Genomic DNA, 72,089 nt, shown 5'->3' with positions numbered 1-72,089 from the left:
TACAATGTGATGAGTAGAGAAATGAGTGGAGAAACAGTCGTCTGCTGTGACTGGTTCTATCAGAGTTCCTATAAAACTTTTATTTCTGTGCCGTATTCCTGAGGGGGAGACCAAGGTTGATTTATGAGCTCATTCTGTGATTGCTCTGCTGGGGTATAAGAGAATTCAGAGCAGCAGTGATGTATGCTCCGAGATGGATTCCAGTCTAATAAATGTACAGATTTGTATGATTCTTTTGTTGGCTTTCCTTTGAACTGGCTCGGTTGTAATAAACTCCAAATTCCACCAAATTCCACTGCAATTTCCTGTCTTTCTGGGTCTGACGCACCTGTAGGAGCAACCAGCCAGAGAATGGTTTTATGATTGGGAGATGTTATCGGAGGCTTACACATACACACAAGCGCACACGTACGCATGCAACACATACACACACACACACACACAAACACTATTGCTTGAGCATGCACGCTGTCCCACAGAATGGGTAGAGTGCACTTGGCCTGATGTGACCTATTGTTCCAGCCCTGAGGGAATACAGGATAAGGTTGGCCAGTGTGGCAGCAAGCACCCAGGAAGACTAAACCTAAAACCTGCTGCTTCAACAATACTGTTAATATAGGCCAATGCCTGTACTCATAAAGCTTCTCAGAGTAGGAGTGGTGCTGATCCAGGATCAGATCCCCCTGTCCATATAATCTTATTCATTGTGGTCTAAAAGGGAAAACTGATCCTAGATCAGTACTTCTATTCTGAGACGCTTTGAGAATATAGGCCGGGCTCATGCAGTCAGAGTAAATATACATTCATACTCATTATCCTCATGCAGTAGATGTGATATGATAACATTGTACTGATCCACATCTAAAGCATGAAGCTTGGCCTTTTCATTTAAGTAACTCGAAACGACAACGCAATCGAGCAGTCCAAGAATATCAGTTTTCATTCGATAAAAACGTATTTCTCTGTAGTTCCATTTTTGCAATACCGCTCGTGTCCTAGTGCGTGTTTGTGTGTGTGTGTGTGTGTGGAAAAGCACTGAGCAGTGTCACAATGAGCCTGAAGAGTGTTCCAGCTCCATCATTAAAACAGTATCAAACAAGAGCCAACAGGTGACTTCAGCTGGAGCCCGAGGGACATTCCTTTCAGCTGAGTGTTGAGATCAGGCCTCGCACTGGGGCCTACTAGCTCACACACAATCTTGGAGAAGACAAACATACAAATGTATGCACACACACAAACACACACTCACGCAGACACACACACCATCCCCCCTTCTCTGTTCCATCTCTCTATACGTCAGAGATAATCAAGGAGGAGGGTAGAGAACTAAAGACGGAAGCACCCCCCCTCCACACACACACACTTGTGCCATGTCATGAAGATACCCGAACCACCTATTGAGATGTGCCTTTTGTTAAGAAAATCAGGTATTAAATGAGGTGAAAAGGAGACTGGAGTATGACTTGAAAGAGTTATCTGTAAGGGCTGCTGTTGGAATTGTTCATGAACCCGGATTCTAGATTAGGTATCGCTTTTAAGACACCTTTGGTGATGTGGAGGGGATTTCCAGAACAGTATTCATTTCTCCAAAGTCTCTGTTTGTCATACTTCTGTCGCTTTTCCTTTCACCATCCCCATCCTACCTCCCTACCTGTCTCAAACGCTCAATATCATCCACTCACACACTGTGTAACTCCGTACTGTACCTTTCTCCCTCCACTCCTCTCTCTCCTCCACTCCTCTCTCTCCTAACCCCTGGCCTCTGATAAACAGAGCTGATCCCAGACTACTAGGTTAATGTGGACTGTTTGATGGCTTGGCCTCCTCCTTCCCCAGTCTTTGTTTACACAGCCCGTTCTCTGCTGCTGATGTTTAATGTCAGTGTGTGTGCGTGTGTGTGTGTGTGCATTAGTGTGCATGCCAGTGTGTGTGCTCCCTAGTGTGAGTTCTAGGGTTGCTGATTACATCTCGGTTAGGGGTGTGAGGAAAACCAGGCATTTCAACATCTTGGCACACACAGTTTGGCGTTTCAGTTGGGTTCTGAAAGACCACAACATTCCCGTTCTCCAATGCCTGAGTGCAAACAGGCCCAGTGTGTGCAGGCAGGGTGTTTGAACAATGGGTTTTTGTGGTGTCTGAGTAATGTGTGAGTAAGGTGTAGGATCTCTCTCTCTCTCTCTCTCTCTCTCTCTCTCTCTCTCTCTCTCTCTCTCTCTCTCTCTCTCTCTCTCTCTCTCTGTGCGTTTGTGTGTGTGTGTGTGTTTGTGTAAAAAAAAGTGTGTGTACTTGCACGCACAGTGTGTGTAGGGTATTAGAAGTGGACCAGACTTATAATCGGAGTGTTGACGGTCTAAATCCATAGTGGGAAAAGGGCTTTTGTACTCGTGAAAAAGACATATGACCTGAATTTCTTTCAGTACTGTACATGTCATTAAATTAAAGAATGGATCATTTAATACCATTCATTAGGCCTGAATGGAAAATATTTTATGGAAAAACACAAGTCATGCTGAATAAGGGCCTCTGCTACAAAAACAAACTGTTATATATTCACTTAAGTCTCAGTGGTTTGGTCTCACGACAGCAATGCTGTCAGCTCGTTTCCCAAGTCGTAGCATTTCTGTAGCTCTACACAGAAACCTGCAAGAGTTTGATAAATCAGGGGATGTAGAAGCTAAAGAGGTTACACTCTGGGGTTGCTTTTACAAAGTCCCAGAGAAGACACACACAGATATGTCCATACGCACACTTATGAAGCATGCAAACACACACACACACACACACACACACACACACACACACACACACACAAACACACACACACAGCGCAAACAACTCCCTAAGGTCTTCAGCAGGCCCTATCCACCCCCAGCGACTGCTGACTTTACAAATAATGTAATAGCCGGACCACATGTGTAAGCCATTCCAGCTGTTGTTTTGCGCCGGGTCGGGACAGCAAGCAGGACTGGACACTCTGTCCAGGTCCCCCCCCCCACCCCCCTTTAGGTCAGGACATCATTAAGGGTGGGGGGGTAGGGGGTGGGAAAATGGCAGGAGGGAGAAACCCATTCTTCCATTTCACGCTTAAAGGACTTTATTCTTAATATGGTGCTAAACCTCTCAAGGTCATTAACATTTTCAACTGCTTCTACGGTCTCCTTCAGTCCCCCGTTGGAAAACAATGACTCTCAATTCTGAAGGATTACCGTTCAAATGGGAAACCGTGAAATGAAGCTCAGGAGGCCCTTTAGTGTTCATGTTAATGATGCAACTCCATATGCATGTGGAAAACGCAGGAGGGATCGATGTGATTGATCGAGCAGATATTTGCATGTTTCGTTAATCTTGCGGTGCGTGTCTTTGGGTGGGCTCTGTGTGCGTGCCAGTATGTTTCCACTGTGTCAGGCAGGGCCGAGATAGATCTCTGTGGATGTGTTGAACGGAGATGATCCATGTAACCACGACATTAGAAATAACACTGAAGAACGAAGGAGTCCAACTCAAAGGAGGAGGTCCAAGATTTAGGTGGCCCCAGCAGAGTGCTGTGGCCTCTACATAGTCAAAAAGGTGTGTGTGTGTGTGTGTGTGTGTGTGTGTGTTTGTTTGCGTTCGTGTGTGTGTGTGGTATGTTTATGTGTGTCCGTGACCCTATATTATTTAGAATAGTATGAAAGTGTGTGTGGTATGTGTTGAGGCCTGAATAGTCTCAAAGCCTTTTTAATGTATACAGTATCTGGCCTCAATTGAAAAAGGGTGTGTGTGGTGTGGTTCCATTGTAAACCACACAGCCAGGCAATCAGGGCTGATGGATAGGCCTACCCTTGAGAGGAGGCCTGTTAATGCAGAGGCCTTCTCTCCCCAGTGTGTCTGCTAGCCGGGGGATTACACTGCTCAGTCATCTCCTTACTCATCCTTTAATCCCACACACACACGCCCACACATACACACACACACACACACACACACAGAAGGCACTGCACACTTCATGATGAATGGTGGGATGTATGTGGGTCTTTCTATAAATAAAGGGGCCAATGAGTGACATCAGGGTCTTGCAGCTTCACATGTGTAAAATAAAACTCTATGCAGGCACCAGTAGAATGGATGTGTCAGGTTCTCTAAATTAACTCTTAATAAATCTCAGGTACTGTACATTGTGTGATGTCGGTTTTTGCGGTAATGAGTGCATCTGTGTGTGTGTGTGTGTGTGTGTGAGCATGTGTATGTGAGCATGTGTGCGTGTGTGAGGAGAGAGAGAGAGAGAGAGAGAGAGAGAGAGAGAGAGAGAGAGAGAGAGAGAGAGAGAGAGAGAGAGAGAGAGAGAGAGAGAGAGAGAGAGAGAGAGAGAGAGAGAGAGAGAGAGAGAGAGAGAGAGAGAGAGAGAGAGAGAGAGAGAGAGAGAGAGAGAGAGAGAGAGAGAGAGAGAGAGAGAGAGAGAGAGAGAGAGAGAGAGAGAGAGAGAGAGAGAGAGAGAGAGAGAGAGAGAGAGAGAGAGAGAGAGAGAGAGAGAGAGAGAAAGAGAGAGCTTAGAATCAACTATTAAAGACTACCAGAACCCACTGGATTCTCCAATTACATTGAATTAACTACAGGACAAAGTACAAACCCTCCAACCCAAAAAGGCCTGTGGTGTTGATGGTATCCTAAATTAAATTCCAATTGGCTATTCTTAAACTCTTGAACCTCTCAAGGTTCCGACCCTTTTTTTCAATTTTCAAGAATTCAGTGGCTACAGCACTACAATTAATAAAAACATAGCTACATTCCAGTGAATTGAAAATGTGTCCCATCTATCTTGCTGTGCAGCTGGCTAGCAGGCAGCTTACTCTGTCTCTTCTGAGCCTGGAAATGGTGCAGTTGATCGTCCCATCACTAGAGTAAGTAATCAACACCAAAAATAAAATTAGAATGTAACCTAACTCAGGGGTAGGCCTACCTTAGAATTAAGTCTTATTAGACCAGTGTAGCCTTCTGTGTCGCAGTTCAGACTTAGTGAGAAGTGTGTGTCTGTTGTAGGCTGTGTGTGTCTGTGTTAGGCTATGTGTGTGGTGTGGTGTGTGTGTGTTGGTGGGAGTGCTGTGTGAGTGTATCGGGATGCTGAGAAGTGTGTGTCTGTGTTAGGTTGTGTGTGTGTGTGTGTGTGTGTGTCAGGAGTGGGATGTTTGATTGTTACACAGCTCTTCTCTGTAACAGACTGAGACAAAATGTCCTCTCTGTCACCGGAGTTAACACATAAACACACACACACACAAAGAGTTACTTTCCCTCTGTTTGATACATATTAACCCTTTACACTCGTGGGAATTGGCCTATATGGATAGGGCTACATTTTAATGTTTCTTACAGAAGAAAAATGAAAAAGCATGTGCATAACCATGGTAGCAATTGAAAGGGAACAGTTTGGAGATGATGGGAAAATGATTAGACCAAAAGTGAAGACAAAACAGTTCTTCTGACACATGACTGAATCTAAAATGTACACTGCTCATTTTACAATTACTGTACTTTTCGCCGTTGATAACAAAATATGAAAATACTCTGGATACATTCAGTAACATGATAAAAACATTCCTAGAAAATGTGGGGTTGGTGCAACATAAGACAAAAAAAATGACAAGGGTTTGAGTGAGAGGACTAACTGGTGTCTCCAAGTGGCCACACACCTCTTCAAAGTGTGCACAGTTCCTAACTCATTTCAATGCACTTTTATGACTCAAAGAAGAGAAACATAGGCTCATTCTGTTCAGAACAACCCAGGGTATGACGCCATGTCATCTTGTAACTCTACATCAAACATAGTGATCATAAACGTTGGGGGCAACTTGTTATTGCGCGAGGTGCTCAGGTTTTGAACGATTGTCAGTCAAAACTCATACAGCGCTGTGAAGCGCAGAGCCAGTGCTCTATAGCATGTCAGTGTATAGCCACTGTGTTCCAATTTAGGCGTTTATCAGTGCCCAAATATGCCATTTTAAAGCGTATACGGGTAAAAGGGTTAACTGTAAATGACACCAGAAATAGAGCACAGAATATTTTCTCTCCACTCTGCTGTCTCTCAATTGAATTCAGTTCAATTCAAAGGGCTTTATTGGCATGGGAAAACTATGTTTACATAGATAATAAATAGATAATAAACAAAAGGGAAATTAACAAGGGAAACATTAGTAGACATTACATTCACAAAAATGTTAAAATAATATATTGGCTATGTACAGTGTTGTAACAAAGTGCAAGTATTTCTCTCCCCGTTTCTTAGTATCAACACCAGGACTTTACCATTTTTTTTATTGCTTTGGTGCTATATTTTAAGTATGTGGTAAGTTTTCTATACTCTTAGTACAAAAATCCAAACTGGTAACACTTGTAACGCAGCAAGTCTTATATTGAAAACCTTTTACTGTGCATTCATTTTGTTTGGAGACATCGTTTACCACACAACCATTAATTCAAAATACAAGTTTACTGTGAAATATCATGAGAACTCACCAAAACACAACATAATGATATCTTCTTAATTTAGTTGTTTTAGTTAATTCAAATATCCAAAAAATGCAAGATACATGTTTCAAAAAGTATCCTTTGAATGCAATATGCTACAGTACTGTAAATGAAAGTACATTACACTGTTTTCACATTAGGCTATACACTTGCACTACCCATTAAAAAGTACCCATCAAAAATGTTAAATAAAATGTCCATCATTTCTATCCCATGTGCGATCAAGGGCATCATTTAAGACATCTTTCACAATCATTGATCCAAAAATATATTGTTTGGATATACAGCACCAGTCAAAAGTTTGGACACACCTACTCATTCAAGGGTTTTTCTTTATTTGTACTATTTTCTACATTGTAGAATAATAGTGAAGACATCAAAACTATTAAATAACACATGTGGAATCATGTAGTAACCAAAAAAGTGTTAAACAAATTAAAATATATTTTATATTTGAGATTCTTCAAAGTAGCCACCATTTGCCTTGATGACAGCTTTGCACACTCTTGGCATTCTCTCAACCAGCTTCATGAGGTAGTCACCTGGAATGCATTTCAATTAACAGGTGTGTGTCAAGGCGTGCTGAAGGCGGGTGTGGTGTAGGAATCATGCGCAGGACACAGAGGCTCAGTCCAAAGGCTTTAGTGCAATAAATATATATCCAACCGAAGCAAAATAAGCCCGAAGGCAAAATGCACGACGCACACAGGCGACAAAACGAATGACGCACAAACATGTGCAAACAACCCTCTCAAACACTGGAGGGAAAATGTAGCTCCAAAACACGAAACAGTAGTACAATCACACACAACGACAAGCACACACAACGAGAACTAAATAGGGCACTAACGAGGACTAACAAGACACAGGTGTACAACATCCAGACAAAACCAATCGAACATGAAACATAGATCGGTGGCAGCTAGTACTCCGGGGACGACGACCGCCGAAGCCTGCCCGAACCAGGAGGAGGAGCAGCCTCGGCCGAAACCGTGACAGTGTGCCTTGTTAAAAGTTCATTTGTGGAATTTATTTCCTTCTTAATGCATTTGAGCCAATCAGTTGTGTTGTGACAACGTAGGGGTGGTATACAGAAGATAGCCCTATTTGGTAAAAGACCAAGTCCATATTATGGCAAGAACAGTTCAAATAAGCAAAGAGAAACGACAGTCCATCATTACTTTAAGACATGAAGGTTAGTCAATCTGGAAAATTTCAAGAACTTTGAATGTTTCTTCAAGCGCAGTCTCAAAAACCATCAAGCGCTATGATTAAACTGGCTCTCATGAGGACTGCCACAGGAAAGGAAGACCCAGAGTTACCTCTGCTGCAGAAGATAAGTTAATTAGAGTTAACTGCACCTTAGATTGCAGCACAAATAAATGCTTCACAGAGTTCAAGTAACAGACACATCACAACATCAACTGTTCAGAGGAGACTGCGTGAATCAGGCCTTCATGGTCGATTGCTGCAAAGAAACAATTACTAAAGGACATCAATAAGAAGAAGAGACTTGCTTGGGCCAAGAAACACGAGCAATGGACATTAGAGCAGTGGAAATCTGTCCTTTGTTCTGATGAGTCCAAATTTGAGATTTTTGGTTCCAACTGCCTTGTCTTTGTGAGACGCAGAGTAGGTGAACGGATGATCTCCGCATGTGTGATTCCCACCGTGAAGCATGGAGGAGGAGGTGTGATGGTGTGGGGATGCTTTGCTGGTGACACTGTTGGTGATTTATTTAGAATTCAAGGCACACTTAACCAGCATGGATACCACAACATTCTGCAGCGATACACCATCCCATCTGGTTTGCGCTTAGTGGGACTATCCTTTGTTTTTCAACAGGACAATGACCCCAAACACACCTCCAGGCTGTGTAAGGGCTATTTGACCAAGAAGGAGAGTGATGGAGTGCTGCATCAGATGACCTAGAATCCACAATCACCCGACCTCAACACAATTGAAATGGTTTGGGATGAGTTGGACTGCAGAGTGAAGGAAAGCAGCCAACAAGTGCTCAGCATGTGTGGGAACTCCTTCAAGACTGTTGGAAAATCATTCCAGGTGAAGCTGGTTGAGAGAATGCCAATATGCAAATAGTCCGGGTAGCCATGATTAGCTGTTCTGGCTTGGGGGTAGAAGCTGTTAAGAAGCATTTTGGACCTAGACTTGGCGCTCCAGTACCGTTTGCCGTGCAGAAGCAGAGAGAACAGTCTATGACTAGGGTGGCTGGAGTCGGACAATTTTTAGGGCCTTCCTCTGACACCGCCTGGTATAGAGGTCCTGGATGGCAGGAAGCTTGGCCCCAGTGATGTACTGGGCCGTACGCACTACCGTCTGTAGTGCCTTGCGGTCGGAGGCTGAGCAGTTACCATACCAGGCAGTGATGCAACCAGTCAGGATGCTCTCGATGGTGTAGCTGTATAACTTTTTGAGGATCTGAGGACCCATGCCAAATCTTTTCAGTTTCCTGAGGGGGAATAGACATTGTTGTGCCCTCTTCATGCCTGTCTTGGTGTGGGGGCATGCTCAGTCCTGTTTTTGCTCCTGTAGTCCACAATCATCTCCTTTGTCTTGATCATGTTGAGGGAGAGGTTGTTGTCCTGGCACCACATGACCAGGTCTCTGACCTCCTCCCTATACAGTGAGGGAAAAAAGTATTTGATCCCCTGCTGATTTTGTACATTTGTCCACTGACAAAGAAATGATCAGTCTATAATTTTAATGGTAGGTTTATTTGAACCGTGAGAAACAGAATAACAACAAAAAAATCCAGAAAAACGCATGTTAAAAATGTTATAAATTGATTTGCATTTTAATGAGGGAAATAAGTATTTGACCCCTCTGCAAAACATGACTTAGTACTTGGTGGCAAAACCCTTGTTGGCAATCACAGAGGTCAGATGTTTCTTTTAGTTGGCCACCAGGTTTGCACACATCTCAGGAGGGATTTTGTCCCACTCCTCTTTGCAGATCTTCTCCAAGTCATTGGAGGCTGACGTTTGGCAACTCGAACCTTCAGCTCCCTCCACAGATTTTCTATGGGATTAAGGTCTGGAGACTGGCTAGGCCACTCCAGGACCTTAATGTGCTTCTTCTTGAGCCACTCCTTTGTTGCCTTGGCCGTACGCTTTGGGTCATTGTCATGCTGGAATACCCATCCACAACCCATTTCCAATGCCCTGGCTGAGGGAAGGAGGTTCTCACCCAAGATTTGACGGTACAAGGCCCCGTCCATCGTCCCTTTGATGCGGTGAAGTTGTCCTGTCCCCATAGCAGAAAAACACCCCCAAAGCATAATGTTTCCACCTCCATGTTTGACGGTGGGAATGGTGTTCTTGGGGTCATAGGCAGCATTCCTCCTCCTCCAAATACGGCGAGTTGAGTTGATGCCAAAGAGCTCAATTTTGGTCTCATCTGACCACAACACTTTCACCCAGTTCTCCTCTGAATCATTCAGATGTTCATTGGTAAACTTCAGACGGGCCTGTATATGTGCTTTCTTGAGCAGGGGAACCTTGCGGGCGCTGCAGGATTTCAGTCCTTCACGGCATAGTGTGTTACCAATTGTTTTCTTGGTGACTATGGTCCCAGCTGCCTTGAGATCATTGACAAGATCCTCCCGTGTAGTTCTGGGCTGATTCCTCACCGTTCTCATGATCATTGCAACTCCACGAGGTGAGATCTTGCATGGAGCCCCAGGCCGAGGGAGATTGACAGTTATTTTGTGTTTCTTCCATTTGCGAATAATCGCACCAACTGTTGTCACCTTCTCACCAGGCTGCTTGGCGATGGTCTTGTAGCCCTTTCCAGCCTTGTGTAGGTCTACAATCTTTTCCCTGACATCCTTGGAGAGCTCTTTGGTCTTGGCCATGGTGGAGAGTTTGGAATCTGATTGATTGATTGCTTCTGTGGACAGGTGTCTTTTATACAGGTAACAAGCTCAGCTCGTTACCTGTATAAAAGACACCTGGGAGCCAGAAATCTTATAAGCGTCCGGGTTAGAGTCCCGCTCCTTGAAAGCGGCAGCTCTACCCTTTAGCTCAGTGCGGATGTTGCCTGTAATCTATGGCTTCTGGTTGGGGTATGTACGTACGGTCTCTGTGGGGACGACGTCATCAATGCAGTTATTGATGAAGCCAGTGACTGATGTGGTGTACTCCTCAATGCCATCTGAAGAATCCCGGAACATATTCCTGTCTGTGCTAGCAAAACAGTCCTGTAGCTTAGCATCTGCGTCATCTGACCACTTCCTTATTAACCGAATCACTGGTGCTTCCTGCTTTAGTTTTTGCTTATAAGCAGGAATCAGAAGGATATAATTATGGTCAGATTTGCCAAATGGAGGGCGAGGGAGAGCTTTGTACGTGTCTCTGTGTGTGGAGTAAAGGTGGTCTAGAGTTTGTTTTCCTCTGGTTGCACATTTAACATGCTGGTAGAAATTAGCTAGGAGAGCTGCCTCTGGATGAGCGTTTTCCTGTTTGCTTATGGCCTTATACAGCTCACTGAGTGCAATCTTATTGCCAGCATCGGTTTGTGGTGGTAAATAGACAGCTACGAAAAATATAGAAGAAAACTCTCTTGGTAAATAGTGTGGTCTACAGCTTATCATGAGATACTCTACCTCAGGCGAGCAAATCGTAGAGACTTCCTTAGTATTAGATTTCGTGCACCAGCTGTTGTTTACAAATATACACAGACTGCCACCCCTTGTCTTACCGGAGTCAGACGTTCTATCCTGCTGATGTAGCGTATAGCCTGCCAGCTGTATGTTACTGGTACTGCTCCTGTGTTGTTAGTAAGAGCATGACACTAGCAACACCTGAGTTTTGGATACAAGTCCCACTGCGGTCACATATGAAAATGTATAATTTTGTATAAAAGCTTCGGTCTTGTAAATGGCATATAACGGTATTACAGTCCTGTATTGGCCAATGAAATTTTAGGAAAAGCAGTGTGAAACACCCTATCAAAAAGATGTTTACTGTATAGGGAATGCATTACATACAGTACATTTCTGATCTTGTTAATATCAGATTTAAAAAATGTTTTTACTGTGAAGTAAAATAATAATAGTCATAATAGTGCATTACGGCATATATCATACTTTAAGTGTTTATACTTCACAAACATACATTTTCATTATGTAGTCCTCAGAATCTATAGTAGACAAACCAGTATAAAATCTATAGGTTTACCAAATGGATTATCAATTAAGAGCAGTCGGATTAAGTAATAGTATGTATTTTAACAAATGAGGAGAAAATCATGTAAAAAGTAATGTGAGCATTGCAATGTGAAACGTATTTCTAGATGAAATATTGATTAAGTTGCGTGAAAAAGTGACTTGTGTCAATTGAAAATGTGCTTAGAGTTTTGAAACAACTGCCTTTTTGATGATCTGTTTTGAGTTTTGTTTACATTTACATTTTAGTCATTTAGCAGATGCTCTTATCCAGAGCATCTTACAGTTAGTGAGTGCATACATTATTTAATTTTTCATACTGGCCCCCCGTGGGAATTGAACCAATTGAACCCACAACCCTGGCGTTGCAAACGCCATGCTCTACCAACTCTACATTCCCTCTAGTGGCACAGCTAGCACTGCGATGCAGTGCCTTAGACCACTGCGCCACTCGGGAGGCCAAGTTTGTTCTAAGAGTTGTGAAAATTGACCACTTACTTGTGAAAATTGCACCAAAGCGATTGAAAAAAACTGTAATAATGGACATTAGATAGTTCATGAACTGTCCTCACAGACCCAACATCATCCAGAGAGAACTCTACAGGTAATGTCTGACAGTTTGATCCAGTCTCTTGCCCACCTCTCTCTCTCTCTCTCTCTCTCTCTCTCTCTCGCTCTCTCTCTCTCTCACACACTCTTTCTCCCCCTCACTCTCTCTCCCCCCTCATCCCTCCTCTGTCTCCTTCTCTAATAATGGATGTTAGACACCCAGAGAGAACTCTACAGGTAATGTTTGATCACATCTTTCTCTCACTCTCTCTCTCTCTGAGCTCCACAGGTAACGTCTGATCACTGCTCTCTCTCTTTGAGCTCTTAAGGTAATGTCTGATCACGGCTCTCTCTGAGCTCTGCCGGTAATGTCTGATATACATTGCACAATACCTGTTTGCATCTTGTCATTCATTCTCTCGCACCTTTTTGTCTCATCCCCTCTCTCTCTCTATCTCTCTCTCTCACTCTCTTTCAAGGGTTTCAGATAGGAAGAATTAGATGACCAGGTTAATGTTTGATGAATGTTCTCATTAAAACAAAGAACATTTGTTTATCTCTTTGACTCTCTCTCTCTCCCTCTTTCTGTTGGTCTGATAGTGTTATACTTTATCGTGTCTGTGCCTTAAATGTAAAATAGATGTAAAATCTATGTATTAGGCGATATATCCTACGTTCATTATAGACAATCTATATCTACGAGGATTAAGCACATCATTCTTAAAATCTATGTATTAGGCGATAGATGTCTTGTTCGTTATAGACAATCTATATATACGAGGATTAAGCACCTCATTCTGTAGATGGTGATTAATGGTTGATTGGTTATTGTGGCAGTTGGCACCATGCGTTATAGTATATATCTGGTTTCATTCATTCTGGTGTGTTCTACTTCTCTGCTGTCTGTCACACTCATTGGGAGATACTACCACAAAAGGTATGTTTAATTATTTTATGTGATTAATAACGTTTTTTCAATAACTTTGGGCCAATTTCAGATGTAAGTGGTATATTTCAGAACACTCTTAACGGCGAATTCCCACTAAGGATCCCGGTGTTTTACCAAGAAGGCTCAGGCTTTTGAGTTTCCATGGCCTCAGTGGACCTGCTTTGACTTGGGGCAAAGGCCAGGCCACTGGTACTTTTCAGCTCGCATTTACATAACAATGGCTATCTGTGAAAGTGTTTTGTGAAATACCATAAGAACTGTGTGTGTGTCTGTGTGTGTGTGTGTGTGCGTGTGTGTGTGTGCATGTCAGGAGTGCTGGGTTTGACAGTTATGCAGCTTTTCTCTGTAACAGACTGAGAATCAAGTTCCTCACCGTCACTTCAGCCAAGGCGTGAGTTAACACACAAACACACACCACACACTCAAAGAGGAACTACAGTTGAAGTCGGAAGTTTACATACATCTTAGCCAAATACATTTAAACTCAGTTTTTCACAATTCCTGACATTTAATCCTAGTACAAATTCCTTGTCTTAGGTCAGTTAGGATAACCACTTTATTTTAAGAATGTGAAATGTCAGAATAATAGTAGAGAGAATGATTTATTTCAGCTTTTATTTAGTTCATCACATTCCCAGTGGGTCAGAAGTTTACATACACTCAATTAGTATTTGGTAGCATTGTCTTAAAATTGTTTAACTTGGGACAAACGTTTTGGGTGGCCTTCCACAAGCTTCCCACAATAAGTTAGGTGAATTTTGGCCCATTCCTGCTGACAGAGCTGGTGTAACTGAGTCAGATTTGTAGGCCTCCTTGCTCGCACATGTTTTTTCAGTTGTCCTTAAGCCATTTTGCCACAACTTTGGAAGTATGCTTGGGGTCATTGTCCATTTGGAAGACCATTTGCGACCAAGCTTTAACTTCCTGACTGATGTCTTGAGATGTTGCTTTAATATATCCACATAATTTTCCTTCCTCATGATGCCATCTATTTTGTGAAGTGCACCAGTCCCTCCTGCAGCAAAGCACCCCCACAGCATGATGCTGCCACCTCCGTGCTTCATGGTTGGGATGGTGTTCTTCGGCTTGCAAGCCTCCCCGTTTTTCCTCTGAACATAACTATGGTCATTATGGCCAAACAGTTCTATTTTTGTTTCATCAGACCAGAGGACATTTCTCCAAAAAGTACGATCTTTGTCCCCATGTGCAGTTGCAAACCGTCTGGCTTTTAAATGGCGGTTTTGGAGCAGTGGCTTCTTCCTTGCTGAGCAGCCTTTCAGGTTATGTCGATATAGGACTCGTTTTACTGTGTATATAGATACTTTTGTACCTGTTTCCTCCAGCATCTTCACAAGGTCCTTTGCTGTTGTTCTGGGATTGTTTTGCATTTTTCGCACCAAAGTACGTTAATATCTAGGAGACAGAACGCGTCTCCTTCCTGAGCGGTATGACGGCTGCGTGGTCCCATGGTGTTTATACTTGCATACTACTGTTTGTACAGATGAACGTGGTACCTTCAGGCGTTTGGAAATTGCTCCCAAGGATGAACCAGACTTGTGGAGGTATACAATATTTTTTCTGAGGTCTTGGCTGATTTCTTTTGATTTTCCCATGATGTCAAGCAAAGAGGCACAGAGTTTGAAGGTAGGCCTTGAAATACAGCCACAGGTACACCTCCAATTGACTCAAATTATGTCAATTAGCCTATCAGAAGCTTCTAAAGCCATGACATCATTTTCTGGAATTTTCCAAGCTGTTTAAAGGCACAGTCAACTTAGTGTATGTAAACTTCTGACCCACTGGAATTGTGATACAGTGAATTATAAGTGAAATAATCTGTCTGTAAACAATTGTTGGAAAAATTACTTGTGTCATGCACAAAGTAGATGTGCTAACCGACTTGCCAAAACGTTTGTTTGTTAACAAGAAATTTGTGGAGTGGTTAAAAACGAATTTTAATGACTCCAACCTAAGTGTATGTAAACTTCCGACTTCAACTGTATTAACCGTAAAATATATCAGAAATACAGCACACTCACACTTTCTTTCTTTCTTTCTCTCCCTCACTCTCTCTCCCCTCCCTCTCACTCTCTGCCCCCCGCTCTCTCCCCGGCTCTCTGCTCCCCTCCTCCCTCTCTATCTCCCTCTCTCTAAAGTATCAACCCCAGGACTCTAATAATGGACATTAGACAGTTGATGAACTGCTCTCACAGACCCAACATCACCCAGAGAGAACTCTACAGGTAATATTGGACCACTGTAGTCTATCTGAGCTCTGCCTGTAATGTCTGATAGACTTTCTACAGTAACTGTATGCATCTTTTCTCTCTCTCTCTCTCTCTCTCTCTCTCTCTCTCTCTCTCTCTCTCTCATCCCAGGGTGATCCTTCGTTCCTGTTGTAACGCTACAGGTGAGATGATCCTGACCAATCAGAACACTAAGTTGGGCCAGAAGATTCACTATGAGACCAACCAAAAGCTGTTTAAAACAGTCGACAAGAAACTACACAGCATGTTGCCAAATGCCTTACCCTGGAGTAAAGGTTTGTTGGGTCGTTGTGCCGTGGTGGGAAGTGGAGGAATCCTGCAGAACAGCAGCTGTGGAGCGGAGATAGACAGTGCTGACTACATCATCAGGTAACCTTCATCATTAACACCATCACCATCATCATTACCACCATCATCATCAAATAAAATAACATTTTATTTGTCACATGCGCCGAATACAACAGGTGTAGACCTTACAGTGAAATGTTTACTTACAAGCCCTTAACCAACAATGCAGTTTTAAGAAAGAATACCCTAAAAAATTTAAATAAATAAAAGTAACAAATAATTAAAGAGCAGCAGTAAAATAACAGTAGTAAAATAACAATAGCGAGTCTACATACAGGGGGTACCGGCACAGAGTCAATGTGCGGGGGCACTTGTTAGTCGAGGTAATTGAGGTAATATGTACATGTAGGTTGAGTTATTAAGGTGACTATGCATAGATAATAAACAGAAAGTAGCAGCAGAGTAAAGGGGGGGGGGGGGCTATGCAAATAGTCTGGGTAGCCATTTGATTAGATGTTCAGGAGTCTCATGGCTTGGGGGTAGAAGCTGTTTAGAAGCCTCTTGGACCTAGATATGGCAATCTGGTACCGCTTGCCATGCACATAGGTGTTCCTTTTGTCCAGGTGTGAAAGGGCAGTGTGGAGTGCAATAGAGATTGCATCATCTGTGGATCTGTTGGGGCACTATGCAAATTGGAGTGGGTCTGGGGTTTCTGGGATAATGGTGTTGATGTGAGCCATGACCTGCCTTTCAAAGCACTTCATGGCTACAGACATGAGTGCTACGGGTTGGTAGTCATTTAGGCAGGTTACCTTAGTGTTCTTGGGCACAGGGACTATGGTGGTCTGCTTGAAACATGTTGGTATTACAGAGTCAGACAGGTAGAGGTTGATAATGTCAGTGAAGACACTTGCCAGTTGGTCAGCGCATGCTCGGAGTACACGTCCTGGTAAACCGTCTGGCCCTGCAGCCTTGTGAATGTTGACCTGTTTAAAGGTCTTACTCACATCGGCTACGGAGAGCGTGATCACCAACATCTCTCTCTCTCTCTCTCTCTCTCTCTCTCTCTCTCGCTCTCTCAATTTCAATTTCAATTTAAGGGCTTTATTGGCATGGGAAACGTGTGTTAACATTGCCAAAGCAAGTGAAGTAGATAGTAAACAAAAGTGAAATAAACAATAAATATTAACAGTAAACATTACACTCAGAAGTTTCAAAAGAATAAAGACATTTCAAATGTCATATTATGTATATATACAGTGTTGTAACAATGTGCAAATAGTTAAAGTACAAATGGGAAAATATATAAACATAAATATGGGTTGTATTTACAATGGTGTTTGTTCTTCACTGGTTGCCCTTTTCTCTCTCTCTCTCTCTCTCTCTCTCTCTCTTCTCTCTCTCTCTCTCTAGGTTTAACCTGGGTCCGGTCAGCAACAGTGAGGATGTGGGGAACAAAACCCACCTGATGACCATCAACCCCAGTCAGATCAGCACAGGGTGAGAGAGAGAGTGATTTAAGCATTGACATGGACTCAGAACATCCAATTTCGTTGTTTCTCTATGAACAATTGTAATTTTGAGAGAAAAAAAAATATATACTACAACCAGGAAAAATTAAACGGAGAAAACATAATTTGGGAATATATAACAGAAGAATTTTGGGGAAAAAAAATCACTGATTTTATAGGTCCCCCTTAGCGTTTATTAACCATTATCTTACCAGGTATATTGACAGAAAACATAGTGTGCTACTTTCTCTTGTACACTTCGGACCCGGGAAGAGTTGCAGGGGAGAGAAGAGAAGAACGTGACTATTTGAAAGCTGGAAACAATTAGTAGCTCACGACATGTTTCATTTTTTAAAATTTGCTCTCATGCTAGTAAAGGTTGGAGACCCCTGATATAGTAGTAATGAGTGTGGTAGTAGAATAAGTTGGAGTGGTCTTGTGAAGCAAGGCACATAAACTATAAGTCAGAAGTAAGTGGAAATCTAGAGTGGTCTTGTGAAGCAAGGCTAATATCTAATAACTAACTAATAACCATAAGATATTTACTGTAATTAGCTAGCAATTACCTAGTAAATAATGATATTGTTGTGAGTTTATTTTTCTGGAATAATCTAGAAAAATTATAAAAATAGCTTAAGTTAAGATGTTCCCAGCAAACAGGGGACGTCCTAAGGACGTTAGACTACGTTCCTATTAGGTCCATTTTAGGGTTTCGGCGAGACGTTATCCCACTGACGTTATGGGATAACTTTTGTGTAGTTCTCTGTAAGTTACCAGGACGTTTCTGAGGAGGACCATGTCAAGACATAGGACATTCTCAGGACTTTTTTACCAGTAATTAGGACGTCACGTGCTGGTCCTTTATGGGGGACCTTAATGTAGTTCCCTGTAAGTTACCAGGACGTCATTGAGGAACATGTTAGGACGTTTGTAAGATGTTCTCAAGACATTTGTTTTACCAGCCGTCAGGATGTCATGTGATGGTCCCAGGTGTCCCAAATCATTATACAGTGAATTTGGAAAGAATTCAGACCCCTTGACTTTTTCCACATTTTATTATGTTACAGCCTTATTCTAAAATTGATTAAATTGTTTTATTTCCTCAGCAATCTACACACAATATCCCATAATGACAAAGCAAAAACAGTGTTTTTGTTGTTGTTGCAAATGTATACAAATATAAAAATGGAAATATTACATTTACATAAGTATTCAGACCCTTTACTCAGTACTTTGTTGAAGCACCTTTGGCAGTGATTATAGCCTTGAGTCTTCTTGGGTATGACGCTATAAGCTTGTCACACCTGTATTTGGGGAGTTTCTCCCATTCCTCTCAAGCTCTGTCAGGTTGGACGGGGAGTGTTGCTGCACAGCTATTTTCAGGTCTCTCCAGAGATGTTCGATCGGGTTCAAGTCCGGGCTCTGGCTGGGCCACTCAAGGACATTCAGAGACTTGTCCCGAAGCCACACCTGCGTTGTCTTGGCTGTGTGCTTAGGGTCGTTGTCCTGTTGGAAGATGAATCTTCACCCCAGTCTGAGGTCCTGAGCGCTCTGGAGCAGGTCTTCATCAAGGATCTCTCTGTACTTTGCTCCGTTCATCTTTCCCTCGATCCTGACTAGTTTCCCAGTCCCTGCTGCTGAAAAACATCCCCACAGCATGATGCTGCCACCACCATGCTTCACCGTAGCGATGGTGTCAGGTTTCCCCCAGACGTGACACTTGGCATTCAGGCCAAAGAGTTCAATCTTGGTTTCATCAGACCAGAGAATTTTGTTTCTCATGGTCTGAGAGTCTTTAGGTGCCTTTTGGCAAACTCCAAGCGGGCTGTCATGTGCCTTTTAATGAGGATGGCTTCCATCTGGCCACTACCATAAAGGTCTGATTGGTGGAGTCTTGCAGAGATGGTTGTCCTTCTGGAAGGTTCTCCCATCTCCACAGAGGAACTCTGGAGCTCTGTCAGAGTGACCATTGGGTTCTTGGTCACCTCCCTGACCAAGGCCCTTCTCCCCGATTGCTCAGTTTGGGCGGGCGGCCAGCTCTAGGAAGAGTCTTGGTGGTTCCAAACTTCTTCCATTTAAGAATGTTGGAGGCCACTGTGTTCTTGCGGACCTTCAATGCTGCAGGATTGTTTTGGTACCTTTCCCTAGATCTGTGTCTCAACACAATCCTGTCTCGGAGCTCTATGGACAATTCCTCGACCTCATGGCTTGGTTTTTGCTCTGACATGCACTGTCAACTGTGGGATCTTATATAGACAGGTGTGTGCCTTTCCAAATCATCTCCAATCGATTGAATTTACCACAGGTGGACTCCAATCAAGTTGTAGAAACATCTCAAGGATGATCAATGAAAACAGGATGCACCTAAGCTCAATTTCGAGTCTCATAGCAAAGGGTTTGAATACTTATGTAAATAAGGTATTTCTGAAAAAGTCAAGGGGTCTGAATACTTTCCGAATACACTGTAGCTACAGCAAGCAAGCTGCATAAAAAAACTGTGCCACTCACCAGATTATGATAATTTGAAAACTAAATTTGAAAGTTAATCTTGAAAAGGCTCATGCTAACAAATTAGCAACAGCATCCACCTTGAAGTTAATAACACCTGCTGTTGCTGCAGCCGCCTTCGCCATTGTCACACTACTACAACACATGCTTGTTACTAGCGTGGGAAAACTGCCACTGATTCTTTGGTCTTGTGCTCTCATTAGTGAGGTGTGTATGCCTTTGAGAAGGCCTAGACACATCACTTTTATTTTAAACGGTCCCACCCATTGCAAGTCAAAATATGATTGGTTCGTTCTACTGTCACTCCAAAATTCTGCTGGTTCATTCCACTGTCACTCCAAAATTCTGCTCTAATACAGTTGAATGTGCTGACCTGTTGCACCCTCTACAACCACTGTGACTATTATTTGACTCTGCTGGTCATCTGTGAATGTTTGAAAATATTGAAGAACCATCTGGCATTAATGGCCATGTACTCTTATAATCTCCCCCCAGCACAGCCAGAAGAGGACTGGCCACCCCTCAGAGCCTGGTTCCTCTCTAGATTTCTTCCTATTTTAGGTTCCTGCCTATTTTTATCAGAGCTGAGAGATACTTTGAAGTGCAAAGTGTAGGAATACAGGTGAAATCAACCATTGACACAGACATGGTGGGGTAGCAGGATGATCGTAATGTTCAAACCCCAGGTGAGTTCAAAGCCCAGATGAGGACATATTGAAAAATAATTAGTGTTATAAATAAATATACACAATGTACTTATTATGTACGTTGAAAGCAATGTGTGTGGGGGGATGTTCCTAACATTGCCAACACACAAAGAGCTGTGAATGGAACAATGGTTCACCAATCAGGGCCTTGATGGGTATGGCAACAGTAACAAGTGGTGATGTGTAACGAAACATGGCTGTGCGTGCCCTGGCTATAACTTTCTTTGGTTGGGGGAGGACGTTTCTTTGCGACCATCAAGTGCTGTCACCGGAAGAAGCCGGGAATTTGACAAAAACCTCCAGTGGACCATAACAGAACGTTCTAAGAATGTCCTACACACTTCCTTGGAGACATCCCTGGAAAAAAACGGGTACTAGACAAAAACGTCCAGGGGACCTTGATAGAAAGTTCTAAGAACGTCCTATAAACATATTTGGGGATGTCCCCGGAACAAACCGAGAACTAGACAAAAAACCTCCACGCGGCCATGACACAACGTCCTGAGAACATCCTAAAATTGTCCTTATGGACATCCCGGGAATAAACAGAGAATTAGACAAAACCACCACAGGACAATGACATAACGTCCTGACAACTGTAGGAAACCATTTTGTGACATTCTGGGGACGTTGTAACAACTTATTTTTCTTTGAAGAGTTGTCAGCTATGTTCTGATCATTATTTGAACTGGCTAGCCAGCTAGCTAGCTACCAAGCTAAACTCAGCAAAAAAAAAGAAACGTCCCTTTTTCAGGACCCTGTCTTTCAAAGATAATTCGTAAAAATCCAAATAACTTCACAGATCTTCATTGTAAAGGGTTTAAACACTGTTTCCCATGCTTGTTCAATGAACCATAAACAATTAATGAACATGCACCTGTGGAATGGTCATTAAGACACTAACAGCTTACAGGCGGTAGGCAATTAAGGTCACAGTTATAAAAACTTAGGACACTAAAGAGGCCTTTCTACTGACTCTAAAAAACACCAAAAGAAAGATGACCATTGTCCCTGCTCAACTAGGTGAACGTGCCTTAGTACGGGCACAAACCCACCGTCGCTGGACCAGACAGGACTGGCAAAAAGTGCTGAGGAATGAGCGTTACACCGAGGCCTGTACTCTGGAGCGGATTCGATTTGGAGGTGGAGGGTCCGTCATGGTCTGGGGCGGTGTGTCACAGCATCATCGAATTGAGCTTGTCATTGCAGGCAATCTCAACGCTGTGCGTTACAGGGAAGATATCCTCCCCCCTCATGTGGTACCCTTCCTGCAGGCTCATCCTGATATGACCCTACAGCATGACAATGCCACCAGCCATACTGCTCATTCTGTGCATGATTTCCTGCAAGACAGGAATGACAGTGTTCTGCCATGGCCTGTTAGGTTGGGTGGTGGACTCAGGTGCAGAGACGGACACACGGACAAAGAGAGTAAAATTAGGATGTAGTTTATTCAACGTGTATGGGCAGAGAGAAGTAGTCAGGGTGGAATAGCTTCAGGCTGGGGTAGGAGCTGAGTGGGGTGGAGAGCCAGTAGTCCTGAGAGCTGGATAACGAGGATATCAGGCAACAGAGGAGCAGGTAGCGGCGTGGGAATGGCAGGCAGGCAGGCAGGCAGGCAGGCAGCAGGAACAGACGAGATCTGGTCGAAGGAGAGACAGGTTACAAAACGTGGCAGGAACAACAATAATACTGAGAGAGTACAACTACACTGAGAGTGCTGTACGGGCCAAGTTACCACTGGAAGTGTAGGAACGAACTGGCGCTGGAGAGGTGTCCAGCCCGGGTAGATATCTGCTGCTTGATTGGTGCCAATGAGCTGCAGCTTGATGTAACTGCTCTGGTGATAGAATGGCCACGCCCGCTGACCTAGAACCTCTGACTGCACAGCAGGGGGAGACAGACACAAACAACACACACAGGGGAGAAAAGGGAAAGGAACACCAACAGGAACAGGACCAACAGAGCCGGACCGTAACAGTACCCCCCCCTCAACGGGCGCCACCCGGCGACCCACCCGGCTTGTCAGGGTGGTCCCTATGGAAGTCATTCACTAGCTGAGGATCCAGAATAAAACGTCTGGGAATCCAGGACCTCTCCTCGGGACCGTATCCCTCCCCGTCCACCAGGTACTGAAACCCTCTACCACGCCTCCGGACGTCCAGCAGTCTCCGAACCGTGTAGGCTGGATGGTCGTCAATAATGCGCGGTAGCGGAGGGGGATCCGCCGGCGGACACAAAGGACTGGAGGAGACCATCTTCAGCTGGGACACGTGAGACCAAGGGCGACTCGGGACAGGGAGAGGCCGCAGCAGGCCCGAAGGAGCCCTGTGGGAAGCCTTATTTTGGGCACAGATGGAACAGGCCGCCACGTACTCCCGGACGTCAGCCTCGGCGGATGGCCACCAAAAGTGCCTCTTGAGTAGCGATAGTGTACGTTTCATACCAGGGTGGCAGGAGAAGCGTGAAGTGTGGATCCAGTTGAGCACTTGCGGCCGCACGGCTGCGGGAACATAGAGAAGGTCGGGAGGCCCATCGGCCGGTCCAGGTTCCAACTCTTGTGCCGATCGGACGAGGGACTCGATTTCCCAATGAACAGCCGCCACCAAACAGGAAGCGGGCAGAACAGATTCAGGATTGCTGGAGTCTTCAGTGTCTGTAAACTGGCGAGAGAGAGCATCAGGCTTGACATTACGTGTGCCAGGACGATATGTCAAAATAAACTTGAACCTGCTGAAGAACAGAGCCCATCTGGCCTGACGGGAGTTCAGCCTCTTGGACGACTGGATGTAAGCCAGGTTCTTGTGGTCAGTCCAGACTATGAAGGGTTGCTCTGCTCCGTCTAGCCAGTGCCTCCATTCCTCCAACGCCAACTTGACAGCAAGCAACTCCCGATTACCCACGTCGTAGTTCTTCTCAGCAGGGGTCAATCTCTTGGAGAAAAAAGCCACCGGATGGAGCTTCTGGTCCGTGGGGGAACGTTGTGACAGGACAGCCCCCACCCCCGAATCTGAGGCGTCCACTTCCACAACAAACTGCAAACTAGTGTCAGGATGAATCAGAACAGGTGAGGTAGTGAACAGTTTCTTCAATGTACTCACGGCTGACTCGGCCTCAGGCGTCCACAGGAAAGGCACCTTAGGGGAGGTGAGCTTGGTCAGGGGGGCAACCACTCGGCTGAAACCCCTGATGAAGCGGCGGTAGAAGTTGGCGAAGCCCAGGAAGCGTTGTAGCTGCTTCCGAGACGTGGGTGTGGGCCACTCCACAACCGCTCTGATCTTGTCAGGGTCTGGTGACACTTGTCCCCGCTCAATGATAAAGCCCAAAAAGGGGACGGACTGCCGGTGGAACTCACATTTTTCTGCCTTCACATACAGTTTGTTTTCCATGAGGCGTTGGAGAACCAGACGGACGTGGGAGACGTGTTCATCCTGTGACTTAGAGAATATCAGAATGTCATCCAAATAGACAAACACAAAACGGTGTAGAAAATCCCTCAACACATCGTTCACCATGGCCTGAAACACTGCTGGGGCGTTAGTGAGACCGAATGGCATGACTAGGTATTCAAAATGTCCGAGAGGGGTATTAAACCCAGTCTTCCATTCGTCTCCCTGCTTGATCCTAACGAGGTGGTAAGCGTTCCGTAGGTCGAGTTTGGTAAACACAGTGGCACCATGAAGGGAGTCAAATGCTGAGTTGATGAGAGGCAGGGGGTATGTATTTCTGACTGTGATGTTATTAAGTCCTCTGTAGTCAATGCATGGGCGTAATGTTTTGTCCTTCTTCTCAACAAAAAAGAACCCAGCACCAACAGCGGACGATGAGGGACGAATGATGCCAGAGGTTAGGGAGTCGCCTATGTAGGTTTCCATAGCTTCCCTCTCAGGACGGGACAGATTGAAAAGCCGACTGGACGGCAAAGGCGCTCCAGGCAGTAACTCAATAGCGCAATCGTATGGCCTATGAGGTGGTAATGAAAGTGCCTTGGACTTGCTGAATACCTCGGCCAGGTCCAGGTACTCCTCCGGGACTGAAGAGAGGTCTGGGGTTTTGACAGGGGACGCAGGGGAGCCGACCGAGGGCGGAATAGCCGACCCAAGGCAAACAGAATGGCAGTGAGTGTTCCAACTGTGTATTTTGTGGTTTTGCCAATCAATATGGGGGTTGTGAAGGCTAAGCCAGGGAAAACCGAGGATAAGGGGGGAGGCCGAGGAGGAGACTACTTTAAACTGGATGGTTTCTTTGTGATTGCCGGACAGCATGAGAGAAACGGGGACAGTTTGGTGGGTGATGTTGGCAAACTGATGGCCGTCAATAGTGGTTACTGTTATAGGCTTAGGCAGGGGCTGAACAGGGATCTCAGCCTGAGTAACCAGGCTAGCGTCAATAAAACTATCCTCAGCACCAGAGTCGATGAGAGCAGCTAGTGGGAGAGATAGCTTCCTGAACTGGACTGTAACTGGGATCACTAGACGGGGTGCTGTGGGCATTGAGTCTGGTATAACACTCGCAAGTACGCCCACTTTTACTTGCGAGCTTGGTCTTTTGGGCGAATCGGACAGTTAACCAGGAAATGAGTGCGGTCCCCACAGTACATGCACTCACCAGCCCGTATGCGCCGTTCCTTTTCGACATGGGACAGACGAGCACGGCCCAGCTGCATAGGCTCGTCTAGTTCCGTGGAGGAATCCGCTGAGGTGTGTGGTCGGTGTCCGAGTGGTGGTGTAGCTTGGACTGCAGAAAGCGAGGGAGCCCCGTTAGAGGTGTGGACCCGACCGCCCCTCTCCTGTCTCCTCTCCCGTAGCCTGTTGTCTATTCGTGTAGCAAGGGAAACGAGAACATGAAGGTTAGCAGGCTCATCACGAACAGCTAGTTCATTCTTAATTGTGTCACTTAGACCGTTAACAAACGCTCCCTGAAGAGCTTCGTCGTTCCACTTGGACTCGGCTGCCAAGGTCCAAAAATCAATGGCGTACTCAGCCACGCTACCCGTGCCCTGTCGTAGCTTCAATAGTCTCTTTGTGGCGGTTCCGGCATAGTCCGGGTGATCAAACACAACTTTCAATTGAGAGGAAAAATCGTCAAACGACAGACTGGTAATCTGCTGAGTAGAACAAGCCGCTTCTGCCCACATCAAAGCTTTGCCCCTCATTAACCCCAGTGCGTAATGTACCTTTGAGGATTCCGTGGAGAAAGACAGGGGCTTCTGTTGGAACACCAAGCGGCACTGAAGCAGGAAACCACGGCATTTGTTCAGATCCCCGGTGAAAGGTTCGGGTGCGGTTGTAGGGGGTTCCCGAAAAACAGGAGCGGAAGCCGAGCCTGGAGCCACTGTAGGAGGAACAGGCGGAGGAGAAGCAGAGGGAGAAAGGGTAGTGAGTGTAACCAGGTTAACTACCTGAGAGGTGAGATGAGATACTTGATCCAACAACTGCTGGTTGTTATCCAATAGAGTCCGGATGAGTTGGTCGTGTTGTCCCAATAGTACTCCTTGTGAATGGAGGGTGTGTAGTACGCCATCACCCGTTGTTTCATGTGGCATCTCTGCTGAGTCCATGTTTGGCCAGTTCGTTCTGTTAGGTTGGGTGGTGGACTCAGGTGCAGAGACGGACACACGGACAAAGAGAGTAAAATTAGGATGTAGTTTATTCAACGTGTATGGGCAGAGAGAAGTAGTCAGGGTGGAATAGCTTCAGGCTGGGGTAGGAGCTGAGTGGGGTGGAGAGCCAGTAGTCCTGAGAGCTGGATAACGAGGATATCAGGCAACAGAGGAGCAGGTAGCGGCGTGGGAATGGCAGGCAGGCAGGCAGGCAGGCAGGCAGCAGGAACAGACGAGATCTGGTCGAAGGAGAGACAGGTTACAAAACGTGGCAGGAACAACAATAATACTGAGAGAGTACAACTACACTGAGAGTGCTGTACGGGCCAAGTTACCACTGGAAGTGTAGGAACGAACTGGCGCTGGAGAGGTGTCCAACCCGGGTAGATATCTGCTGCTTGATTGGTGCCAATGAGCTGCAGCTTGATGTAACTGCTCTGGTGATAGAATGGCCACGCCCGCTGACCTAGAACCTCTGACTGCACAGCAGGGGGAGACAGACACAAACAACACACACAGGGGAGAAAAGGGAAAGGAACACCAACAGGAACAGGACCAACAGAGCCGGACCGTAACATGGCCAGCGAAGAGCCCGGATCTCAATCCCATTGAGCACGTCTGGGACCTGTTGGATCGGAGGGTGAGAGCTAGGGCCATTCCCCCCAGAAATGTCCGGGAACTTGCAGGTGCCTTGGTGGAAGAGTGGGGTAACATCTCACAGCAAGAACTGCAAATCTGGTGCAGTCAATGAGGAGGAGATGCACTGCAGTACTTAATGCAGCTGGTGGCCACACCAGATACTGACTGTTACTTTTGATTTTGACCCCCCTTTTGTTCAGGGACACATTATTCAATTTCTGTTAGTCACATGTCTGTGGAACTTGTTCAGTTTATGTCTCAGTTGTTGAATCTTGTTCTGTTCATACAAATATTTACACATGCTAAGTTTGCTGAAAATAAACGCAATTGACAGTGAGAGGACATTTCTTTATTTGCTGAGTTTAGTAACGAACCAGAACATTGTTTAGAACGTTGCTTTTAGTTGCCTGGCTTGCTAGATTGACATATACATACTAAATGTATTCATTTTTAAATGGATTGGTTTATTGTTGTTAAAATACAGCAGGTATGCTATTTGGACCACCAGGCTGCTGAGGACATGCAGACTGTTGTTTTTGTCTTTATTCTTTTCATAAGGACAAGGACAAGTCTGATGCCAGACAACAACAGAATGTTCATGATGTCACTGCGGCAACTGTCTACAGACATGTTGATAGACCAACTGTAAACCAGCCTTAAGTCAGAAGTAAAGTGGAATATCTAGTGGTCTGCTGAAGCAAGGCACACTAATAAGTCTTAAGTATCTAGAGTGAAGCAAGTCGCACTAACAGGTGGTTCTCATTCTTAGAATGTGCTCCCCCAGTGATGTAGTTTGTAATTTCTGAAAGTTCCATTGCTGTTAATTCAACAGCGGGTAGTTAGCTTTATGATAGTAGATGACGTGGATACTACAACAGCTGTATCGTTTTATTGGTAGAATATATTTCTGTTCTAATTTCAGATTTGAATTGCAGAGAAGTGGACTAAGATTTCATTAAAAAAATTGTAACTTGTTGGGAAAATGGTCGAAACGGCAGATGTTTCAAAAGTTTTGAGGAAAAGGAGTTGATGCGTTAATCAAATCAAATTTTATTTATCACATGCGCCAAATACAGTGTCACGTTCGTTTAATGACGGGTCAGACCAAGGCGCAGCGTGATATACGTACATGTTTATTAACGTAATAAACAACAACGACAAAACAACAAACAAAACGTGAAGTCCAAGGTAGAACACACAACATACCTTACACGGAACAAGATCCCACAACTAGACAGTGCCAATAGGCTGCCTAAGTATGGTCCCCAATCAGAGACAACGAGCGACAGCTGCCTCTGATTGGGAACCACACCGGCCAACATAGATCCACACATACTAGAACGACAACATAGACAAAGCACAACAAGGAATATACGCACCCTGACTCAACATATAAGCGTCCCCTGAGTCAGGGCGTGACAGTAACCCCCCCCCAAAGGTGCGGACTCATAAACATAACAGGGTAGGGGCCGGGTGGGATCCGGCTCGGGGCGTGACGACCTCTCACTCTCCGCCTCCCTGTTGCGCCCCTGTTCTGGTCTGGACCTCGGCGCGCTGCTTCCCCTCTCCTTCCTCCCACGATACGCCAGGCCCTGTCTGGACCCTGGTGTGGGAGACCCCGAACCTGGAGAGGGGCTGACGTCATGGTCTGGACTGGAGCCGCTGACCGAAGCTGGATCAGGCACCGGTGGAGCGGACTACTCTGGCGCCGGAGTGGAGCCGCTGACCAGAGCTGGACTGGGCCCCGGTGGAGCGGACTGCTCTGGCTCCGGAGTGGCGCAGCTGACCGGAGCTGGATCAGGCACCGGTGGAGCGGACTGCTCTGGCTCCGGAGTGGAGCAGCTGACCGGAGCTGGATCAGGCACCGGTGGAGCGGACTGCTCTGGCTCCGGAGTGGAACAGCTGACCGGCACTGGATCAGGCACCGGTGGAGCGGACTGCTCTGGCTCCGGAGTGGAGCAGCTGACCGGTGCCGGACCAGGCACCGGTGGAACGGGCACGGGCCGTGCCGGACTGGACAAACGCACCACTGGTCTGGTGCGAGGAGAAGGCACGGGCCGGACCGGACTAGGAACACGCATCACTGGCTTGGTGCGAGGGACAGGAACGGGCCGGGCCGGACTGGCGACGCACACCACTGGCTTGGTGCGAGGAGCAGGAACAGGCCGGGCCGGACTGGCGACGCGCACCACTGGCTTGGTGCGAGGAGCAGGAACAGGCCGGGCCGGGCTGGCGACGCGCACCACTGGCTTGGTGCGAGGAGCAGGAACAGGCCGGGCCGGGCTGGCGACGCGCACCACTGGCTTGGTGCGAGGAGCAGGAACAGGCCGGGCCGGACTGTGGAGGCGGACTGGAGGTCTAGAGCGGAGAGCTGGCACAATCCGTCCTGGCTGGCTGCCCACTTTCGCACTACATGTGCGGGGTGCTGGCACAGGACGCACTGGGCTGTGCACGCGCACTGGCGATACAGTTCGTAGAACTGGCGCAGGATATGCAGGACCGAGGAGGTATACTGGAGACCAGAAGCGTTGAGCCGGCACACCCCGTCCTGGCTGGATGCCCATCTTCGCACGGCACGTGCGTGGTGCAAGCACAGTACGTAGCTCCGCATAACATGGAGCTTGCCCAGTCATACGCCTCTTCGCGTGAGTTGGCTCTGCTCTAACCCTAGGCTCCGCCAACCACCCCGTGTGCCCCCCCCAACATTTTTTCTTGGGGCTGCTTCTCGGGCTTCCTCCTCGACCGGCCTCCTCCATGTTGCCGTTGCTCCTCTCCTGCCTGGGCATCTAACTTAGCCCATGGTCCTCTCTCCGCAAATATCTCTTCCCATGACCACAAATCGGCCACCTGTGACATGGCCATTCGCTCCGCCTGGGCACGCTGCTTGGTCCTCGTTTGGTGGGATCTTCTGTCACATTAGTTTAATGACGGGTCAGACCAAGGCGCAGCGTGATATACGTACATGTTTATTAACGTAATAAACAACAACGACAAAACAACAAACGAAACGTGAAGTCCAAGGTAGAACACACAACATACCTTACACGGAACAAGATCCCACAACTAGACAGTGCCAATAGGCTGCCTAACTATGGTCCCCAATCAGAGAAAACAAGCGACAGCTGCCTCTGATTGGGAACCACACCGGCCAACATAGATCCACACATACTAGAACGACAACATAGACAAAGCACAACAAGGAATATACACACCCTGACTCAACATATAAGTGTCCCCTGAGTCAGGGCGTGACATACAGGTGTAGACCTTATAGCGAAATGCTTACTTACAAGCACTTAACCAACAATTCAGTTTTAAGAAAAATAAGTGTTAAGTAAAAAATTGATGAGGTTAGTCAAGGTGATTGAGGTAATATGTACATGTAGAGTTAAAGTGACTATGCATAGATAATAAACAGAGACTTGGCGCTCTGGTACCGCTTGCCGTGTGGTAGCAGAGAGAACAGTCTATGACTAGGGTGGCTGGAGTCTTTGACCATTTTTTGGGCCTTCCTCTGACACCGCCTGGTATAGAGGTCTTGGATGGCAGGAAGCTTGGCCCCAGTGATGTACTGGGCCATACGCATTACCCTCTGTAGTGCCTTGCGGTCGGAGGCCGAGCAGTTGCCATACCAGGCAGTGATGCAACCAGTCAGGATGCTCTCAATGGTGCAGCTTTAGAACCTTTTGAGGATCTGTGGACACATGCCAAATCTTTTCAGTCTCCTGAGGGGGAATAGACATTGTCGTGCCCTCTTCACGACTGTCTTGGTGTGTTTGGACCATGTTAGTTTGTTGGTGATGTGGACACCAAGGAACTTGAAGCTCTCAACCTGCTCCACTACAGCCCCGTCGATGAGAATGGGGGCGTGTTCGGTCCTCTTTTTCCTATAGTCCACAATAATCTCCTTTGTCTTGATCACGTTGAGGGAGAGGATGTTATCCTGGCGCCACACGGCCAGGTCTCTGACCTCCTCCCTATAGGCTGTCTCATCATTGTCGGTGATCAGGCCTACCACTGTTGTGTCGTCGGCAAACTTAATGATGGTGTTGGAGTCGTGCCTGGCCATACAGTCATGGGTGAACAGGGAGTACAGGAGGGGACTGAGCACACAACCCTGAGGGACCCCCATGCTGTTACCTATCCTTACCACCTGGGGGTGGCCCGTTAGGAAGTCCAGGATCCAGTTGCAGAGGGAGATGTTTAGTCCCAGGGTCCTTAGTTTAGTGATGAGCTTTGAGGGCACTATGGTGTTGAACACTGAGCTGTAGTCAATGAATAACATTCACACGTAGGTGTTCCTTTTGTCCAGGTGGGAAAGGACAGTGTGGAGTGCAATAGAGATTGCATCATCAGTGGATCTGTTGGGGCGGTATGCAAATTGGAGTTGGTCTAGGGTTTCTGGCATAATGCTGTTGATGTGAGCCATGACCAGCCTTTCAAAGGACTCCATGGCTACAGACGTAAGTGCTACAGGTTACCTTAGTGTTCTTGGGCACAGGGACTATGGTGGTCTGCTTGAAACATGTTGGTATTACAGACTCAGTCAGGGACAGGTTGAAAATGTCATTGAAGGCACTTGCCAGTTGGTCAGCACATCCTCGGAGTACACCTCCTGGTAATCTACCTTGTGAATGTTGACCTGTTTGTGAATGTTGACCCGCTCCTTGAAAGCGGAAGCTCGACCCTTTAGCTCAGTGCGGATGTTGCCTGTAATCTATGGCTTCTGGTTGGGGATGTATGTACAGTCACTGTGGGGACGACATCATCGATGCACTTATTGATGAAGCCAGTGACTGATGTGGTGTACTCCTCAATGCCATCAGAAGAATCCCGGAACATATTCCTGTCTGTGCTAGCAAAACAGTCCTGTAGCTTAGCATCTGCGTCATCTGACCACTTCTTTATTGACCGAGTCACTGGTGCTTCCTGCTTTAGTTTTTGCTTGTAAGCAGGAATCAGGAGGATAGAGTTATGGTCAGATTTGCCAAATGAAGGGCGAGGGAGAGCTTTGTACGGGTCTCTGTGTGTGGAGTAAAGGTGGTCTAGAGTTTTTTTTCCTCTAGTTGCACATTTAACATGCTGGTAGAAATGAGGTAAAACGGATTTAAGTTTCCCTGCATTAAAGTCCACGGCCACTAGGAGCGCCACCTCTGGATGAGCATTTTCCTGTTTGCTTATGGCCTTATACAGCTCATTGAGTGCGGTCTTAGTGCCAGCATCGGTTTGTGGCAGATTAATTAAAACAGCTGCATGTCTTGATTGGTAGTAGATATTTATATTCTGATTTCAGATTCCAATAGCAGAGAGACATACCAAGAGCAGGTAGCATAGCGTAGCATTGGGCCAGTAACCGAAAGGTTGCTGGTTCGAATCCCCGAGCCGACTAGGCAAAAAATCTGTTGATGTGCCCTTGAGCAAGGCACTTAATCCTAATTGCCCCTGTTAGTCGCTCTGGATAAGAGTGTCTGCAAAATGTAAAGAGTTCATAAGTTGTTGGGAAAGTGGTCAAAATGTCAGTTGTTTTTATATGTTGAGAGAAAATGTAGTTGATGCGGTTACTAAAACAGCTGTATTGTTTGATTGGTAGAAGTTATTAATTATTGATTTCGATATCTCACATATGGGATTAACTTGAATCTCAAAAGCACGAAGACCCAATTACACACGTCTGTCGGAGAGTGACAGGTCGAGTTGCGAATGAGATATAACCTTCCCCTCATTATAGGGAGCCACTCCTCGCCTTCTGGTCATTCTCAGCTCTCTTCCTCACATAGAGTACTACTCTCTAAGCTCTCCTCAAGACGACTTGATCCCTGCTTTCCTGTTCAACTGTTCACAGGTGTGCCGCGAGTTTACGCCGCCGAGCGCAGGTTTTTTAGCTCTCGTCTTCTGTGTTGGGTGACTTTACCTTTAGCTTCAGGTAAGAATTATCGTATCTGCTTATTCTTCTCTTTGTCTCGTGTGGTAGCTAGTGTCACATGGCTAGCTACTGAGACTTGGCCTGCTTAGCGACAATGCTTAGCTAACCTGGCTAGCTCGCCGTAAGGCTAGCTATCCTACTGACTATCTTTTCTATGTAGAAGGGTAGAATTACTAGCTCTCTCGCTCATTTAGCTCGACCCACACCCCACCGATGCGAGTTGACTAGACCGACCGTCCTAGCTTCACTGCTTATCGATCAAGAGTCACACTTTTGTTCGTCGCAAGACAACAATTGTCTTGCCTTGGAGCTTGTGGCTTTCCACCCACCGCCCTTCTCTTCTAAGGAAGAAGAGCGCTTGCACCGTTTTGTTTCCAGTACGCACGTTGCGCATATACTTGGATAGAACGAGAGCAATGCGCAAGAGCAACCACCTCCTTGTGTCCTGGGCACCTCCCTGCAAGGGGAGGCCCCTCCCTCATCAATGGTTATCACATTGGATTTTGGAAGCTTTATATTGGCCTATAATTGCAAGGGGTTACAGCCCCCGGAGGGCCTGAGGGCTCATTCCACCAGAGGTATGGCTACCTCTTGGGCACTGTTCAAGGGCATCTCCTTACAGGAGATTTGCGATGCGGCTTGTTGGACATCCCCTCATACTTTTATGAGGTTCTACTGGCTAGAGTTTTTAACAATGGGAGCTTCAGAATGTTGAAGAAATCCCATTAAATCAGATTTAGGTTTTTCAGGAGGTCAAAAAGCTTAATAGATTAATAAGTATAAATGGTTTCAAAAAGTATACCAGCAACCTATTCCAGACCAGTTTGCACGTTTTAAAGTTTGAATGGTGTTTCTATACTACTATTTCAACCTTATTACTTTGGATTGTCGGGCAGTTAGATCACACATTTCATCAGAAGAAACTACACTTGGACTACTACACTTTTATATACTCTCCCACTAGAATACCACAGTATATGCAAACTGTTATAATAGAGCACAGAAGACAATGAGACATTGTAGAAGTTTTAAATAAATTAACAACATATTTGGACGACAGACGGAGGTTCATGATGTCCTTTCTGGGTAGGCATAGGCTACCTTGTAGTTACCATTTAATTTATAAGGTTTTTGGGAAAGCCTTTCCATCTCTGCCAAAATAAGGTTTCATTAGCATCATCGCTAATGGCTACACAAAATGTAGACATACGCGTGCACCACACACACACACACAGACGGGCATTCCTGTGCTGTTTCAGAAAGTTGCAGGAAAATATGAATCACTGATGCTGACTGACTGAACTGAATAGGCTACCCAACTCTCATTCAAATTAAAATGTCTAAACTACAGTTGTTGCGTGTGAAAACTGAGAGATGCTCTGTTGCCTTGGCTGTAGCTGCTTTCTTGGTGTTCACAATTCTTCATCATCATTACTCTATTGTTCTAAATTCAATCACCCTCTTCACCCTCCTCATAATTTTTGTCTGCGCTCCCCCATGCACTCCACTGCCTGTGTGAGTATCCATAGCAACAGCTCCGTTTGGACTGCTCAATGACGAGACGAGAGAGCTGTTAGCTGATGTTAGCTAGCTACTTTTTGTCACTCTAAACTCTGACAAACAGCTGTAACTTTTGATTGGTAGTAGATAATTCTGTTCTGATTCCAGATTTGAATAGCAGAGAAGATGTCATAACCTCTAACGTATTGTTTAACTTGTTGGTAAAGTGGTAAAAATGTCAGTTGTTTATGAAAGATTTGAGAAAATGTTGTTGACGCAGTTAATAAACAGTTATATCGTTTGATTGGTAGAATACATTTTTGTTCCTATGTCAGATTTGAAAAGCAGAGAAGTAGAGGAAGATTTCATACGCTCTAACCTTTTGTCTAAGTTGTTGGCAAAGTGGTCCTCTGTAGCTCAGCTGGTAGAGCACGGCGCTTGTAACGCCAAGGTAGTGGGTTCGATCCCCGGGACCACCCATACACAAAAAAATGTATGCACGCATGACTGTAAGTCGCTTTGGATAAAAGCGTCTGCTAAATGGCATATTATTATTATTATTATAAAAGTAGGTGATTTGTGTCAAAAGTTTTATTGTTGCATTTACAGTGAATAGAATGTTGTAAGTGATGATGTCACAATAGGCCCTTTAGAATGTTGAGGAAATCCCATGAAAGTTGACGGAGGACAAAAAGGACAAAAAGTGTAATAGTTTAACAAGTATAAAAAATATAAAAAAGGTGTATGCAAGCACACTATTCCAGATCAGTCTAAACAGTTTAATGTTTGAACAGAGTTTCTAGCTGAAACAGTGTAAGAGGAGAAATGTGCAGAATAATAATAATAATAATAACTAGATGGTACACATTGTATCATGCTTAGAATGTGGTCCTCCATTGTTATAACTTGAAAGTTCTGAAAAGTTCCATGGCAGTTCATTCAACAGTGGGCAGTTGTTTGTAAAAGTTGTAACAGTTGTTGATACGGTTACTAAAATAGCTGTATCGTTTGATCCGTAGACCATATGTTTGTTCCCATGTCAGAATTGAATAGCAGAGAAGTAGATGAAGATGTCATACCCTCTAACCTTTTGTCTAACTTGTTGGAAAAGTGGTCAAAGTAGCTGATTTGTGTCCAAAGTTACATTGTTTTACAGTGAATGTTGGATGTCATAATGTCACAATGGGCCCTTTAGAATGCTGAGGAAATGCCATGAAAGTGGATGGAGGACAAAAAGGAGGACAAAAAGTTTAATACACTATATATACAAAAGTATGTGGACACCTTCACATTAGTGGATTTAGCAATTTCAGCCAACCCATTACTGACAAGTGTATAATATTGAGCACACAGCCATGCAATCTCCATAGACAAACATTGGCAGTAGTATGGCAATGTTCAACGTGGCACCACCATAGGATGCCACCTTTCCAACAAGTCAGTTCGTCAAATGCCTGCCCTGCTAGTGCTGCCCCGGTCAACTGTAAGTGCTGTTATTGTGAAGTGAAAAGGTTTAGGAGCAACAACGGCTCAGCCGCGAAGTGGTAGGCCACACAAACTCACAGAACGGGACCGCCGAGTGCTGAAGCGCGTAGCGTGTAAAAATCGTCTGTCCTCCGTTACAACACTCACTATTGAGTTCCAAACTGCCTCTGGAAGCAACGTCAGCACAATAACTGTTCATCGGGAGCTTCATGAAATGGATTTCCATGGCCGAGCAGCCGTACACAAGCCTAAGATCACCATGCGCAATGCCAAGCGTCGGCTGGAGTGGTGTCAAGCTCGCCACCATTGGACTCAGTGGAAATGCATTCTCTAAAGTGATGAATCACGCTTCACCATCTGGCAGTCCGACGGAAGAATCTGGGTTTGGCGGATTCCAGGAGAATGCTACCTGCCCGAATGCATAGTGTCAACTGTAAACAATTTTTCATGGTTCGGACTACGCCCCATAGTTCAAGTGAAGTGAAATCTTAACGCTACAGCATACAATGACATTCTAGACGATTCTGTGCTTCCAAGTTTGTGGCAACAGTTTGGGGAACACCCTTTCCTGTTTCATCATGACAATGCCCTCGTGCACAAAGCGAGGTCCATACAGAAATGGTTTGTCGTAGCCGGCCGCGACCGGGAGACCCATTGGGCGGAGCACAATTGGCCCAGCGTCGTCCAGGGTAGGGGAGGGAATGGCTGGGATGTAGCTCAGTTGGTAGAGCATGGCGTTTGCAACGCCAGGGTTGTGGGTTCGATTCCCACGGGGGGCCAGTATGAAAAATATAACAAATAATGTATGCACTCACTAATTGTAAGTCGCTCTGGATAAGAGCATCTGCTAAATGACTAAAATGTAAATGTAAAATGTTTGTCGAGATCGGTGTGGAAGAACTTGACTGGCCTGCACAGAGCCCTGACCTCAACCCCATCGAACACCTTTGGGATGAATTGGAATGCGAACTGCGAACCTAATCGCCCAACATCAGTGCCTGACCTCCCTAATGCTCTTGTGGCTGAATGGAAGAAAGTCCCCACAGCAATGTTCCAACATCTAGTGGAAAGCCTTCCCAGAAGAGTGGAGGCTGTTATAGCAGCAAAGGGGGGACCAACTCCATATTAATGACCATGATTTTGGAATGAGATGTTCGACGAGCAGGTGTCCACATACTTTTGGTCATGTAGTGTAGTTTAAAAAGTTTAAAATATATAAAAAAGTAAAATGTAAGCATACTATTCTAGATCAGTCTACGCGTTTTAAAGTTTGAACGGCATTTCTAGAAGAAGAAGAAGAAGAAGAAGAAGAAGAAGAAGAAGAAGAAGAAGAAGAAGAAGAAGAAGAAGAATGACAACGAAGATTTCACTCTGGACTTCTGCTTTGCAAGTCCCACCTAGTAAGAATAATAATAACTAGATGGTAATTCTACATGAAGTAGAATTGATGGGACTTGCTTTAACTCTTTAAAAGTATTTTTGTGGTAGTGGTAGAAGTTAAAAATGTGTTACTGTACTATTTAAAGCAAAGTACTTACATATTGTCAAAGTTAAATTTAGTAAAATAATTGGTCTGATTACTTTGATAGATTACTACATCAACCTTATTAATTTGGATTGTGGGTCAGTTAGATCCCAAAAATGTCTAAAGTAGGATCAAGTGGACAACACTCTTAGGAAAGCAAATCAGCTCTGAATCATGCATGCTGTGGGTTTCAGATAAATAGATGCACAATTTACTTTTGTAAAACATTCAGTATAAATTAACTTTAGTTTGATGATTATGTAATGATTAGAATGTTTTAGGCTATTATTTAGGGAGAGAAATGTGAAGGTGTGTCTAGTGATTTTAAAGTATTTTTGTGATAGTTGAAGATTTATGTAGAATAGGTTCGTATGAAGACCTACTGGTAGCTAGCTGTAGTTCTAATAAATAAACTCTTTAGGTGATCCCTGAAAAGTAAATTTCCTGAAGAAAATGTGGTGTGCTTGCTAACTTTATTTAAAGTATGTATGGTTTTGAAATAAGTTATAGTAGTGGTAGTGACTGGTTATAGTTGAAAAAGTAGGTAGATTAAAATATTGATTGATTTATTGATTGATTGGTTGGTTGATAGGATGGGATAGGCTAGCCTGAACATGTGGATGTTGATTTGGTGTCTCTAGCTCAAAAGGTTCAAGAGTTACAATTATAGTTGGTAGGTATTATATTGTAATTTATGCACATTTAAGTAGTTATAATTTATAGTGTACACCAGAGCTAGACCAGAGCTAGTGCGAACCAGAGCTAACTAGCTACGCCCAGGACCAGAGCTGGACAAGAGCTTGTGCAGACCAGAGCAGTAGTTGTGGTCACTAGTTATGGTCAGTAGATATGGTCAGTAGTTGTGCAGTTGCAGTCAGTAGTTGTGGTCAGTAGTTGTGGTCAGTAGTTGTGTGGTTGTTGAAGGTTATTTGGGCCCTACAGTATGGACGTGGTCAGTAGTTGTGGCCAGTAGTTGTGTGGTTGTGTTCAGTAGTTGTGGTCAGTAGTTGTGGTCATTAGTTGTGTGGTTCAGTAATTTTGTGTTCAGTAGTTGTGGTCAGTAGTTTTGTGGTTGTGGTCAGTAGTTTTGGTCAGTAGTTGTGGTCATTAGTTGTGTTCATTAGTGGTCAGTAGTTTTGGTCAGTAGTTTTGGTAAGTAGTTGTGTGGTTCATTAGTTGTGGTCAGTAGTTGTGAACTTCAAAACATGATGTATTATTATTGGAATTTGCAGATGTTGGTAAGTAATGAATCTGCTAGCTTCTGACATGACTTACTGCTTCTTTAATTAAAGCAGTTGATGGGTTACTAAAACAGCTCTGTCTCTTGGTAGAAGTTATTCCTGTTCTGCTTTCAGATTTGAAAATCAGAGAAGTAGAGGAAGATGCCATATACTTTAACTTTTTGTCTAACTTGTTGGGAAAGTGTTAAAAATATCAGTTGTTTATAAAACCTTGATATTAGATTAAGATATTTTTGTTCAAACGCCAGATTTGAATAGCAGAGACGTAGACAAAGATTTCATACACTAACTTTTTGTCTAAGTTGTTGCAGTGGTCAAAGTAGCTGACTTGTGTCAAAAGTTGCATTGTTGCATTTACAGTAAATGGAATGTTGGAAGTGATGATGTTACAATGGGGCCTTTTAGAATATTGAGGAAATGCCATGAAAGTGAATGAAGATGGACAAAAAGAAGGACAAAAAGTTTAATCATTTAAAAATTATATTTTTTAAAAGTTATATACAAGCACATTATTCCAGACCGATCAGCACGTTTTAAAGTTTGAATGACGTTTCTAGCTTAAACGGTGTAGGAGGAGTAACGTTCCAAATAATAATAATAAGAAGAAGTACGACGAAGACTTAGAATGGGACATTTGCTTTGAAAGTCCCAAAGTCGCAAATCCCACCTAATAATAATAATAATACATTAAAAGTTAAATATATTAAAATATTGGGTCTGATTACTTTGATAGACTACTACACTGAGTGTACAAAACATTAGGAACACCTTCCTAATATTGAGTTGCACCCCGTTTTGCCCTCAGAACAGCCTCAATTTGTCGGGGCATGGACTCTACAAGGTGTCGAAAGCGTTCCACAGGGATGCTGGCCCATGTTCACTCCACAGTTTTGTCAAATTGGCTCAATGTCCTTTGGGTGGTGGACCATTCTTGATATACACGGGAAACTGTTGAGCGTGAAAAACCCAGCAGCATTGCAGTTCTTGACACACTCAAACCGGTGCGCCTGGCACCTACAACCATACCCCATCTAAATGCATTTAAATATTTTGTCTTGCCAATTTATCCTCTGAATTGCACACACAATCCATGTCTCATTTGTCTCAAGGCTTAAAAATCCTTCTTTAACCTGTCTCCTCCCCTTCATCTACACTGATTGAAGTGGATTTAACAGGTGATATCAATAAGGGATCATAGCTTTCACCTGGATTCACCTGGTCAGTCTATGTCATGATGTTCCTAATGTTTAGTACACTCAGTGTATATCAACCTTATTACTTTGGATTGTTATTGCAGTTGGATCACATACCTTATTGCAGTTGGATCACATATTTCACTGTGGGTAACAATGGGCAACAACGGTGCTGGAGGGAATAACTGCAGTTTTAACGGCTCCTGACCAATTCTCCTATTTTGTGTGTTTTTTTGCGCTGATCCTAAAAAGATTAGTACATAATGTTTCCGCCATCATTTCCTATGACCGAATACAGCTTCTGGGCATCAGAACAGTGATCACTAACCTCGATTTGGATGAGGATTTCTACTTCAATGAGTTAGAGGCAAATTACATCCTGCTCTTCCCGGACCAGTCCAAAATCCCCGATACTCGAAGGAGGAAGAGGCCGTGTTATAGAGGCTGGCAAGTGGATAAACCGCCTCTACCCTCTGTTCTATTGGCAAACGTACAATCACTTGAGAATAAACTGGACGAGCTCCGTTTGAGACTATCCTATCAACGTGATCTGAAGAACTGTAACATCCTATGTTTCTCAGAGTCGTGGCTGAACCAGGACATGGAAAATCTAGGTGTTTTTTTCTATTAATCGGCAGGACAGAACAGCAGTGTCGGGCATACTCAGGGGGTGGGGTGATGTGTGTCTCTTTGGTAACAACAGCTGGTGCGCAATCTCTAATATTAAGGAAGTCTTAAGGTTCTGCTCGAGTTAGAATACATCATGATTAGTTGTAGACCATACTATTTACCAAGAGAGTTTTCACCTACATTTTTTGTAGCTGTCTACTTACCACCACAAACTGATGCTGGCACTCAATGAGCTGTATAGGGCCAAATATAAACAAGAAAATGCTCACAAAGAGGCGGCATTCCTAGTGGCCGGTGATTTTAATGCAGGAAAACTGAAATCCGTCTTACCTCATTCCTATCAGCATGTCACCTTGTGCAACTAAAGGTGAAAAAACTCCAGATCACCTTTACTCCACACACCGAGACACATACAAAACTCTCCCCTCCATTTGGAAAATCTGACCATAACTCTTTCCTGCTTATTCCTACTTACAAGCAAAAACTCAAACAAGAAGTACCAGTGACACACACGCTCAATACAGAAGTGGTCAGATGAAACGGATGCTAAGCTACATGACTGTTTTGCTAGCACAGACTGGAATATGTTCTGGGATTCATCCGATGGCATTGAGGAGTTTACCACATCAGTCACCGGCTTCATTAATAAGTGCATCGACGACGACGTCCCCACAGTGACCATACGTACATATCCCAACCAGAAGCCATTAATTAAAGGCAACATCCACACTGAGCTAAAGGCTAGAGCTGCCGCTTTCAAGGAGCAAGACACAAATCCGGATGGTTATAAGAAATCCCGCTACGCCCTCCGACGAACCATCAAAAACAAAACGTTTCAATACAGGACTAATATCGTATCCTATAGCTCTGACGCTGGTCGGATGTGGCAGGGCTTGCAAAATATCACGGATTACAAAAGGAAACCCAGCTTTGAGCTGCCCAGTGATGCGAGCCTACCAGACGAGCTAAATGCCTTCTATGCTCGCTTCGAGCCTAGCAACACTGAACCATGCATGAGAGCACCAGCTGTTCCGGACGACTGTGTGATCACGCTCTCCATAGCCGATGCGATTAAGACCTGTTAACAAGTTAACATTCACAAGGCCACAGGGCCAGACGGATTACCAGGACGCGTCATGGCTCACATTAAAACCATCATCCCAGACACCCTGGACGCACTCCAATTCGCATACCGCCCCAACAGATCCACAGATGACCCAATCTCTATTGTACTCCACACTGCCCTTTCCTACCTGGCCAAAAGGAACACCTACATGAGAATTCTGTTCATTGACTACATCTCAGCGTTCAACACCATAGCGCCCTGCAAGCTCATAACTAAGCTAAACACCCTGGGACTGAACACCTCCCTCTGCAACTGGATCCTGGACTTCCTGAAGGGCCGCCCCCAGGTGGTAAGGGTAGGCAACAACACATCCGCCACACTGACCCTCAACACGGGGGCCTCAGAGGTGAGTTCTTAGTCCCCTCCTGTTCACCCACGACAGCATGACCGCGCACGACTCCAACACCATCATTACGTTTGCTGACAATACAACTGTGGTTGGCCTGATCACCGACAACGATGAGACAGCCTATAAGGAGGACCTCTCCCTCAACTTCAGCAAGACAAAGGAGCTGATTGTGGACTGCAGGAAATGGAGGGCAGAGCACGCCCCCATTCACATTGATGGGGCTGTAGGGGAGTGGGTTGAGAGCTTCACGTTCCTTGGTGTCCACATCACTAAGGACCTATCATGGTCCAAACACACCAACACAGTTGTGAAGAGGGCACGACAACGCCTCTTCCCCCTCAGGAGGCTGAAAAGATTTGGCATGGGTCCTCAGATCCTCAAAAAGTTCTACAGCTGCACCATCGAGAGCATCCTGACTGGTTGCATCACCACCTGGTATGGCAACTGCTCGGCCTCCGACCGCAAGGCACGATAGAGGGTAATATACATCACTGGGGCCAAGCTTCCTGCCATCTAGGACCTCTATACCAGGCGTTGTCCGAGGAAGACCCTAAAAATGGTCAAAGACTCCAGCCACCCAAGTCATAGACTGTTCTCTCTGCTACCGCACGGCAAGCGGTACCGGAGCGCCAAGTTTGTGACCAATAGGCTCCTGAACAACTTCTACCCCCAAGCCATAAGTCTGTTGAACAGTTAATCAAATGGCCACCTGGACTATTTGCATTGACCCCCTTTTTATTTGCACTGACTCTCTTGCACCGGCTCTATGCACACTAACTGACACTCCAACACACACTCTCACACGCAAAACTCACATGCATATTGACACCACACACTGCTTTATTATCTATCCTGATTGACTAGTCACGTTTACCCCTACCTACATGTACATATTACCTCAACTACTTCGTACCCCTGCACATTGACTCGGTATCGGTACTCCTACTATATAGTCTCGTTAATGTTATTGTGTTACTATTTCCTTTTGAATTGATTGCTACATTTTCTTACTTTTTAACTCGTTGTTGGCTCAAAACTAAGCATTTCACGATAAAGTCTTCACCTGTTTTGTTAGGTGCATGTAACAAATACAATTTGATTACTACACTTTTATACACTCTTACTAGGAAACCACAGTATATGCAAACTGTAATAATTACTCATAAGGAATTAGAAAAGTTTTAGGCTATCATTTGGGGAGAAAAATATGATGGTGCCTCTAGTTTAGAATTTTTTTTTGCTATAGTAACTTCCCTTTAACCATACATTTATTTATTAATCAAATGATAAAGCTGTTAAAAGAAAGTTATTACTGGATTGAATAGATCAATAAATAGGATATATAAATAAGGTAAGGACACAGGATGAAATACCTAATGGATGTATTACGTTTAGGAGAAGACCCAGATGCAGACAGTGTCAAAGTAACAAAAGTTTATTACAAAAACAGGGGGCAGACAAACGACAGGTCAAGGGCAGGCAGAGGTCAGTAATCCAGATCAGAGTCCAAAAGGTTCAGAACGGCAGGCAGTCTCAGGGTCAGGGCAGGCAGAGGTCAATGATCCAGGGTTGTGTGACAAGGTACAGAACGTCAGGCAGGCTCAGGGTCAGGGCAGGCAGAATGGTCAAAACCGGGAAAACTTGAAAACAGGAACTTGAAAAAGACAGGAGCAAGGGGAAAACCGCTGGTAGGCTTGACAAAACAAAACGAACTGGCAACAGACAAATATAGAACACAGGTATAAATACACTGGGGGTTATGGGGTGGAGACAATCACAAAGACAGGTGAAACAGATCAGGGTGTGACAGGATGGAGGGATGAAGGGATGAATGCAAAGATAAAAGGAAGTTATGTAATATGGATGAAAGGACATTTTCGGTCGAATGAGAGTTGTGAATGTGTTGTGTAAGTCAGTATGTCTTGCTTTACTCCACACAAATAATTTTTGAAATCATACTTCCATGTTCTAGTCAAAGAATTGTAGAAATTGGTGGATGGCGAGCACAGAACTGCACATCAACGCTCCCACCTGGATGGGAGTTTACTAATGTGCAAGACAGCCTACAGACCAATACTTAAGGTAAACGATAACTACATGTAGACAAACTGTGGTAGGTTAGTTTAGTGGATTGGAGTGAGCTGTGTGGCATAGTAAAAGCCAATTTATGCTTGATCCGTATTGTGGTCCGGAGGCTCCGTACAGAGGGTGTGATGCAATTGCAAAGCCTCCGGAGGCTTGTGGAGGCCAAATCAAGCTCCGTACCGCATGGCGTCTCCCAAATGTTGGTACAATGCATAGGGCTCCGTATAGCTCTGCATTGACATAATTGGTTGACGGTAGGTGGGGGCGGGAGGTCCTGTATAAACACAAACTCACTTCCTTGACAACAGTTCTGCTACGCGAAGCGCAAGAAGTATGAATGCCCTGACTTTTGCAGAGGCTGTATCGCCGTAAATGCTGTACGGCTAATGCAGACCTCGGATTGACCATGCAGAGCCTTTAAGTCTTATGTGCGCCCCCCTTGTTATAATTTGAAAGTTATGAAAAGTTCCATGGCAGTTAATTCAACAGTAGGAAGTTAGCTAAAACTAAAACAGCTGTACCTCCTGATTGGTAGTAGACAATTATATTCTGATTTCAGATTTGAATAGCAGAGAAGTAGACCAAGATGTCATACCCTATACGTTTTTGTCTAAAGTGCTGGGTAAGTGGTAGAAATTTCAGTGGTTTATAAAAGGTTTGAGAACATTTTGTTGATGCGGTTACTAAAACAGCTGTAACGTTTGATCGGTACCAGATAATTATATTCTGATTTCAGATTTGAATAGCAGGGATATAAACCAATATGTCATACCATCTAACTTTTTGTCTAACTTGTTGGGAAAGTGGTCAAAGTAGTTGATTTGTGTCAAAAGTTGCATTTTTGCATTCACAGTGAATAGAATGCTGGAAGTCATGATGTCACAATGGAAGCTTTAGAATATTGAAGAATCCCATGAAAGTGGATGAAGTTTAATAAAAGTTTAATTATAAATAGTATCAAAAAGTTATATGCAAGCACACTATTCCAGACCAGTCTGCATGTTTTAAAGTTTGATATGGTGTTTCTAGCGTAAACTGTGTAAGAGGAGTAGCATGCTAAAGAATAAGAAGACCTATAACAATAATAAAAAGTCTGAAATAATTTGTACAAGACTTAAAGTGTGGCTGCTTTCGCAAGTCACATTAATAAGAAGTATGAAGAAGATTTAAAGTGAGGACTCTTGCTGAGCAACCCCCACTAATAAGTACAATATTTAAAGTGTGACTGCTGAGCAAGACACACTAAGTAAAATGGTTGAATATAGATTTAAACTGATAAAAGACAAAGCTTCTGTTCATCAGTAGAAGTAAAGTTAGCTAGCTAACCATTGCGTGTTTCCATAGTTACCGTAACTTGACGAAGGACCCTCAACCGTTGGCCAATCGTGTCGCAGTGTATGGGAACGCCTCCCTGCTCCTGTCGCCATTCAGCTACCAATTCTGTACTGGGCTCTCATTGGATGTTTACCACGTCCTTCGACCGCTGAGGCCCAATCAGAAGGTGGTATTCTTCAACCCCAATTTCTTGCTTCAGCTGGGCAGGAAGTGGAAAGGGCGGGGCTTAAAAGAGCCACGCCTCACCTCTGGGCTGATGCTGGCTAGTGTGGCCATGGAACTCTGCGAAGAGGTAGGGGTGTGTGTGTGAGTGAGTGTGTGTGTGTGTGCGTATGTGTGTTGTGTGTGTGTCTAAGTCTCTATCTCTCTCTGTCAGGTTCATCTTTACGGCTTCTGGCCCTTCCCTTTGGATCTATACCACAATCCTTTGCCCCATCATTACTATGACAACGTGGGCCCTAAGAAAGGCTTCCACTCCATGCCTGATGAGTTCCTACTGATACTGCAGCTACACACACAGGGAGTGCTGCAACTACACCTGGGCCGCTGCTGAACACACACACAAACACACTCCTTCTTTATTGTTGAGAGTTTTATGTTGATTTTTATTCATTATTATTGTCATAATATCAGAATGTCTCTCCCTCTCTCTTGTTCCCTCTGTCTGGCTTTGTCTGTCTACTGATGGTATATGGAATGTATATATTGTATTTTGGCCATAAGCCAAAACACACATTTATCTGTTGCAGGGATTTACCACCCATCCGCTGTCCAGGCGGATGCGTTTGGTACTATTTGAAAGTATTTAAAACCTTTTCTGTCATCTGAATTAGTAGTTTTAGGGGATTTTGACTCAATTTGGCTTACCCCGGCCTCAGACCATTTTAAGAAAATTTGTCTTGACTTTAACCTGACTCAACTGACTGCAAAACCCACACAGAATAATGTAAAAAATCCAGCAGATGTCTCACTGATTGACCCAAAAATAGCCCCCACAAGGTCCAGTGGTGTCTTTGCTAATGATCTCAGTGATCACTGTCCTATTGCATGTTTTAGAGATACCAAACAGATTAACACTGATCCTTGTATAATTATGAATAAACTTTTTTATTTACAAGCTTTTCATTATGATATGTATTCATCTGACTTTGCCTCTATCAGCTGCATGCCTAAACCTGAATTAGCTCTAGAACTGTTTTCATCTATTTGTATCTCTCTGGCAAACAAACATGCTCCCTTTAAACGTCTTACAGTAAAAAATAGAACAAATTCTTGGTTCTCTATAGAACTTTCAGATCTTGTTATGATGAGAACTCAGGCCTGGGCCAAGGCTAGAAAAACAGACTCTCTAGCTGATTGGCAGCATTTCAGGCAATTTGGAAATAGATGTACTTCCTCAATCAAGTATTCAGACCGTTTACTCGCTACTTTGTTGAAGCTCCTTTGGCAGCGATTACAGCCTTGTGTCTTCTTGTGTATGACGCTACAAGCTGGGCACACTTGTATTTGGGGAGTTTCTCCCATTCTTCTCTGCAGATCCTCTCAAGCTCTGTCAGGTTATTTTCAGGTCTCTCCAGAGATGTTTGATCGGGTTCAAGTCTGGGCTCTGGCTGGGCCATTCAAGGACATTCAGAGACTTGTCCCGAAGCCAGTCCTGCGTTGTCTTGGCTGTGTGCTTAGGGTCATTGTCCTGTTAGAACGTGAGCCTTCGCCCCAGTCTGAGGTCCTGAGCGCTCTAGAGCAGGTTTTCATCAAGGATCTCTCTGTACTTCACTCCGTTCATCTTTCCCTCGATCCTGACTAGTCTCCCAGTCCCAGTTTCATCAATTGTCCTGGACCAGGCTGCGTGTAGCTGGTATGAAAATTATTTAAAGGACAGAACGCAGTGTGTATTTACTGATGGTGTTCAATCTGGTTTTCTGGACATAACAAAGGGTGTCTCACAGGGATCTATTCTTGGTCCAGTTCTTTTCACTATTTACATTAATAATATTGGTTTATCTGTAAAAAAAAAAAAAGTTTAAGTTTAACTTTTACCTGTATGCAGATTACACTGTGGTGTATGCAATTGCCCCAACAGCTGACCAGGCTCTGTCAGAGCTTCAATCTACCTTTATTGTCCTGCAGAACACATTTGTTGAACTGAAATTGGTACTTAATGCAGGTAAAACCAAGTATATGTTATTTTCCAAATCACATGAAAATGTATCTGATGATTTATGCATACCAACTTTGGATGGTGCCCTCATTGATCGTGTCCTCATTTATAAATATCTGGGCATCTGGATTGACGAAAAGCTCTTTCAAAAAGCATGTTGATGAGTTAGCTAAGAAATTAAGAATTAAAATAGGCTTCTTCTATAGGAACAGGTTTTGTCTTTCGTTAAATAGCAGAAAACAAAGAATTCAGTCAACAGGTTATTGACTATGGCGATATTGTCTATATGAATGCAGCTGCCATTGTATTGAAGCTATTGGATGCAGTTTATCATAGCGCATTGCACTTTATTACGGGCGATATGTTAAGTACACATCATTGCATTTTGTATCAGAAATTAGGCTGACCCTCTTTGAAGTCTCGTAGATGTATGCATTGCGCTCTTTTTGTCAATAAAGGCCTCTTGCATAAACTTCCGCCATACCTTACCTCATTGTTAACCTTTAGATGTATAAGTTACCAGACCAGGGCTCAGAGATGGCTAACCCTGGAGATCCCTTCAATCTCCACCGAGTTAGGTAAATCTGCTTTTAGTTTTTTTGCACCTCATGTGGAATGATCTCCAAAACTCCTTAAAGTTGGTGGAGTTTTTTATTTATTTATTTATTTCACCTTTATTTAACCAGGTAAGCCAGTTGAGAACAAGTTCTCATTTACAACTGCGACCTGGCCAAGATAAAGCAAAGCAGTGCGATAAAAACAACAACAACACAGAGTTACACATGGGATAAACAAAACGTACAGTCAATAACACAATAGAAAATCTATATACAGTGTGTGCAAATGTAGTAAGTTATGGAGGTAAGGCAATAAATAGGCCATAGTGCAAAATAATTACAATTTAGTATTAACACTGGAGTGATAGATGTGCAGAAGATGATGTGCAAATAGAGATACTGGGGTGCAAATGAACAAAATAAATAACAATGTAAATAACAATATGGGGATGAGGTAGTTGGGTGGGCTAATTACAGATGGGCTGTGTACAGGTGCAGTGATCGGTAAGCTGCTCTGACAACTGATGCTTAAAGTTAGTGAGGGAGATAAGTGTCTCCAGCTTCAGAGATTTTTGCAGTTCGTTCCAGTCATTTGCAGCAGAGAACTGGAAGGAATGGTGGCCAAAGGAGGTGTTGGCTTTAGGGATGACCAGTGAGATATACCTGCTGGAACGCATACTACGGGTGGGTGTTGCTATGGTGACCAATGATCTAAGATAAGGCGGGGATTTGCCTAGAAGTGATTTATAGATGACCTGGAGCCAGTGGGTTTGGCGACGAATATGTAGTGAGGGCCAGCCAACGAGAGCGTACAGGTCACAATGGTGGGTAGTATATGGGGCTTTGGTGACAAAACGGATGGCACTGTGATAGACTACATCCAATTTGCTGAGTAGAGTGTTGGAGGCTATTTTGTAAATGACATCGCCGAAGTCAAGAATCGGTAGGATAGTCAGTTTTACGAGGGCATGTTTAGCAGCATGAGTGAAGGAGGCTTTGTTTGCGAAATAGGAAGCCGATTCTAGATTTAACTTTGGATTGGAGATGCTTAATGTGAGTCTTGAAGGAGAGTTTACAGTCTAACCAGACACCTAGGTATTTGTAGTTGTCCACATATTCTAAGTCAGACCCGCCGAGAGTAGTGATCGGGCGGGCGGGTGCAAGCAGCGTTCGATTTAAGAGCATGCATTTAGTTTTACTAGCGTTTAAGAGCAGTTGGAGGCCATGGAAGGAGTGTTGTATGGCATTGAAGTTCGTTTGGAGGTTTGTTAACACAGTGTCCAATGAAGAGCCAGATGTATACAAAATGGTGTCGTCTGCGTAGAGGTGGATCTGAGATTCACCAGCAGCAAGAGCGACATCATTGATATACACAGAGAATAGAGTCGGCCCGAGAATTGAACCCTGTGGCACCCCCATAGAGACTGCCAGAGGTCCAGACAACAGGCCCTCCGATTTGACACATTGAACTCTATCTGAGAAGTAGTTGGTGAACCAGTCGAGGCAGTCATTTGAGAAACCAAGGTTATTTATTCTGCCAATAAGAATGCGGAGATTGACAGAGTCAAAAGCCTTAGCCAGGTCGATGAAGACGGCTGCACAGTACTGTCTTTTATCGATCGCGGTTATTATATTGTTTAGGATCTTGAGCGTGGCTGAGGTGCACCCATGACCAGCTCAGAAACCAGATTGCATAGCGAAGGTACGGTTGGATTCGAAATGGTCGGTGATCTGTTTGTTAACTTGGCTTTCAAATACTTTTGAAAGGCAGGGCAGGATGGATATGGGTCTGTAACAGTTTGGATCTAGTGTGTCACCCCCTTTGAAGAGGGGGATGACCGCGGCAGCTTTCCAATCTCTGGGGATCTCAGACGATACGAAAAAGAGAGGTTGAACAGGCTAGTAATAGGGGTTGCGACAATTTCGGCGGCTAATTTTAGAAAGAAAGGGTCCAGATTGTCTAGCCCAGCTGATTTGTAGGGGTCCAGATTTAGCAGCTCTTTCAGGACATCAGCTATCTGAATTTGGGTGAAGGAGAAGCGGAGGGTGCAGAGCTGGTGGCCGGGGTAGGGGTAGCAAAATGCTTATTGAAATTCTCGATTATCGTAGATTTATCAGTTGTGACAGTGTTTCCTAGCCTCAGTGCAGTGGGTAGCTGGGAGGAGGTGCTCTTATTCTCCATGGACTTTATAGTGCCCCAAAACTTTTTGGAGTTAGTGCTACAGGATGCAAATTTCTGTTTGAAAAAGCTAGCCTTTTACTTTCCTAACTGATTGTGTATATTGGTTCGTGACTTCCCTGAAAAGTTGCATATCGCAGGGGCTGTTCGATGCTAATGTAGTACGCCACAGGATGTTTTTGTGCTGGTCAAGGGCAGTTAAGTCTGGGGTGAAGCAGGGGCTATATTTGTTCTTATTTCTGAATTTTTGAATGGGGCATGCTTATTTAAGATGGAGAGGAAAGCACTTTTGAAGAACATCCAGGCATCCTCTACTGACGGAATGAGGTCAATATCCATCCAGGATACCCGGGCCAGGTCAATTAGAAAGGCCTGCTCGCTGAAGTGTTTTAGGGAGCGTTTGAGAGTGATGAGGGGTGGTCGTTTGACCACGGACCCATTACGGACGTAGGCAATGAGGCAGTGATCACTGAGATCCTGGTTGAAGATAGCAGAGGTGTATTTAGAGGGTAAATTAGTCAGGATGATATCTATGAGGGTACCCATGTTTACGGATTTAGGGTTGAACCTGGTAGGTTCCTTGATAATTTGTGTGAGATTGAGGGCATCTAGTTTAGATTGGTGTTAAGCATATTTTTTTTACCTTTATTTAAGCAGGGAGTCATGCTGAGACAATGTTCAAAAGTGCTTTCCTCTCCATCTTAAATAAGCATGCCCCATTCAAAAAATTGTTGGTGCCTGTAGGGCAATTCAGGTGGATGTTAGATTGCCTTTTATCTGAAGAATGTGCTTGTTTCATATGATTGTGTTTTGTGTTTGCTTTTCATGTATTGTGTAATTGATGTGTATACTGTATATACACTGAACAAAAATATAAACGCAACATGTAAAGTGTTGGTCCCATGTTTCATGAGCTGAAAGGATCCCAGAAATGTTCCATAAGCGCAAAAAGCTTATTTCTCTCAAATTGTGTGCACAAATTTGTTTACATCCCTGTTAGTGAGCATTTCTCCTTTGCCAAGATAATCCATCCACCTGACAGGTGTGGCATATCAAAAAGCTGATTAAACAGCATGATCATTACACAGGTGCACATTGTTCTGGGGACAATAAAAGGCCTCTCTAAAATGTGCAGTTTTGTCACACAACACCACAGATGTCTCAAGTTTTGAGGGAGCGCGCAATTGGCATGCTGACTGCAGGAATGTCCACCAGAGCTGTTGCCAGAGAATGTAATGTTAATGTCTCTACCATAAGCCACCTCCAACGTAGTTTTAGAGAATTTGGCAGTACGTCCAACCAGGCCTCACAACCGCAGACCACGTGTAACCACACCAGCCTAGGATCTCCACATCCGGCTTCTTCACCTGCGGGAGTTTCTGAGACCAGACAGCTGATGAAACTGAGGAGTATTTGTGTTTATAATAAAGCCCATTTGGGGGGAAAAACTCATTCTGATTGGCTGGGCCTGGTTCCCCAGTGAGTGGGCCTGGCTCCCAAGTGGGTGGGACTATGCCCTCCCAGGCCCACCCATGGCTGCACCCCTGCCCAGTCATGTGAAATCCATAGATTAGAGCCTAATGAATTTATTTCAATTGACTGACTTCCTTATATCTACTGTAACTCAGTAAAATTGTTGAAATTGTTGCATGTTGGCTTTATATTTTTGTTCAGTAGATATATAATTGCTTTTTATTGATATGTTCATGCAGGGCTCATCTGTGACAGAGACATTGTCTCAGCATGACTCGCTGCTTAAATAAAGGTTAAAAAAATAATAATAATAACGTTATTATATTATTAGAATATGTTATTTTCTTAAGAATAATTTTGTATTCCTTTACTCGTACACAGTGTGTATGTGTGTGTTTACACAGTCTTCCCAGGATTAGAGAGGCTATGTCGGGAAAGCCTGGAAAAACAGGTGAGATTCTGGGATGAGACCTGTTTCCGTGACGTCTCCCTGGAAACAGAGGTGAGTCACCCACGCAGACTGACACACACACACACACACACACACACACACACACACACACACACACACACACACACACAGTCTGGTACAGCTTACTTGTAGGCACATATAATTTAGTCCCATTCAAAATCCTATTTTCCCTAACCCTAACCCGTACTCTTACCCTAACCCTAACCCTAACCTTTACCCAAAAACCTAACCCTAACCCTAACATTAATTCTAACCTTAACCCTAAACCCCCTAAAAATAACATTTGACCTTGTGGGGACTAACAAAATGCCCCCAGTTGGTCATAAATAAGTACAGTTTCACTCAGGTTAAGAGTCTAATAATGTGTGCACTGCACCTTTAAGACCATTCAGGTCTCTGTGTCAGTTGAGCTGATGTCTCTGCCAGGAGGCCTTGAGTGAGTGAGTGTGTGTGTGTGTGTGTGTGTGTGTGTGTGTGTGTGTGTGTGTGTGTGTGTGTGTGTGTGTGTGTGTGTGTGTGTGTGTGTATGTGTGTGTGTATGTGTGTGTGTGTGTGGGGGGGAGGCAGGAGTCGGGTGGACAAACACAGAACAGTGGTAGAATAGCAGAGACAGGAGAGAGGAGAGAGATTATTATTCCACAGGCAGTTATATAACTGGCCCAGACACTGAGTCACCTCAGACAACAGAGTAAACCGAGTACAGACACACAGACAGGGAGGGCACTGGGACAGCCTATTCAGTATAGTGAACAGGGAATTAGGGCATAGCCAACACTAGGGTACCGGGAAATTCTGTTTACTAGGGCGTTATATGGCATTGCCAAGAATAGTAAACAGACTAGTCAAAAGTACAATACCATTTCCTGTGGTGCCCAATGCTAGATGGCTATGGATAAGGATTAAAGTAGAAAGGTGTAGTATTTCGTCTTTGAAACGAGTTTGGTCAGGGGGATGGAGGGAGGCATGGAGGGAGGGTACACCTTAGCGACGCCACAGAGTGGCCTGTCTCTAATGGGGCAGCTGAGTTTGTTTGTGCAGCCACCCAGGGCCCAGCTCCAGATTCAATCAAAGAGGATATGGTTCAATTTCTAATTTTACCAAAACCGGTAGAGGGGAGGTAGAGGGAAAGGGACCAGACCCCCTGACCCACTACTGTCACTGGACAGAAATAATAGGCTTATTAGTCTGAGGCTATATTTAAACCAGCTCACAGCAGTCTGCCCTATTACTGAGAGGAGAATTGAACTTGTTTAGCTGGTATTCCCAGCATTCTGTACTGTATGTGTAGGTCCACGTGACAGGGCCTAATGGGGTGTGTGTGTTGGGGTTAGATAGTGTGGCTTTTCAAGGAGTAGGAAAAACACTTTTTCTTAATCTGAACTATTTGCTCCTCCAAACATAACTCTGCACATACTTCTTGTTTTTTTATCATTCTACATCTCATGGTCTGAGTTATTGGAGCCCCTGGTAAGGTAGATGTACTGCTGTGATGGCAGTAAATGAGTAAAAAGGTGGGTAAACACAATGTTAAAGCGAATTTTTAACCACTGACTTGAGACGGTAAGACAGAAAAGCTCAGTATCCGGGGAGTTAAGGAAGGAGACGAGAATGAGTCGTTATTCATGGAAAGGTTGTCGGTACAGTAGCTTATGGATAAACTGTCATGAATATTCATCAAAACACAAATATAATCTAACACTCCCACTCTCGCTCCTCGACTCACCAACTTTTCCCTTTTCCTTTAAACTTTCAATAAACTCTGTATTCTGTGATTTACCCTCCTGCGCCTGACTCCTTCAAATCACCTATCACAATTGCCCCATTTTTTCCTAACGTTTTGCCCCTATATCTATCTTAACTTACACTTGTGTATTGTGTATGGAAATGGAATAGGACCATGCAACGTTGTCTTTTGGACATGACAAGAGCACATTCAATTTCCATAGGAATAGTTAAACAAATGTAGCTACCATTACTTCCACCGACTACTCACCTTTGCATGTCTACAATTTCCGAATGGCTCCATCAATGACCACATTTACATGCACACCAATATCACGTTTTTATTCGGGATACTCAAGTATTCGGTTTTTGAGTTGACGCATATAAAACATCATATCCTGTTTACAATAATCCCAAAAAGCTTTTATGAGAAACCCGGATAAAATGCCTGGGATATGCTGATTTTAGACGGGATACTGTGGCATGCAAACATCTTATCCCGTTTACTGTTGTTTTTCGCGGTCTGCGCAGGCTAAGTTTCACATATCATGGGTGTTGTGTGATGTTTTCGTCTGACTTTCAAACGAATCACTTCAAAAAGTAGGCTACCTGCGCAGTTCAATCCACCATAATAATTCAATAATATATTTTGGGCTGATACTCTGTATTGGACCATATAGCCTAACGGCTTAGGCTACTTTCACCCCTAATTTAGATACATTTTCTGCTTATAATTTCCAACATTTGGATGGTGGCTGATCTTTATATGCATTATGACATTTTTTTGTACCTGTAACCCCCCTTTTATTTAGACAAAACTAAATAAAAAGTTGGTCACCATTTTTTAAAAATTACTTGTTGCCCTTGAAGACTAAATAAAGCAGTGCTCACCAGAATAATGTCTTAAATCGATAGAATGAATGCATTAGTAATCTAGTTAACACGGTCACTGGTAAAGTTGTCTTTTTCACTTCAGCTAGGCCCTAACCTCGTGGAGCGAGGATGTTTAGGGACCGGGCCAGGGAGACAGTGGAAAGGTTGTTCCCATGCAAAATGTCAAAATGTCATCCGTTTGAACGGTTTTAAGGAAATTGAAAGCTGAGAACTCGATGAAACATGTTTCTGATAAGATTTCAGTTTGTCTTGGGTACATCATTTATGTGGTTGAAATACTGTCTGCTTGCATAACAGTGTCAAAGATTACAAGTTACACCGCATTTGCATTTTCTCAAGATATTCTGAAATAAATCAATATTTCTCCACTCCTGTTCCTGAGACAAAATTTACATTTGGTGTATCGTTTTACTGCAAGAAATTGATAACTACACCGGAGTTAATATTATATTAGGCTACTTGTGAGAGGTTATAGGCCTACAGTCAGTGTTCAGATTTCAGTTACTATTCCATTTTACCCATATGACCTTAAATTAGGAATATTCTGTTTATTCATGGATACAGGGATACTCGTGAGTGGGATATCAAAGGTGCGTGTAAACAGCTTATCCAGAATAAGACCTTAAACGGGATATGAGCTACTACCCGGAATACTGTCTGCATGTAAATGTAGTCAGTGAGGTTAAAATGGTTTCTGGTGCTGAACCATTTGGTTTGTCAGTGACACGTAATGGAGGTCTGTCAAGGCTCCTGGAGCAGGAAACCAGAGGCCATTGAGAGGTGTCACTGACCCCTGCTCCACTCATCTGAGGGGAAACTGAGCCTTCAGCTGACAGGACAGCATCACATTTAGGAGTACCCAGAGCATTCCTCCTAATTGCCCTGGAACCAAGATTCTCTATGAGATCATGTTTCTGCTTTCTCTCCATAGAAATGTCTCTACAGACACAAGGGCCATGGTAGAGGGGGGGGATAAGTGTGTGTGCAGCCCTGCGTAAATGTGTGTTTGGGTAAGTGTGTGTGCATGGATTTTTGTATGGATCAGTCATAGTGTGAGTGTGTTATGTGTGTGTGTGTGCGCGTGGGAGTGGCACACTCAGCCCAGGAGCCCCTCCTGTAATGAATGGTTACCTGATCCTCCTGTCAGTCAGCCTTCTCACCCCTGTGCCTTCAGACCACAACGTATCTATCACTGCAAAACACACACACACGCACATACAGACACACACACGCACATACAGACACACACACACACGCTATGAATGGAGTGGCCAAAGACACACATAGTGATAAGTGCTGGATTCAAGGAGCCTAACACTCAGTTCACACACACATGATACTGATTTGCTCCGTATATCAGCACCATGGTCTCATACAGGTCTATGTGGCATTATATTTGTACTGCTGCACCGTAATCACTGCAATTCTGAATTTATGGTCAAACCAAAACATATTCACTCAATAGTTTTCTGTAATTATTCACAACATTTTCACTCAATACTGTAGATTATATAATAATATTTAATCTGTGAACTTGTAGAGCATCCACCCAGTTTGGATCTACATTCCTCTCCTACTCCCTCTCTTTTATTTTCTGTCTCTTTTCTGGTTATGATGGTGCGAACTGGATCCCAGTTCAGTTTTACTGCCCACAAAGAGGCTGCGAGGCCTGCCAATACTCACCCCACCAGAGAGGGAGAAGTCTCCCCACCTCAACACTCCTCTTCTTCCACACTTATCTCTGTCAAAATGACTGACAAGCACAATTTCTCTCTAATTCCCTGTCTGGCATGGCTCTCTGCTCTCAAATGGCGGCCCAAGAGAGAAAGCTCATCTGGAAGTGAACTAGAAAAGCCAAAATACTTTAGCAGGTTATGGGAACATCCTGATAATTCTGTGAGATTTAGGCTAGCTTGTGAAACATCAACAAAACAATCTCACTCTTTCTTTAAGTGCATCTCTTGAATCTCTATCTCTGTTATGGGTACTTTGAATGTGCTGATGATAATAATATCAAACATACTTTATTGGCATGGGCAAAAAAGCAAATATCGGTACTCAAATAATAAAATATCAAAAAGAGACAGTTCTCTGTCTGATGAAACAAGCACGCCTCAAGCAAAAAATATGTCAATCAACAAAGTTCAATACCAAGCAGACATATTAGGCTGTAGATCTTCCAAACTAAGCAGCGTGAAAGAGAGACAGAATATATATATATATATATATATATATATATATATATATATATATACAGTGGGGAAAAAAAGTATTTAGTCAGCCACCAATTGTGCAAGTTCTCCCACCTAAAAAGATGAGAGAGGCCTGTAATTTTCATCATAGGTACACGTCAACTATAACAGACAAATTGAGAAAAAAAAATCCTGAAAATCACATTGTAGGATTTTTAATGAATTTATTTGCAAATGATGGTGGAAAATAAGTATTTGGTCACCTACAAACAAGCAAGATTTCTGGCTCTCACAGACCTGTAACTTCTTCTTTAAGAGGCTCCTCTGTCCTCCACTCGTTACCTGTATTAATGGCACCTGTTTGAACTTGTTATCAGTATAAAAGACACCTGTCCACAACCTCAAACAGTCACACTCCAAACTCCACTATGGCCAAGACCAAAGAGCTGTCAAAGGACACCAGAAACAAAATTGTAGACCTGCACCAGGCTGGGAAGACTGAATCGGCAATAGGTAAGCAGCTTGGTTTGAAGAAATCAACTGTAGGAGCAATTATTAGGAAATGGAAGACATACAATACCACTGATAATCTCCCTCGATCTGGGGCTCCACGCAAGATCTCACCCCGTGGGGTCAAAATGATCACAAGAACGGTGAGCAAAAATCCCAGAACCACACGGGGGGACCTAGTGAATGACCTGCAGAGAGCTGGGACCAAAGTAACAAAGCCTACCATCAGTAACACACTACGCCGCCAGGGACTCAAATCCTGCATTGCAAGATGTGTCCCCCTGCTTAAGCCAGTACATGTCCAGGCCCGTCTGAAGTTTGCTAGAGTGCATTTGGATGATCCAGAAGAGGATTGGGATAATGTCATATGGTCAGATGAAACCAAAATATAACTTTTTGGTAAAAACTCAACTCGTCATGTTTGGAGGACAAAGAATGCTGAGTTGCATCCAAAGAACACCATACCTACTATGAAGCATGGGGGTGGAAACATCATGCTTTGGGGCTGTTTTTCTGCAAAGGAACCAGGACGACTGATCCGTGTAAAGGAAAGAATGAATGGGGCCATGTATCGTGAGATTTTGAGTGAAAACCTCCTTCCATCAGCAAGGGCATTGAAGATGAAACGTGGCTGGGTCTTTCAGCATGACAATGATCCCAAACACACCGCCCGGGCAACGAAGGAGTGGCTTCGTAAGAAGCATTTCAAGGTCCTGGAGTGGCCTAGCCAGTCTCCAGATCTCAACCCCATAGAAAATCTTTGGAGGGAGTTGAAAGTCCGTGTTGCCCAGCGACAGCCCCAAAACATCACTGCTCTAGAGGAGATCTGCATGGAGGAATGGGCCAAAATACCAGCAACAGTGTGTGAAAACCTTGTGAGCACTTACAGAAAACGTTTAACCTGTGTCTTTGCCAACAAAGGGTATATAACAAAGTATTGAGAAACTTTTGTTATTGACCAAATACTTATTTTCCACCATAATTTGCAAATAAATTCATTAAAAATCCTACAATGTGATTTTCTGGATTTTTTTTTCTCATTTTGTCTGTCATAGTTGACGTGTACCTATGATGAAAATTACAGGCCTCTCTCATCTTTTTAAGTGGGAGAACTTGCACAATTGGTGGCTGACTAAATACTTTTTTTCCCCACTGTATATATATTACACTGAGTATACCAAACATTAGGAACAACTTCCTAATATTGAGTTGCTTTCATCAAGGATCTCTCTGTACTTTGCTCCGTTCATCTTTGCCTCGATCCTGACTAGTCTCCCAGTCCCTGCCGCTGAAAAACATCCCCACAGCATGATGCTGCCACCACCATGCTTCACCGTAGGGATGGTGCCAGGATTCCTCCAGATGTGACGCTTGGCATTCAGGCCAAAGAGTTCAATCTTGGTTTCATCAGACCAGATAATCTTGTTTCTCATGGTCTGAGTGTCTTTAGGTGCCTTTTGGCAAACTCCAAGCGGGCTGTCATGTGCCTTTTACTGAGAAGTGGATTCCGCCTGGCAACTCTACCATAAAGGCCTAATTGGTGGAGTGCTGCAGATGGTTGTCCTTCTGGAAGGTTCTCCCATCTCCGCAGAGGAACTCTAGCCATGAACGGTGCTAAGTACAGAGAGATCCTCGATGAAAACCTGCTCCAGAGCGCTAAGGACCTCAGAACCCTTGACTTTTTCCAAATTTTCTTACGTTATAGCCTTACTCTAAAATAGATTAAAATGTTGTTTTTTTCTCATCAATCTACACACACAATACCCCATAATGACAAAGCAAAAACTAGTTTTTAGAAATGTTTGCGGAAAAAAATTCTGAAAATAATCTGTACCAGTCAAAAGTTTGGACAGGTTTTTCTTTATTTTAACTTTTATTTTTTGAAGACGTCAAAACTATGAAATATCACAAATGGAATCATGTAGCAACCCATTTTTTTTTTTACAAATCAAAATATATTTTATATTTGAGATTCTTCAAAGTAGCCACCCTTCACCTTGATGACAGCTTTGCACACTCTTGCCATTCTCTCAACCAGCTTCATGCGGTAGTCACCTGGAATGCATTTCAATTAAGAGGTGTGCCATGTTAAAAGTTAATTTGTGTAATTTCTTTCCTTAATGCGTTTGAGATAATCAGTTGTGTTCTGACAAAATAGAGGATGTATACAGAAGATAGCCCTATTTGGTAAAAGACCAAGTCCATATTATGGCAAGAACAAATCAAATAAGCAAAGAGAAATGACAGTATATCATTACTTTAAGACATTAAGTAATCTGGACCCTTTCTTTCTAAAACTAGCCGCCGAAATTGTCGCAACCCCTATAACTAGCCTGTTCAACCTCTCTTTCGTAACGTCTGAGATCCCCAGAGATTGGAAAGCTGCCGCGGTCATCCCCCTCTTCAAAGGGGGTGACACTCTAGATCCAAACTGTTACAGACCTATATCCATCCTGCCCTACCTTTCGAAAGTTTTTGAAAGCCAAGTTAACAAACAGATCACCGACCATTTCGAATCCCACCATACCTTCTCCGCTATGCAATCCGGTTTCCGAGCTGGTCATGGGTGCACTTCAGCCACGCTCAAAGTCCTAAACGATATTATAACCGCGATCGATAATAGACAGTACTGTGCAGCCGTCTTCATCGACCTGGCCAAGGCTTTCGACTCTGTCAACCACCGCATTCTTATTGGCAGACTAAATAGCCTTGCTTTCTCTAATGACTGCCTCGCCTGGTTCACCAACTACTTCTCAGATAGAGTTCAATGTGTCAAATCGGAGGGCCTGTTGTCTGGACCTATGGCAGTCTCTATGGGGGTGCCACAGGGTTCAATTCTTGGGCCGACTCTTTTCTCCGTGTATATCAATGATGTCGCTCTTGCTGCTGGTGACTCTCAGATCCACCTCTACACAGACGACACCATTTTGTATACATCTGGCCCTTCATTGGACACTGTGTTAACAAACCTCCAAACGAGCTTCAATGCCATACAACACTCCTTCAGTAGCCTCCAACTGCTCTTAAACACTAGTAAAACTAAATGCATGCTCTTCAATCGAACGCTGCTGGCACCCACCCACCCGACTAGAATCACTACTCTCGACGTGTCTGACCTAGAGTATGTGGACAACTACAAATACCTAGGTGTCTGGTTAGACTGTAAACTCTCCTTCCAGACTCACATTAAGAATCTCCATTCCAAAGTTAAATCTAGAATCGGTTTCCTATTTCACAACAAAGCCTCCTTCACTCATGCTGCCAAACATGCCCTCGTAAAACTGACTATCCTACCGATCCTCGGCGATGTCATTTACAAAATAGCCTCCAACACTCTACTCAGCAAATTCGATGTAGTCTATCACAGTGCCATCCATTTTGTCTCCAAAGCCCCATATACTACCCACCACTGTGACCTGTATGCTCTTGTTGGCTGGTCCTCACTACATATTCGTTGCCAAACCCACTGGCTCCAGGCAATCTATAAATCACTGCTAGGCAAATCCCCGCCTTATCTTAGCTCATTGGTCACCATAGCAACACCCACCCGTAGTATGCGCTCCAGCAGGTATATCTCACTGGTCATCCCCAAAGCCAACACCTTCTTTGGCCGCCATTCCTTCCAGTTCTCTGCTGCCAATGACTGGAAGAAATTGCAAAAATCTCTGAAGCTGGAGACTCTTATCTCCCTCACTAACTTTAAGCATCAGTTGTCAGAGCACCTTACCGATCACTGCACCTGAAATTAGCCCACTCAACTACTTCATCCCCATATTGTTATTTATTTTGCTCATTTGCACCCCAGTATCTCTATTTGCACATCATCTTTTGCACATCTATCATTCCAGTGTTAATACTAATTGTAATGATTTTGCACTATAGCCTATTTATTGCCTTACCTCCATAACTTGCTACATTTGCACACACTGTATATATATTTTCTGTTGTATTTTTGACTTTATGTTTTGTTTTACCCCATATGTAACTCTGTGTTGTTGTTTTTATCGCACTGCTTTGCTTTATCTTGGTCAGGTCGCAGTTGTAAATGAGAACTTGTTCTCAACAAGCTTACCTGGTTAAATAAAGGTTAAATAAAAAATTAATTAAAAATTAAAAAATTAAAGTCAGTCAATTCGGAAAATTTCAAGAACTTTGAAAGTTTCTTCAAGTGCAGTAGCAAAAACCATAAAGCGCTATGATGAAACTGGCTCTCATGAGGACCGCCACAGGAATGGAAGACCCATAGTTACCTCTGCTGCAGAGTATAAGTTCATTAGAGTTAACTGCACCTCAGATTGCAGCCCAAATAAATGCTTCACAGAGTTCAAGGAACAGACACATCTCAACATCAACATCAACTGTTCAGAGGAGACTGTGTGAATCAGGCCTTCATGGTCAAATTGCTGCAAAGAAACCACTACTAAAGTAGTCCCCTGTAGCTTAGTTGGTAGAGCATGGCGCTTGCAACGCCAGGGTTGTGGGTTCGTTTCCCACAGTGGGCCAGTATGAAAAATGTATGCACTCACTAACTGTAAGTCGCTCTGGATAAGATCGTCTGCTAAATGACTAAAATGTAAAGGACACCAATAAGAAGAAGAGACTTGCTTGGGCCATGAAATACGAGCAATGGACATTAGACCGGTGGAAATCTGTCCTTTGGTCAATGAGTCCAAATTTGAGACTTTTGGTTCCAACCGCTGTGTCTTTGTGAGGTGAACGGATGATCTCCACATGTGTGGTTCCCACCGTGAAGCACGGAGGAGGAGTTGTGATGGTGTGGGGGTGCTTTGCTGGTGACACTGTCTGTGATTTATTTAGAATCCAAGGCACATTTAACCAGCATGGCTACCACAGCATTCTGCAGCGATACGCCATCCCATCTGTTTTGCGCTTAGTGGGACTATCATTTGTTTTTCAACAGGACAATGACCCAAAACACACCTCCAGGCAGTGTAAGGGCTATTTTACCAAGAAGGAGAGTGATGGAGTTTTGCATCAGATGACCTGGCCACCACAATCACCCGACCTCAACCCAATTGAGATGATTTGGGATGAGTTGGACCGCAGAGTGAAGGAAAACCAGCCAACAAGTGCTCATCATTGATTTGTTTAACACTTTTTTTTGGTTACTACATGATTCCATATGTGTTATTCCATAGATTTGATGTCTTCACTATTATTCTACAAATAGTCAAAATAAAGAAAAACCCTTGAATGAGTAGGTGTGTCCAAACTTTTGACTGGTACTGTATGTATTCAGACCCTTTACACAGTACTTTGTTGAAGCACCTTTGGCAGCGATTACAGCCTCGAGTCTTCTTGGGTATGATGCTACAATCTTGGCACACCTGTATTTGGGGAGTTTCTCCCATTCTTCTCTGCATATCCTCTAAAGCTCTGTCAGATTGAATGGGGAGCGTCACTGCACAGCTATTTTCAGGTCTCTCCAGAGATGTTGGATCGGGTTCAAGTCCGGGCTCTGGCTGTGCCACTCAAGGACATTCAGAGACTTGTCCCAAAGCCACTCCTGCGTTGTCTTGGCTGTGTGGTCATTGTCCTGTTGGAAGGTGAACCTTCGCCCCAGTCTGAGGTCCCACTGTCAGCTGTGGGACCTTATATAGACAGGTGTGTGCCTTTTCAAATCATGTCCAATCAATTGAATTTACCACAGCTGGACTCCAATGAAGTTGTAGAAACATCTCAAGGATGATTATAAATAAATAAATAATATGCCATTTAGCAGACGCTTTTATCCAAAGTGACTTACAGTCATGTCCGCATACATTTTTACGTATGGGTGGTCCCGGGGATCGAACCCACTACCCTGGCGTTACAAGCGCCATGCTCTACCAATTGAGCTACAGAGGACCACGATTAATGGAAACAGGATGCACCTGAGCTTAATTTCGAGTCTCATAGCAAAGGGTCTGAATACTTAAGTAAAAAAGTAATTCCAAAAAACAGTTTTTGCTTTGTCATTATGGGGTATTGTGTGTAGATTGATGAGGAGAAACATTTAGTTAATCCATTTTAGAATACGGCTGTAACGTAACAAAATGTGGAAAAAGTCAAGGGGTCTGAATACTTCCGAATGCACTGTATATACATATATATATATATATATATATATATATATATATATATATATATATATATATATATATATATATATATAGAGATAAATTATATGAGAGAAGAGAGAGAAAGGTAAGAAAGCAGAGGGAGGGGAATTAATTCAACCTGTCGTAACACTCCAGTCAGTCAGTCGTGAAGTCATAGGACAACAGATCGGGGGTCAGCGGAGAGTTGACCTTCTGTCCCTCAGCATGAATCTATAGTGATTTAGTATGAGGGCCTCAGCTCAAAGACAGGGCTCAACTAACCTATCTAGAGTAGTGGCTCGGGCACACAGAGAGAGCCCCAGTTCTGAGTCTATACCCCAGACCAGACCACCCATCTAACGGAAACACAAAAACTAGGCCCAGAATTAAACCCCAGTGTTGAGAGATAAATTGAAAGGCACTAAACATGAGAGCTGCTGTATCAACAGGACTGCCACAGTCGTCAGGGGAGAAGGCTTCACAGGGTCTGTCGCCACAACAAACACACAACCACTCAGGGGAGGCTGGAGCTGGGGGCTGAAAGGCATTCTGGGAAAACTGTTGACACGTGTCAAGAGCTGGCAATTTGCTGCGTGTCAACACAGGTCGGCACTTGACTGACATTGACATCGCTGAGGACTGACCAAATAAACAGGTAATTTTTTTATTTGATGGAATGAAACTGAGAAGATAGACGAGGTTCTGTATTGCTAAAGTGCTGATTTAGGATCAGTTTTGCATTTAAGATCACAATGAATAAGATCAGCAGACCTAGGCCAGGTCTCCCTTGAGGAAGAGGTCTACTGACCTCAATGGGACTGGTTAAATAAGGGTTTTAAAAAATCCTACTTTGAGATGCTTAATACACATAGCTACTGAAATGGAGAAACAGTTTGCTAGGACTCGTATTTTCTTCTCACTCCCTAAACGTAGTGTGCCATTATGTGTACCATTATGATGAGGTGGATAATATGCACACAGACCCACACAGACTCTAACTCCTCCTGCAGCATACTTTAACTGTAAAACACCCTTGCAAAGGCTAAAGCCCTCAATCTGTGTGTCTCAGAATGATAGAGCCCCATTACTTTATTATGAAAATTACAACCATGTGAAATATCTCCCAAGGTTCAAACATACACGGCTGGCAACCACACCACATGGCTGCCGGAGCTGGGTGTATTTTTTTTCTACCCTCCTGTAGATGAAGCACTTCAAGGCTTGCCAAGCATAACACAATTGGGACAGCATTGCCATTGTTTCCTTCGTTTTTCTTTTCTCTCAACTGTTGGATCGTTTTTTTCCCTTTCCGAATATAAATGTTAAGGTCGATTTGATATTACCTGTTCTGCTCAGACAGTTCGAATCAAAATATTGGAGGGGGAGGAGAAGGCATGAGGGAAATTTAGATTCAACCCCATGATGAGGGTGCTTCAAAACAGCGACCATGTGGTCTTCATTTCAGCTGGGTTTCAACAGCAAATGGAGCGAGGCGAGAGCTGGCGAACCCCCTCCCCAACACTCATAAAGGCACACACACACTGCAGCCACCCCCCCCCCCAACACACAGTCACAAACACACTGCTGTACACCCTCCACCAACTACACACACTCCCAACCACACTGTACATTACAGATCAGAACACTGAAATGACTCAAGCTTTGTTGTATAGCACTACTTCACAGGATACTCTAATACTGTTTGCCAGTGTCCTGGTTTCTGCTAGAAAACCAAGCATCTGCGTCACAGTGAAGTCCATTAGGGTTCTCCAGGATCATGGACAGTGGTGGATACGCTACTTCCAGGGCTCAATATAGTTTTGGGTCTAAGTTTGAACTTCTGAGTGCCAAGTATTATATTTAGGTACCCAGGCTTGAAAAGTGATGAAAGTGGTCATGGAAACGAGTGTATTACAGTAAACAGAGGAGGTAGAACCCTGCGCTGTTTGTTCTGCTGCTATTACAGTTTTTCTCAATCGAGTACAAGCACTTTTTGAAACAATGATGTTGATTTTCAAAACAGAGTCCATAAGACACAGAACTGTGTGGCCTTTTGCAAAACAGTAAATGTGTTTTCAAAAAATAAATACATTCATCAAAACTATATTATACCGTCAAAAATGCAATTACATTCATCAAAAGAACACGACTGCCTGCAAAAAGATTAATGCAACCATACTTATCTCTAGAGTCCGAGCAGACAAAACAGAAAGTTAGTAAGGCTTTTAAAAATCAATAAATTTGCTTGCAGTCACTAATGATGATCAAAATTGCAAATGCAACTATCCAAAGGTGGCGAATTATCGGCAGTTACTCTCCTTTTATACATATTTCACCAAACAATTAACATTTCAACAATTTCATATTATTCCTGATATTTTTTTCTAAATAAAAATAAGCATATTGTGTGCTGGCTTCATTAATCGGTATCATCACCATCCAATTCAATGTATTCAATACATAGGCTGGTTTGTTCATGGTATTGTAGACCTTCCATTCGCACACAGAAACACAATCCACAATATAAATAAGGTGAATACAATTGAGGAACACAACTGATATGAATGTATAGGCCTCAATCCACATCAAAGCAAAGCTCTATAGTGGAAGGTCACAATATTGGAGATGATGACTTAGGAGTAACTCAGTTACTTAGAAGTAACCCAACTTCATTGATTTCACTACAGTCACAAAGACCAACTGTAGCCTGTAGTCTAGACAAATGTTCAGGAGTCATGACATACAGTAGATGTTCATAAAGCGTCTCAGTGCTGATCTAGAATCAGGTCCTACATCAGCACTCCTACTCTGAGACACACTATGAATATGGGCCCAGATGTTATAGTGAGTCTTATGTCCCCAGCTCTCAAAATCCTGCCCTGCCTATAGCCCTGGCCCATGCTACACCCCCCATCTCTCAAGAGAGAAGCCCTTCGTCCAGATACAGGAAGTTGTCCACTTCTTAATGATTGTCAGGATCGATCAGGAAGTGACATCGCCCTTGGCTCCGGTGCTGCAGAAAGCAGGTCCTGTTATATATTGCCTCTGCATCACACATGGGCCCAAATAACTCCGTCCCCCCTGCCCCCCACCCCTCATTCATACAGGGTTCCTCCCTGAGGGAGCGCTAACTGGTTACTCTGAACAGATGTGGGAATGTTGTACTAAACCTAACTTAAAGATATCAGCAGCAGGTCATGATAAGATTGGTGCCTCTTCGGTGAAATCAGTGTCTTCCTAGATTATTGACCATCTGACGTATATCTTCACCAAATCAATTCAAACTATTATTGTTCCTAAAGATTCAAAAATTGCCAAAGTTATCCCCCTCTATAAATCTGGGGATCCAAGATCTTTTACAAATTATCGCCCAACATCTGTACTGCCATGTTTTTCTAAAATCCTAGAGAAACTGGTGTATAAACCAACACTGTTAACGTAAAAACTACTCCACAGATACGGCTCTTTTACAACTTGTGGATAAAATCTTTACAGCCCTGAACAACAGTGAACACACTCTTGGCATCTTTCTAGATTTATCCAAAGTGATCGACACGGTTGATCATGAAATATTACTTGCTAAATTGCATTATATCGGTTTTCATGATTATACATATAAATGGCTATATAATTATATTTATGATAGAGATCAATTTGTATATGCAAATGGTTGTACATCTACCAGGGCCAATATATTTTGTGGTGTTCCACAGGGTTAGATCCTTGGACCTTTGTTATTCCTAATCTATATCAATGACCTTGCTGCTATGTCTTCTACCGTACTTCCCATTCTTTTTGCTGATGATACCAACTTGATTTTATTACACAAGAATATCGATTCACTAATCAATGAAGCTAACTTAAGTTTTCTTAATGGTTCCAGATAAACAAATTGTCTTTAAGTGTAAAAAATCCAACTACATTGTATTCACTGGTAAGAATAAGAAATATTGTATAAATAACAAACAAAACAAGAATGAAATGTACCAGGTTTCATCCACTAGATTCCTAGGCGTTCACTTTGTCTGCAGCAAAGTGGTGAAGTCCGTTGGTATCATCAGAAAGATTAGTGGTTTGGTTCATCAGGGTTGCTTCCTAACACTATACAACAGCTTCATTTACCCATATCTCATTTGCTGCTGCAATATTGTCTGGGCCAGTATATATGCTTCCTCCCTACGCAAATTACTCATCACACAGAAGAAATGTGTAATACTATCCACCTTTTCTAACTACTTTGCTCCATCTGCCCCTCTGCTTAAGAAACTCAATATATTGTCTATCTACAAAATTAATATACTCAAATTATACACCTTCATCTACAAAACACACATACCTCCCAGACAGCCTACCTAAACCCTTCAATGGATTCTTCCAGGTTAATACCCAAATCCATGCATACAACACAAGACACTGCGATAACCTTCATCGTTCCCACTGCCACACCTCACATAGACAATTGTCTATCAGATACAGAAGTTCCATACTCTGGAATTCCTATCTTCACATTGCCAAAACATCATCATCCCTCAATAACTTAAAGGGTAGACTAGGGGTCAGCCTGATGAACCAAACTATGTAAGTATTCTCCTCCATGTAGCCTAACTCTCACATTCACACACATAATAAAATATGTTTTTTTCTTGTATACTGAGTACATTATGTACATTTATAATTAGTATGCTCTGTTTAATTGATTGAACAAACTTTTTTTGTACATTTTGAGTTTCCAACCTCACCTGCACACCGTTTTTACCAGTCTTTTTATCTGCACTGTTTTTCACTTTTTTTCTTTGATGTGAATAAAAAAAAAAAAAAAAAACTAAAACCTACTAATGTTGCCCTTATCCAGAAATGTTAATTGTTAATTGCAGCTACTCTAAAACCTTGGAGCTGTTCCAAAGTACTGTATGCAATACTCCAATTCATTATCTAAAGTGATATAATGTAAAATACACTTAATACAGACTCTCTAGAGTGTTTGAAACAGTAAATGGCTGCCATGTTGTTGCGCAACATGTGGCTCACCTATCTCGTCTATATCCAATTATCTCTCTCCCTATGACCCTCTCACTCTTTCCCTTTTTCTTCCTAATTCTATCATCCTATCTTCTCTATCCTATTTTTCTTTCTCTATCACACATTATTCCTCCATTTCTGATTGACTTTCTTTCCTTTTCAAACTCATTCTCTCTGTTTGTTGTGGCCTAATCATTTTCTTGCAAATTAAATTATATTTATAGTATGAGTTTGTTTGACACAAAAACAATATCTTTATTCTCGCAACTTCACCCGGCCGTTCGGGCCTCTCAGGTGGATGTGAAGTGAACCCAATGGAAGTGAACCCGGTCTGTTGCCCACCCCCTACCCGCCCTCCCTCCAGTAGATGTGGTTGACTGAGCATGCCACTGCCATAGAGAACACAAACAGAGCATTGCCCAGGACCCAACGTCACTATCAACTCTCTCCTTTCATTCATAATCCGTCCCTCCTCTCTCTTACGCCCCGTCTCCCCGACTGATTGTCCAGGCGAAAGCTGATTGTGCCTGAAGACTGACATAGTGGGTTTGTACCTCTACCTCACCCTCACCCCCACAATCCCCATTCTCCCCCATCCTCCCACCTCACTGCTGTCAAGCAGGTGTACACACCCTGCTCGTTATTTCATCGTATTTTTCTACTTGATTGAACATGTTCCTGCCTCAGGGACATGGGTTCAGTTACCTGTGAACACACGGCCCGGCTCAAAGAGGATTAATTTACACAGCCTGGGAAAAATCAAGATGTATGTGACTTACACTTCTCCATGTCCAACCGATGGAACAATATTGATGTTTAAAAACTGCATGAGTTTTTTTTTTCTCACTCTTTTTGGAGACAAGGAGCTCTTTTAGGGGAGGGAAGAAAATATGGTTAAGTCCTCTTGATTACAGACAGGCTTTTTCCTCCGACCCCCGGGTCAGCTGAGGGTCAAACCCCCTCAGCCCCCAATCCCTCTCTTTCTTTACAATGTTTGGTAATAGCGCCCAAGAATGTATTAATCCGACATGCACTCTGGAAGATTAATTGAGGGGACCCTTTGATCAGACCACGGTATCCGTGTTTGAAAAATGTCCACCAATCAACAGTGATCAATTAGGACCACAATGGTGTGGGGTCAGAGTTGAGGAGTGGCGGCCAGTAACTCTTTTCTCTGTGTGCACTGAATTTAGTCTGCTGACCCCCAAGCTTGTAATCAGAGCAGCAGAGGACGGATTAAAACCTACATTAACTATGATTAATGGGAACAATAACAAGGCCACTAAACAATGACCCAAGATGCTGCTTCCAGCTTCCATGGCATCTATTGTATAAGTGTCTTTGAACACTGGCCCCAGACATGCTCTTTTCTGTTCCTCACACACAAAAACACATATAAGCACGTGCAAACACACACACTCACACACCTCCCTCTGTGGGCCTCCTTTACACAAACCAATCTCAAGAGAGAGGACCACTGGGCTGTGTGTGTGTGTGTGAATCAGTGCCAATGAGATGGGGCTTGCATGTCGTTTTGTGCATGTCTGTGCATTTGAATGTGTGTCTATACGTGTGCTATGTGTATGTGTACAGGGTTGAGGAGGACCCCTCTGCAGCAGGCAGGATGTTCCCATGCTACAGCGTGTGAGGCAGCTGGCTGGACGCCTGCCAAACCAAACCTGTGGTCGGCTGGAAGGAGAGCAGCACAGCCAGGGATCCAGTTTCTTTGTTTCCTGAGACACACACACACACACACACACACACACACACAGAGACAGAGACAGAGACAGAGACAGAGACAGAGACAGAGAGAGAGAGAGAGAGAGAGAGAGAGAGAGAGAGAGAGAGAGAGAGAGAGAGAGAGAGAGAGAGAGAGAGAGAGAGAGAGAGAGAGAGAGAGTGTGTGTGTATGCGCGTGCATGCGGGAGTGAGGGGGGATCCGATGAATCCAATCTTCACTGTGGGATCAAACTCCTGCCAAAAAAGACGAAAGTAGATTTTTGAGATAAGCTGCAAAGGCCCCTCTCTCTTTCCTTTCTTCTGTCTCTCAAGTCCCTATCCCCCATCTCCAGACCCAGGCCCAGTCAGTCCCCCATGGGGGAGTCAGGGATATGCATCCCATATGGAAGCCATTTCACCAGGCCTCCAAGCCTCATCGCCGCTCTGGGAATGTTTTGACGTTTAACGAGATGAGCCGCTGTGATGTCACAGGGCCGACTGTGGAACACTGGCACATAAGTGCTGTGTCAGGTGATGGGGGGGGGGGGGGGAGGAATTAAAACGCTGAGATGCCACTTTTTTCACCGCATCGTAAATTAGCACGTTCCCTGATGGAAAACATTCATGCAAAACAGGGCCCTGAGAGCTACAAACGCTGTTAAGAAAAGGGTGTGGTTTAGTATCTTTTCAATTAAACTGAACAAAACATCTCCTCTGCTGGGATCCCCCCCAGAGGAAAAAGCCCAGAGAAGCAGATGATTGATTTGAAATAGCACAAAGCTGGTTCTAATAAAACTCTCATACATTGTGACATTTGGCTGGCTAATAAAATGATGTACAGAGAAAAAAAATCAGCGGAAGAGAAACTAAGTCAACCTGGTCTCTGAATCTCATAAGGATAATTAGGTAAAAATAGAACCAACTTTTCCACTGTTTCATATCCTAGGGCTTTAGCGCTGTCCATTTCGATGTCTCCTGCATGGATTTTATAATGTGAGACAAGCGTGCATGCACGCACAAAACACACATACACACTTTGTACATGCACACAAACACACATCATCCCCACGGCAGTTATAGAGAACCCAGCTCACTGCTAAATGCCCCGCAGGCTCTACATTTCATCAGAGGGTAGGAGGGGTGTAAAAAAAATTGACGAGGCTTGACGGTATCAGCCGTGGCACACACCACACAGACAGGGGCCTCTGTTAAACACACCTAAATTTAAACCATTCCCAGGGCGATCCCTAACAAAGTATCAGGAAAGGACCCTGTGCTCTGGGCCACAACAACAGGAAACACATGTATGAGGTGGATCCAGAGATGGCCTGGAGCGGAGCGGAACCTGGCTTGCTTGCTCACTGCTCCCCGGGTCAGGCCACTACTGAGTCCAGCCAGCTCAGGCGGCCCACCGACACTTCCTCATCCGCCCCCAGGGTCAGAGTACACGACGCCTGGACTGGCCTATCAGTGCTGAGCTCAGCTCCAGGAAGTGGAGGGGAAGAGGGCAAAGCTGGGATAGATTTTGACAGGGTTCTATCTTCTAAAAGAGTCATAGAAATAGAACACATAGTTCTTGGTACAGTATCTAGGCCTCCGATGAGAAAGTCTGGGATGTTGTCATAAACATGCCTGGTTGTGGCCCATGACCTAGAGCAGTGTTCCCCAAGTTTTCTGAGCAAAAAAAAAAAGTTTGCTTTTATTTTTTATTGTCGGATTTTAATGTTGGAAATCTGTTCCAACGCATAAAAGTATTCCAACGCATAATAGAGAGATATATATGTGATCATATACAAATGTAAGCAAGGTTTGAAATTATTATGTTTTAGTCAAATATTATATCTGTTTGGGCTTCTTGAGGTCAATTTGCAGTCTACATATTATTTGTAATTATGTTCCGGCCCCCTGACCATCAGCTCAAGAAAATAAAATTGCGTTGATGATCCCTGACCTAGAGTGTCATCCTAAGTCAGTCACCCTTTCTACTGTAGCAACAAA

The 72,089-nt window shown here is 43.9% G+C and overlaps 1 protein-coding gene across 1 annotated transcript; it reads left to right on the top strand.

Annotated features, from left to right (window-relative positions):
* Nucleotides 1–12,811: 12,811 nt before the first annotated feature.
* On the top strand, nt 12,812–46,226 carry LOC311110975 (alpha-2,8-sialyltransferase 8E-like). The gene is made up of 7 exons (XM_084153633.1): nt 12,812–13,169; nt 13,492–13,572; nt 15,338–15,424; nt 15,560–15,817; nt 17,150–17,236; nt 45,105–45,387; nt 45,472–46,226. Exons 1-7 carry the CDS (start codon nt 13,078–13,080, stop codon nt 45,646–45,648), a joined length of 1,065 nt encoding a protein of 354 aa, XP_084009759.1. The 5' UTR covers nt 12,812–13,077; the 3' UTR covers nt 45,649–46,226.
* The last annotated feature ends 25,863 nt before the right edge of the window (nt 46,227–72,089 follow it).

This window comes from Coregonus lavaretus, assembly GCF_964263955.1.
Source record: "Coregonus lavaretus genome assembly, chromosome: 36".
NCBI lineage: Eukaryota > Metazoa > Chordata > Actinopteri > Salmoniformes > Salmonidae > Coregonus > Coregonus lavaretus.
Note: the sequence above shows the minus strand (reverse complement) of the source record. Positions and strands in the feature narration are given on the sequence as shown.

Bases quoted from the DNA above. Each gene is read 5' to 3' on its own strand.
- LOC311110975 (XM_084153633.1), top strand. From the start codon at position 13,078: ATGCGTTATAGTATATATCTGGTTTCATTCATTCTGGTGTGTTCTACT. The intron at 15,425-15,559 runs GTAATATTGGAC...CTCTCATCCCAG, and splicing joins ACCCAGAGAGAACTCTACAG to GGTGATCCTTCGTTCCTGTT. The intron at 45,388-45,471 runs GTAGGGGTGTGT...TCTCTCTGTCAG, and splicing joins CCATGGAACTCTGCGAAGAG to GTTCATCTTTACGGCTTCTG.